Here is a 72,089-nt window from a genome sequence, read left to right as displayed (position 1 = left end):
TAACTGAAAAATCGGTCTGGGTAAACCTGGTCTGGCCTGAACAAAATAATTTATAGGTGTATATGCCAAATCTGGAAAACAAAAAACAGTTAAGCACCTACCAAGCTCGTAAGCATCCATGCCAGTGGTATAAGGTCTTGGGTAAGCCTGCTTCGGCCGGACTAGTTGGGTGAACAAACTGATAGGCTATAGTGATAGCTATAATTAATTATACTGCATGTAGTTTGGTGGACTACATCCCAAAACTCACACTATAGACCTGAAAATTGGTTTGGCAGCCCCTGGTTTGATCTGGATCAATCTTGGTCAGGCCGGACCAGTTTTGGATGCTAAGAATGGTCCGGCCAGAGACCATTTTTGGTCGACCAAAACTGGTTCGGATGGACCGATTTTTGCCCCGGACCAAATTTGTCGTTACACCGTAACTAAGCACTCCGGCGAACACAGCAACTCACCGGCATTTAGCATTAGCTATATAACCCCTAGTCAATTCATGACATGTACACTAACCTTTTACGAGACTGATTTGCACTATAGATAGAGAGATAAACAAAGTTAGAGGATTCGGCATCTTCCACAGAAATTCATCAACCGTCTAGGAATTTTCGAGCTAATCAAGTTTCCTGTTGTGCGACGGGTCTGACGCAAACTTGAATGGGAAAATCCCATGAAACCTTATCAGGGAGCAGGGGGGCGATGAAGAAAGCGAGCCCTATCATTCTACAACCAGTGTCATGTGTTTCCCCCTAGTTTCGTTTCTCCGCACACATATCACTAGGGATCCGTGTTTCCCCGCACACATCAACCAGTCTTGAATGGCCTACACTTCAAAACAGAAGAACAATTGCTAGACTCACCTTCCTATTCAAGATTGTCAGGAACTTACTAGCAATACCTGATCATTGCTTACCGTCACCAACTCCAGTGTCCTCCACCCGTGCTCAACATCCTCTCAAGCTAACTCAATTGCAAACGAGAGTTGATGTGTACAAATACTCCTTCCTCCCTCGAACAATTATTCAATGGAACTCCCTTTAAATTCCTAACATCGACACAATAGATCTTGAAACATTTAAGAACGCTGTAAGTAATATAATATAATATGTGATTGTAATGCTCATTAGCGTGTTGCCCCTAGTGGGCTTTGCTAATTAACAATAATAATAATAATAATCATCATCACTAGGGATGCGCGTGTTTCCCCGACAATGGCGCTAGTGATAATTATATGTTTCTCTGCCAGTTTCTCGATTTGTTTTTATAGCTACCACGCCCAACACCCGCGTTTAGAGTAGTGGTGGTAGTTATGAGACACTTAACTTCAAAGCATTGCTATTACCTTAAACTGTAACCCTGGTATTTCACAGTACAAATAGGGAAAGGTATGCCCATAAACTATATTATCCTAAAATTTCAAAAATTTTCATAACATTTGGTGGTCTGTTTAACCATTTTTCTGGAACACTGTAGGTGTGTGTATTATGAGACATATGGGGGTATTATGAGACGCTGTGCTTGCAAGTTGACTATTTCGTATTTGATTATGGTAAATTTCATATGTAAAAGGTAGCAGGGACACTGTAGACAGTCAAAGTAGATTAGTTGACTTAGTACATGCACTTCACATCTTCGTATTCTTTACTGCATAGTGAGTGGTACAAAGACAATCATTGACAGTCCTCCATTATGATATAGCAAATTTTAGGAGCTATATTATTCCCTAATTAGTATTGTGGTTGACTTATAATCACTATCTGTGATGATCTGAATAGGTACTATCTCTTTACTCCTGAATCTGCAGGATTTAACCCACTACACTTGTTTTAAGCTATGTGACCCATATTACCCCCTGTCCCATAATACCAGCCTCTAATCTATATGCCTTTCTGCTGCTGAAATACTGCAACTAACAGGCTCTGCCTTCTGTGTACACCCTCCAGTGCCTAACTGGTAAAGTAGATAATAACAACAATAACAATAACAACTAGCGGTTGATTTATTTTTTTTATTAATGCTTTACAGCACAAGTGCTGAAGGTCTGTAGGACACCTGGTCCTACAGCCTGCTCAAAGACTTTAGCTACATAAGGTGTGTTTGAAAAGTTGTAGAAAGGAGAAAAAATCCATGACTGGACCTAGGTTGAGTAGGACTTGCGCTACGTTTTTGGCCCTCCGCCATATTGTTTAAGCATGCATTTATACCCATGGTTCCGGTCGGCCATCTTCGTCATTCTAGCCTATCAAATCGCATTATAGTTGAATTAAAACATCTGATTGGTCAGAAAAGAAAAATGGCGTAGGGCCAAAATCTCTAGCGTTTGTCACCGGCAGACCCAGTGGGTGGGGTCTGGGCACGAGACTACTAGCTAACTAGCTATTGTTACTTTTTTTTTCCCCGGGCTAGATGGACTGCCCTTGCCACCACCCCCAGCACTAGGTGTTAAAGTGCTGGACAGCTGGAAATACCAGCAATCAAACTTGAAATTAGGTTAGGTAATCCTAAGGCTGCAGCACATGTTGCTGCAGACCTTCAGTGCTGGTCACTGTAAAGCATTAATACAATACAATAATACAAAAACAAGGCCAGATTAATATTAGTGGTTGATGGACGGCCAACTGAAGAGCTATGACCCCTCAAACACATCACTGCAGATCTTAACAATGAAAAGCAAAGCCTACATCGCAGCCAGAATAAGCATCTGCTGTAATTAATGCTACGCTTCTCAGCCAACACTGAAGCAGGCTTCCTAAACACTGTTGTAGCAGTGGGCCCCATGCCACCAGTAGCTGCAAACACCAATGGTGAAAAGCAAGCTCTTTCAACCTCTCTAACACGCTCATCATATGCCCGTCTTTTTTCACGTTCATGAAGCTGGTAACATCTGGACAATTGGGAGCAAAAATAAGAGCACGCAAAAGGGTTCAAACCCTGACATCGAAAAACATGCTGCCTATTTCGACCCCAAAAATCTCTGGCAACAACATCAAGACGGGCACCATCTTCACTATTGGCAGTAGCGAATTGCAATGGCTCACCATCAAGAGGCTGGAGAGCAGGCTCAACACCAACATCACTGCACACTTCACTCAACAGACTTGCGGTTAAATCCCTGACTTCACATTGTGGCGGATAGATGGAAACCCGCCACAGGGACAAGTAAAGGCATGCTCCTCACAAAAGGGTTTACCACAAACACATGTCTGAGGCAAGTTAACAGGTTGCCATCCAAATCTTAAACACAGGGCATCTGTTGCTACTAGCTATAGCCGCAGGGCTTGCTATATGCTGCTGCTCACGCGTCACTGTACTAACTACTGCTGCTACTATACTATAGCTGCTACTGCTACTATACTATAGCTGCTACTACTACTATCACCAACTAGGCAAAACCATGTACTAGACCTTGTATTTGTATCAACATCATCTCAAAGAACTTCATACCATGCCTCTGGAATGTATGATCATGAGATAGTAACATTTTCTATCAACTGCAACCGTCCCCTAGTTAACAAGAAAGCTTCTCGTAGAATGTACCTTTATCATAAAGGTGACATAACTGGTTTTAAAAATGAACTTCAAGAATTTCAAGCTTCAGATCCTTTACAGAACTCAGTCGAACATGATTGGCAGCTTCTGAAAGATGCTATTCAGACAGCCATTTCCAAGCATATTCCATCTAAACTTGCAAAATCTCGGGACAAGTTACCATGGAACATGTTATTTTTCACCATATAATAGTCAGGTTCATTATGTCAAAAAATACACTTTCGCTCAAAGTTTATGGAGATTAGAAAACCTATACATTTTTTGGAAAGCTTAGAGCATGAGGAATCTGAAAATCAGTGTTTACATTTGCACAGATTCCTGTAAGATCAGCATTTTTTAATTTCAAAGTGACAGCTAATAAAATAAGAAAATTCTATAATATATCAAGTTAAATTTGACATAAAAGTGTAATAAATGAACTCAACAAATTCTCTGGTGACATTTTTATACCTTTTTTCATTAGAGGTGAGACAGTTAATCATGAACAATTGAAAGTTTTTACAAAGAGAATAAGCCTGTCATTGAAAACATCTTGGCTAGATCTTTGTCATCATCTGGATAAGAATCACTCCATCGACAATGGCAATATTTGGATTATTTAAAGATGGTAATCATTTTGTCACTAGAAATGAATTTTACATTGGATTAACAGTGGATACTAATTTTCAAGATCATGTATCAATTTTAACTTGTTGGTGCATGTCTATCTGGTGCAAAAATTGCTCTCGGTGATCATGGTGAATTCATTGTTTATGTAAAAAGGAAACTTCCCTTTTAGGAGAGAGCTAATTCCAATCACTGAAAATTCTTTCAAATTCATCCAGTGCTAATTATGCTAAACATATGTAAGCACATTAGCAAAAAATGGGCTCAAACGTTGACTATTTTTAAGCGACTGCTCTATTAGAGTATCTAAAATTTCAGCTTTTCTAGGCTTGAACTGTTTTAGTAGAAGTCATATTATACTTTGCACTAGTTATACTTTGCACCAGTTATACTCCAAATAATCCAGAATATTCATTAATTCTTTTCACTATAAATTATTCCTGAATTATTGCAGTATAATAGACATTCTTCTACAAGTAACTGCTCCATGCTAAAATGCTGGTACTATTGCAATGATTTACCTTGCACAGAACTGTGTTTGTGTGGTACAGATGTCAAGTGATAGAGATTTATATATACAAGTAGAAGGAAAAATGAAAAATTTTAAAGTTGGATTACGATCAAAAAAGTAAAGAAACAAGGGAATTGCTAAAAAGTAGTGAAAGAAGAGAGGTTGCCTATACATCAGCAGATATACTAGTGGATATTTAATCCCTATACTTCATTCAGTCTATAACCACGACTGAATTAGGGATTAAATATCCACTGCAGCATATAGGCAACCTCTCTTGTTCACTACTGTATAGACTGAAGTATAGGGATTAAATGTAGGACTAACATAATTATGACTGGTGAACCTGCACACATACTGCATCAAAGGAAGAAGGACACTTGGAAAACCATACACCTGGACACATGCCCCAACTATCAATTATGTAGCAAAAAGGGAGGTAGCCATTATGATTCATTTTCAGCTATGCTTTTCACATTACACAGCGTTGCAAACAAAGAACAGCATGAGAAGTGTCTCCACTATCAATCATATTGCTATGGAAAATACTGGCAATAAGCTAACACAGCAACAGTTAAGCTGTATCACGTTATGTAGCGTAGATTGACACCTTGCATTGTCAGTGAAGAGAACTGGAGCACAAAGGAGGACAAAGGCAAGCCCATGATGCATGTACTGTACATCTGCAGGTGGAAAAATCAAGCCCGTATGTCAAATTATGCTTGGCTGTTAGTCAATCAGTGTAAAATTCTGCTGAATAGAAAAAATTTAAAATGCTACAGAAATTTTGTTGGAAGAGTTAGTCTAAAGACATTTTTGAGCTTGGCTGTGCCTAGCCAATGTTGCAAAGCTGTCATAAAGGGAAATTGAGACTGGTTTTAGGGTGATATTTTGAACTGGAAAAGCTCAATTCTGCATGATCCCTAATATATAGTACTATCGTACTGTATAATACTTTGAAAATGACAACAGTGACAGTGCTGATAATTGTTAGGTTCATATCTTTGAATTAACTGTAATAGACATAAGGTTCATATCTTTGAATTAACTGTAGTAGTTAAATACATGTATACGTACATACGTACATAGCCGTGATGTCTTGATACATAGCTGTACCCTACATCTCAATGTTAATAATTCACTTATTCACTTTGTTTCATGCAATAACTATTTGCCAAATAAATTGCTTTTAAGTTTCTTAGCATTTTAGAGGCTATTAATGGATTCTATATGGGTGTGAGAACATAGAAATAGTGTTTGTTGCAATTCTCTGTCAATAAGAGGCTGATATATGGAGAAATTTGTGCCACATGGACTGCTATTTTCAAACCGCTAATTAACTAACATGTAGGTATCTGTATAAATGTAAGCATTGATCTCCATGCTCTAAACTTTCTAATAATAATTATGTAGGCCCATAAATTTTGAACAAAGTTATCTTTGACATAGTAAACTGTGTCAGTGCATGTCACCAACTGGTACGTGCAAAAGTGCTCTTGGATCTAGTCAGGGTGAAGTCATAGTTGCCAATTGTTAATTAACAAAGTTCCTGAATATTTATGCAAATTACGGTTATTCTTTCAAACCTAGTATTCTGAAATTTATGCTTAACATAAGTACACCAGCTAGGAGTTTCATAAAAGTGACTGCTACATTAACAATATGGACTCAAAGTTGACTGCTTTATTGAATATGTGACTGCTCTATTAGAGTAACTCAATTTTTTCTGCTGTTTTTAGGCATGAACTGTTTCAGTGAAAGCCAAACTTATACTTTGCTCCAGTTATACATAGATCTCATTAAGTTAATCTGGAATATTCCATAATTCTTTTTTCGCTTAGAACGATTCTTGAGTTATTGCAGCATAATGGATGCTCTTCTATTCTGTTTGTAAAAACTTCTAATTATTCATCACCTCTAATAAATAGAGATGTAAAAATGTCACCAGAGAATTTGTTGAGTTATTAATGAACTTTATGTCAAATTAAAATAGATATATCAGGAATTTCTTACTTTATTGGCTGCCATTTTGAAATTTAAAAATGCTGACCTTACAGGAATCTGTGCAAATGTAAACATTGATTTTTAGATTCCTCATGCTCTAAGCTTTCCAAAAATGTATAGGTTTGCTAATCTCCATAAACTTTGAACAAAAGTACATAGTGAATCTGACTAGTGAGTATATACACCATTCTAGTGGGATAACATGTTTGCAAAGTGAAAGGTTGAACAAGTAGTGCAGTGGTCTATAGAGAAATGAAGCACAGTTTTTCAGAAATTTTGGCCCAATTCCATCAATACCAACTGCCTTGTGTGAGTCCAACGAATTAAGAGCGTTGAAAGTATCTTCAGAAATATCAATTGTTGTTGGGTGATAGAGTCTAGAGGCTCACTAGGAGGGGGCTGGTTAATATTAGTAGTAGTGAACACAGAATAAAATAATTATTAAACAATGATGCCTTATGTTTATCATTGGTTGCACTGTTATCATTGTAATACACAGTGTGTGGGACAGGATCAGATTTAGTCAAACTTCTGATGTAGCTAAATATCTTGGGTTGATTCAACTTGATTGGTGGTAGCAAAGTCATTGATAAGCTTAGATTCATATGCAGCTGAGGCTTCTTCTGCAACTTCAAACTCAACAGCCTGCAATTGATATTTGATATGAGGTGGGGGAGATTTTGAGTACTGCTTTCTAAGTGAATAAAGACATTTGATTTTATGCTTTAAGCTTGGGGTAAACCATTTAGGAAAATCATTAAGTTTTATCTTGATTTGTGGAACAAACTGGTGAATTCAATCAAGTAGAATGTCTTTAATTAAAGCCCATACAAATTCTACGTCAGAGGAATTAAAGCAGGGTGAAAAATCAACATGTGAAAGATATTCATTTATTGAATCAAAGTCTGCTTTAGAGTAATCATATAAATTAATAGAATCACATACCGTTGTGACATTGCAGTTGGGACAGGATAAGATTAAAGGTGACAGGGTAGTGGTCTGATTTAAGCAATGGGTTATCTTCTGTGTGAATTTAGGGACTGGAAACATTTTCATTGCAGTTAGTAATTATGAGATCCAATATATTTCCTTGGACATGAGTAGAATATTCAACAATCTGGGTATAGTTATGCTGAAATATTAGATCAGAAGAAAACTGGGAGTTTGCACTACTTAGCGTTGACCAAACAGCATCTGGGGTGTTGAAATCACCCATAAACACAATAGGATCATCCTCCTTCATTAGGAGAGATACATATGAAAGTAAATGGTCTTGGTAGTCAGTTCCACTATTTGGAGGATTATACAATAGACAGATTTTACAGGGCTTGGTGGTCAGGATTTCAATGGTAACCACTTCAATATCATCAGGACTAGTTAGTTTGCTAGGATACTCATGTCAATTGCTAACATAACACCACCACCACCACGAGACGAGCGATCTTTACGATAAATAGTGTAATTGGGAGGAAAAATTTCATAATCATAAATATGGTCAGAAAGCCAAGTTTCTGTTATAGCATAGATTTTGTAAGTGTGAAACTATTAAAGTACTTCAACTTGTTGACAAGACTTCTAGAATTCCACAAGTGCACTGGAATTGGGTCTAGTTTTGTTAAACTTGAGTTAGGTTCATTGCAGATACTTTGGTTACACTCAGAGGTATCCACATCAATTGACATAGCCGATGAGGTTTGAGCAAGTGGGGAAGTTTGGGCAAGATTTGGTGCACTTGTGTTCGCATTAGCTGTGTTTGATCTTCTTAGTTGTCTTCGTACAATTGAGCCATTCTTTATGATCAGGTTTGATTCAAATTGTTGTCTACGCTATTTTAATTTGTCTACTAGTTTCTTATGCTTGACTCTTTCAAACTTTGTCATGTCGGGGGCGATAAATACTTTCTTATAATTGTCATGGAAGTGAAGGTGGGAGCATTAGATAGAACTGTCAATTTGGAATCGTCTGAAGTGAAGCATACCAGCAGTGGTCTTATTCTAGTGCTGTCTTTGCGACCAATACAGAAGATTTTCTGAATATTGAGATCAACTTTAACAATACATTTGCACAGGTCAGCAAAATTCTGTTCTTCTGAAAATTGTTCTGGTCATGTAGCTTCTGGGAGATTGTAAACTATAATGTTGTTTTTCTTGCATTCATGTTCAGAAAGCTCATCTGCAATAGATGAGGCAGTTGCAGTGAATTTCTTCATGTAGCCATTGGTAAACTTGAGATCAACATCCTCAATCAACATGAGCAGGGCCTGCAACATGAGTCCCATTCTCAATTTGTTATTAATGTGTGAAACAGTTGGAAAATTCGTACTGTTGAAGATGATGGTACAGAGTCAGACTAGTTAAGTAAGTCATGATTGCCATGGTCACCACAAGCATGACAAACCTGGAAGCTCTATATATAAATGCATTTTTGGCTGCTCAGGAAACACTGCAGCACTTCAAATATATAACCTTCTAGAGGTTTGCATCTTGTTGAATCCCAGTAAAATCATTCAGATCACAAATAATCTTGCATCTAGCTCTCCTGAATCTGAGAGAAAAAAGCAATTAGGAGTTAATGGGCTCCCTTTAATATCCTTGATATTAAATAATAGATTTTAACAATAATAAACAATAGCCACCCGCATGGTATTTTTTTTGTCTGACTAGGACAGGAAGCAAGGAATTTACAACATTTGGCCTTTGGTGTTTTCTTTTGTTTGTTTAACCTTGCTGTGCCCACACAGATGTCTTTAAAGAGCCTGGTTGTGGTTGCACGAGACCGAGGTCATTTACATGCTTCCTCATTTAATAATGATTCTCTCTCTTTCCATAATCATTCTTCCTGGAGTGAGCCTAAAAAGTGATAAGTATACTCTAATAGAATGCTCATCATATAAAAATGTGTTCCTAAAAGCAGTCCACTAAAAGCAAGGCTAAAAGCCAAAAAAAAAATTTTTTTGCTTACAGCATGACTTCTTAGTCTACTACAGACTATCAAATTAATTAACTACTAAACTATATAAGCTACAAATAGGGGTACATGAGATATTTACAAGCTATACAACCACAAAGATAATAATAATATAAAACACTTAAACAGTGGGCAGAGAGGCAAACTCTGCCCAGTCCTGGGATGATGGTATTGTTGCCATTACAGAAGCAGCATTGCCACGTTGAACATCAATGGCAACCTTCTGAATCAAAAATTGGGTGGCCCTATTATCACCAGACTGTTCCATTACCTGGGAACCTATCCGCCTCACTAATGAGCATGCACATCATGGTTCAGAAGGTTGCCATTGATGTTCAACGTGGCAATGCTGCTTCTGTAATGGCAACAATACCATCATCCCAGGACTGGGCAGAGCTACAAATTACCTCTTACTTGATAGAGTTGGTGTATTACCACTGTACCAGGTGTTTCCAGCTATCTAAAAGGCTGCTTTATAAATGCTGTATGTTTATTAACCCAGTAGTCAATATTGATAAGAGTTTTTATAAACTGCATATGACTAGAAAGTTGGTGATATGCTTGAAATTGTGCCTATAATTAATTCTGGTGAACTTTGAGACATGCAAAATCTAAAATGGCTACAGCTTACTCTGGTCAGCCCCCTTCACATTGACTATTTCCTCTGCCACTATAATCTGCTAGATGCTCTATATACAACATTTATAATCTCAAGGTGGAGCATTATCAATGAACCCTGCTGTGTTCAAAGCACTGTCTGCTAAGCATCCTAAAGGAGAACCCCCTTTACCTTCAACTCTGATTGGCAAGTCTCGCATAGCCAGATTGCTCAGTTTTTTTGTGTCATGTGGGGGCATAAAGCCCCTTCAGACAAGTTAAGGCTAGGCTATGGTTAAGGCTACAAGCTTTTTTTCATTGTTCATTGTCGACACTTCAACCCAACAGGTGCCTTTGGCATACTGTAGCACCAACTACAATGCTTGGGCCATGGACTTACATTTGTTCCCCTTTGTGTCCCATTTCTTTTTGCTGACAGCCCAAGGTGTCAGTTAATGGCATCATTTGATGGCTTCCCTACATTTGTAAATGGTATCTTCTGTGGTGACCGATTGATTGCAGAGACGCTGCTCCTACTGTTGTTTGTAATGCTGTGTAATTATAACGGACTGAATGTAGCTGAAAGTGAAGCATAATATCACTTCACTTTTTGAGTCATATCAGCATTGATGGTTGGGACATACATCGACTAAAACATTAACTCTAGTGCCGTTCTTTCTTTTGATGTGGTATGCATGTATGCACAGGTTCATCAGTCACAACTTTATTACAAAAATAAGTATAAGGAAAAATTAAGAATTTTTTAAGTTTGATTAGGGATCATAGAAAAAGTAGGGAAACTGCCTACGCCTGCAGATATACTAGTGGACATCTAATCCCCGATTCAGTCATGAGTAGCTATAGAGATTAATGTCCACCATAGTATATCTGCAGGTGTAGGCAACTTCCCTACTAGTTTTTTCTATGATCCCTAACCAAAATTTTCCATGCATCCTCCTAGACTAGGCAAATTTACACTTACAATAACAATGTCTGGTGTATTATAAGCAGTATAAAATATTGATACTAATTATGGTCTGAAGTTATTACACCTGTATAGTAAAACAATAATAACTTTCAACCTCGGCTTGGTGTTCCCCTTTTCTGTAGCAGTTTATAACTGATGGCATAAATCAGCAGTACCACTGTCAACAGTATTAGTGGTTTTGGGAAGAATTGCACAGATAACTTATAAAACACATTACAATCATATGCATTCATAACTGTATTCTAAATAAATCATTTTAAACAGTATTACAGTCAGATGACTTTTGGTGTCATGTTTTATCAGTATATTGTAGAGTTGTGGTCAATTACATGAGTATTTGTATTTAATTACAAATCAGTGGTATTTGCAGTTTGGAAATGTATGTATTTCTAATTAAATAGTTTCCTAGTATATTTAGCTAAATACTCACAATTACAATACTTTTACCAAGTAAGATTACAAAATCAAACAAATCATTAACCATAAAGAGTGTGATAAACACTGCTTTTAGGTAGCAGAAATATTTCCATTTGACATCCGAAGACACTCAGGTATATGTTGATGCTAAACAAATGCTTAATAACTTCTCAGTAAAAAATTGTTATTCTGTGTGAATGTGTAGATTAATGGCATTAAATTTAAATTCAGGTGAATTTGTGTTGTCACTTCCAAAGCATTGAGCTTCCCTGTTTATCATGTGTGTGATAAAACTGGCACCTCTACACTGGAATGGTGGTGGCATGACTATACAAGTTATCATTATAGTTGGTACGCATTCACCTTAGCCCTGCCAAATATAGTAATATTAAAGAGGTGAACATATGCTCACTCCCAATGGTTTTGTGCTGGAATTGTCTATATTAAATGTACAAGATACTTTAAAGCCTCATAACTCACTTGTTCTTGCTGGTATAAAAGCACTTTTTAGACTATTAGTTCTGGGGTGTAAAGGACTTCACAGCGCTACTAAATGTTTGGGCATGTAACAAGAGTTTAATATTAGCAAGAAATGAGCTCAGGTGAATGTGAACTGACTATAGTTGTTTCACCAGCCCAACCGACCTATGCTCTGAGAATGTCTCTCTTCCATTTAACTACTGTTTACAGTACCTCTTTGGCTGCAAATATAAGCTGTATGGTTTCATCATAGCAATGCCTCCTTAAAGTTTCCGTGTTATACTTGTACTCCTTAATTTGTACTAATTTCTGTATGTACCTTTTAATTCAGGGGTGGATACAGGGGGTCAAGGGGGGCTCTTGACCCCCTCCAAATTTTTTAGTATACCAGGATCGAATTATTCTAATAGAGCAGTCACTCTAATAAAGCAGTAACAGTATTAGAGCAGTATGTATTGAGCTATGTAAGGAGCAATAAATGGTGAGGTGGTCAGCTGGCTGTGACCCTTTTCTTTCTTTTTTTTTTTTGGTTTCACCTTACCAAACCAGACAATGTAGTGCCTCAGTTCATTTTTACCCCTCTTTTCCATGAGTCTGGGTCCGCCCCTGCTTTAATTTATATCTAATCAAAAACAGCCAAGCAGTAAAAAAAGGTGCGGCCCCCAAAAAGGCCATGGTGAAAAAAGATGTGAAATCCAAGGTGGCGGCCAAGAAATGGCTGTGATGGTAGGTTAATGGTTACATTTTAATAACAACAATTCAGGTGAATTTGGTGCCAAGACCAAGCGGCACAAAATTCACCTGAATTGTCGTTATTAAAATGTAACCATTAACCTACCATCACAGCCATTTCTTGGCTGCCACCTTGGATTTCACATCTTTTTTCACCATGGCCTTTTTGGGGGCCGCACCTTTTTTTACAGCTTGGCTGTTTTTGATTAGATATCACTTCTTTTTGTATTGTATACTGCAAAGCTGGCCTATGGCTGGCTTTGGGGCTTTTTTAACCCATGTGTTTTTTTCTTTACTACAGGAAGAAGAAAAGAACTTAAAGAAGACTTTTAGTACCTCAATTATTTTTGATTTCATTAGTAATTATACAAATTATATACATATATTTATTAAATGCCCATTATTTCCCACAGGATATTTTTTTGCAGCTGATCTCTCTACTGGGTGACTTGAAATATAGCTGAACTATATACAGGATGGTTTCTTTGTAGCTGAACTCTCTACAAGGTAACCTCTTCTAGCTGGTCTCTCTACAGGGTATTTTGTTTCTAGCTGAACTCTCTACAGGTGATTTGTTTGCAGCTAAACTCTCTACATGGTGGTGTCTTTGTAGCCGAACTCTCTACATGATGGTTTCTTTGTAGCTGAACTCTCTATAAGGTGACTTCGTCTAGCTGAACTCTCTACAGGGTGATTTTTTGTAGCTGAACTCTCTGTAGGGTGATTTGTTTGCAGCTGAACTCTCTACATGATGGTTTCTTTGTAGCTGAACTCTCTACAAGGTGACTTCATCCAGCTGATCTCTCTACGGGGTGATTTGTTTCTAGCTGAACTCTCTACAGGTGATTTGTTTGCAGCTAAACTCTCTACTAGGTGGTTTCTTTGTAGCTGAACTCTCTACATGATGGTTTCTTTGTAGCTGAACTCTCTACAAGGTAACTTCTTCTCTACAGGGTGATTTGTTGTAGTTGAATTCTCTACAAGGTAGTTTGTATGAGGCTGAACTCTCTACATGGCGGTTTCTTTGTAGCTGAACTCTCTACAGAGTGATTTGTTTGCAGCTGAACTCTCTACATGATGGTTTCTTTGTAACTGAACACTCTACAAGGTGACTTCTTCTAGCTGATCTTTCTACAGGGTGAATTGTTGTAGCTGAACTATCTACAAGGTAACTTCTTCTAGCTGATCTCTATACAGGGTAATTTGTTTGTAGTTGAATTCTGTACAGGTAGTTTCTTTGTAGCTGAACTCTGTACATGATGGTTTCTTTGTAGCTGAACTCTTTACAAGGTGACTTCTTCTAGCTGAACTCTCTACGGGGTAATTTCTTTGTAGCTGAACTCTCTATATGATGGTTTCTTTGTAACTGAACTCTCTACAAGGTAACTTCTTCTAGCTGATCTTTCTACTGGGTGATTTGTTTGCAGCTGAACTCTCTACATGGTGGTTTCTTTGTTGCTGATCTCTCTACAGGGTGATTTGTTTGTAACTGAACTCTGTACAAGTACGTTTTTGTGGGTGATCTCACTGCAGGTTGATTTGTTTGTAGCTGAACTCACTAAAGGGTGATTTTGCTTGTATATAGCTGAACTCCTTGTATTGTATCTAGTTTCTAGCTGATCTCTCTACAGGGTGATTTGTTTGTAGCTGATCTCTCTACAAGTTGATTTGTGTGTAGCTGATCTCTCTGCAGGTTGATTAATTTTCAGCCAATCTCTCTACAAGGTAATTTGTTTGTAGCTGAACTGTCTGTAAAGTGATTTATTTGTAGCTGATCTCTCTGCAGGTTGATTTGTTTTAGCTGAACTCTCTACAGGGTGATTTACTTGTAGCTGAACTCCTTACATTGTGTCTGGTTTCTAGCTGATCTTTCTACAGGGTGATTTGTTTGTAGCTGATCTCTCTACAAGTTGATTTGTGTGTAGCTGATCTTTCTACTGGTTGATTTGTTTGTAGCCGATCTCTCTACAGGGTAATTTGTTTGTAGCTGAACTCTGTACAAGGTGCTTTTTTGTAGGTGATTTCACTGCAGGTTGATTTGTTTGTAGCTGAACTCACTAAAGGGTGATTTGTTTGTAGCTGAACTCCTTACATTGTGTCTAGTTTCTAGCTGATCTCTCTACAGGGTGATTTGTTTGTAGCTGCACTCTCTATAAGGTGATTTGTTTGCAGCTGAACTCTCTACATGGTGGTTTCTTTGTTGCTGAACTCTCTACAGGGTGTTTTGCTTGTAGCTACTCTCTACAGGGTGATTTGTTTCTAGCTTATCTCTCTACAGGTTGATTTGTGTGTAACTGATCTCTCTACAAGCTGATTTGTTTGTAGCTGAATTCTCTGCAAAGTGTTTTGTTTGTAGCAGACCTCTCTTCAGGGTGATTTGTTTCTAGCTGATCTCTCTACAGGGTGATTTTTTTGTAGCTGACCTCTCTTCAGGGTGATTTGTTTCTAGCTGATATCTCTACAGGGTGATTTTTTGTAGCTGACCTCTCTTCAGGGTGATTTGTTTCTAGCTGATCGCTCTACAGGTTGGTTTGTTTGTAGCTGAACTCTCTACACGGTGATTTGCTTGTAGCTGAACTCCTTACATTGGGTCTAGTTTCTAGCTGATCTCTCTACAGGGTGATTTGTTTGTAGCTGATCTCTTTACAAGTTGAATTGTGTGTAGCTAATCTCTCTGGAGGTTGATTTGTTTGTAGCCGATCTCTCCACAAGGTAATTTATTTGTAGCTGAACTGTCTAAAAGGTGATTTGTTTGTAGCTGATCTCTCTGCAGGTTGATTTGTTTTAGCTGAGCTCTCTACAGGGTGATTTATTTGTAGCTGAACTCCTTACATTGTGTGTAGTTTCTAGCTGATCTCTGTACAGGGTGATTTGTTTGTAGTTGATCTCTCTATAAGTTGATTTGTGTGTAGCTGATCTCTCTGCAGGTTGATTTGTTTGAGCCGATCTCTCTATAGGGTAATTTGTTTCTAGCTGATCTCTCTACAGGGTGATTTTTTTGTAGCTGACCTCTCTTCAGGGTGATTTGTTTCTAGCTGATATCTCTACAGGGTGATTTTTTGTAGCTGACCTCTCTTCAAGGTGATTTGTTTCTAGCTGATCGCTCTACAGGTTGGTTTGTTTGTAGCTGAACTCTCTACACGGTGATTTGCTTGTAGCTGAACTCCTTACATTGTGTCTAGTTTCTAGCTGATCTCTCTACAGGGTGATTTGTTTGTAGCTGATCTCTCTACAAGTTGAATTGTGTGTAGCTAATCTCTCTGCAGGTTGATTTGTTTTTAGCCGATCTCTCTACAAGGTAATTTATTTGTAGCTGAACTGTCTAAAAGGTGATTTTTTTGTAGCTGATCTCTCTGCAGGTTGATTTGTTTTAGCTGAACTCTCTACAGGGAGATTTATTTGTAGCTGAACTCCTTACATTGTGTGTAGTTTCTAGCTGATCTCTCTACAGGGTGATTTGTTTGTAGTTGATCCCTCTATAAGTTGATTTGTGTGTAGCTGATCTCTGTGCAGGTTGATTTGTTTTAGCTGAACTCTCTACAGGCTGATTTGTTTGTAGCCGATCTCTCTACAGGGTAATTTGTTGGTAGTTTAACTCTCTACATGGTGGTTTCTTTGTTGCTGAACTCTCTACAGGGTGTTTTGCTTGTAGCTGATCTCTCTACAGGGAAATTTGTTTGTAGCTGATCTCTCTACAGGGTGATTTTTTTGTAGCTGACCTCTCTTCAGGGTGATTTGTTTCTAGCTGATCTCTCTACAGGGTGATTTTTTGTAGCTGACCTCTCTTCAGGGTGATTTGTTTCTAGCTGATTGCTCTACAGGTTGATTTGTTTGTAGATGAACTCTCTACATGGTAATTTACCTGTAGCTGAACTCCTTACTTTGTGTCTAGTTTGTAGCTGATCTCTCTACAGGGTGATTTGTTTGTAGCTGAACTCCTTACATTGTGTGTAGTTTCTAGCTGATCTCTCTACAGGGTGATTTGTGTGTAGCTGATCTCTCTGCAGGTTGATTTGTTTGTAGCCGATCTATCTACAGGTAATCTGTTTGTAGCTGAACTCTCTATATGGTGATTTGTTTGTAGCTGATCTCTCTGCAGGTTGATTTGTTTTAGCTGAACTCTCTACAGGTTGATTGCTTGTAGCTGAACTCCTTACATTGTGTCTAGTTTCTAGCTGATGTCTCTACAGGGTGATTTTTTTGTAGCTGAACTCTCTTCAGGGTGATTTGTTTCTAGCTGATCTCTCTACAGGTAGATTTGTGTTGATTTGTTCATTGCTGATCGCTCTAAAGGTTGATTTGTTGCAGCTGAACACCCTGCAAAGTGTTTTGTTTATAGCTGATCACTCTAAAGGGTAATTTGTTTGTAGCTGAACTCTCTCCACAGTGACTTGTGTGTAGCTGAATTCTGTGTAACTGAATTCTCTAGAGAGTGACTTAATTGTAGCTGAATTCTCTACACAGTGCATGACTTGTTTATAGCTGAACTTTCTTCAGTGTGACTTGTAATGTTCTGAATCTCTATAGTGATATATTTGCTTAACTCTCCACATGGTGACTGTCTTCTTGCTGAACTGTCTATAAGATTAACTGTTTGCAGCTGAACTCCCTACAGAATAACTTGTGATGTAATAAAATTCTATAATGGAGTAAATAAATTAGCCGAATGCTCTATTAGGGTGACTGTTCTATTAGAGTATCTCGATCTCGCATTTGCTACACGGAGTTGGCTTTCGAATCATAACTCAGTGGTTTGTAATCCGATTCTTCTGTACTACTGCAAGAACTTTCTATGAAGATTATTCCAGATATACACCGATTTTCAGCTCATTGCTCTAAGCGGTTTGCCTAGTAGGCGTGAAAACTAATACTTTTTTATTCATAAAAATCGATCGCGTAATTGTGACACAGGTTGGGTTTTGTGTCATATCTCCGTGGTCTTTATCTCGATTCCTTTCAAACCACCAAAAGGCACTCCTACGATGGTTACTCCATCTACACAGCAATTTTCAACTCATTCCATGAAGCGGTTTACCCTGTAGGCGTGACAACAAATCGATCTTGTTTTACGCGAATAATCGGTAATAACTCCTGAACCATTCATCGGATTTGTACCAAATTTGATGCTAGGATTCGCCTTTGGACTCCCTTTCTGTGTGCCAAATTTCAAGGCGATCGGAGTACGCGTTTGCTTGTTATAGCAATTTTTGCAAGTGTGCGAAAAGACGAAGAAGAAGAAAAAAACGAAGAAAAAAAAACGAAACTTTGGCAGCTCGTATCTCGGAAATGGCTGGAGCGATTTCCTTCAAATTTGGAATGTAGACTCCCTTGGCTGGCGGGCAACTGTGTAGCAAATTTGGCTCCAATCAGATAAGTGATCACCGAGATACAAAGGTGTGAAAATGACGTTTTCGTTCTTCCTGTCAATATACTCACGGTGTGGCGCGCCGGCTTCTTGGGCCGCACGACACACTACCGTGTGTCTTGATGCTGATCTAACAATCATAATAATATGTTATATATGGTCTTGACAGTTATTCCAGTGAAACAATTCAAGTAGCCACTGTACAGAATACACTAATATATTATTCTGTTTGAATACTGTAGCCTTACGATACCATCTCAAGTTTGCATATCACAAGACCATAGCTAGGGTATCACAATTATACTTTACATGAACATAGTGGATACAAAGGGAGAGGGCATAAACAAGTTGAAATTCACACCATTAAAAAGGAGAATCCACTCTGATCAGCTAGTGTCATAACTAGACACACGGCAGCAAATAATCAACACTTAGTAGCATTGAATTTTACTATTTAGGACATTGTAGAAGGTTGTGAAGTCCTAACAACTGTTACAAACACCTTTAAACATCTGCCACACAATAAAGGCACTTGGTGTACCCTTGCTTTGGATAAAATTGATTATGCACAAACTGAGTTTGGCTTCACTGAGATGAATTTGTAATTAAATAGGTGATATGACTTTAAAACATTCAATGTGGCAGTATTTATCAAAAATTAAACTATAAAATATGAAAAATTTATATTAAATAAGCAACGAAACAAGGGTACACCTGCAGCTACACTGTATATAGTATATTTAATACCTACCAATACTTCTTGCAAAATACTTCAACTGATCCTGTTGAATTGCCTATTGCAACAACTACCCATGCTAGCACAATTCACCCATTCTTACCATTATTCATCCTTTCTCTGTTTACTTGTATTACTTACTTTTGTGTACTCACATTTACTTTTGTTACGCTTGTTTACTTGTGTTGGCATGTATACCCTTGTTTAGGGGGCATCTCCAAACTGATTTTGGTACGCTTAACGTCATAATGACGCTAACTTTAGACCCCCCCTCCCCCTCTCCTTAACGTCACACTATGAAAACAATGCATTGGCAATAGAAGTACAAAACGTTATATTCTTTACCTGAAAACATAGTCTACAAGCAGTATAGCTGCTTAATTAATCACGTAAATTCCTCTATTCCTACCTGTTTAGCTACACTATAACTGCTTTAATAAAAATTTATAACGTCATGGCCTGAACCCCCCTCCCCCCTTAACGTCATTATGACGTTAAGCGTACCAAAATCAGTTTGGAGATGCCCCCTTACCCGTTTATACCCTCGTTTACCCATGTACTGTAATTAGTTTTTTTTCGTTGTAAAATAATTTTTGTATGCAACAACTTGTACAAAAATTTCTTACACGAAATTGTTTAAAAGTTCAAACTACTCTAATAGAGCAGTCATTCACTTAAATATTTTTACATGAAAATTTCTATCACAATTATTTTGCACAAAAATAAGACAAATTATGGTATACCTTTGTTATATATATTAACCCATGGATATCCCTGTTTGTCCATGGATAACCAATACATTATACCCTTGTTTGCTTATGTTTACTTGTTTACCTTCGTATTTAATAAGTACACAAAGTTTTATGTACCGTAATTTGCTTTTTTTCGTTGTAAAATAATTTTCGTATGCAAAACTTGTACGAGAATTTTTATAAAAGATCGAACTACTCTAATAGAACAGTCATTCACGTAAATCATACGAAAATATTTACAACGAAAATTTTTTTCACGAAAATATACGGTATTGTGTTTCATGTTAACCAACCATGTTTACTGTATTGAGATAACTATGTTTACCAACCATGTTTACCAACTATGTTTACTGTATTGAGATAAAGACAGTAGTGGTCTTGTATTGAGCCACATATGTAGGTGGTGATCACATGACTAAAAATTATCACCATCAGACAGTTTGGCACTTAGCCAACTCTTACTTTCCAAAACAATAAACTATAAACAATTGTGTATGAAGATATCCTAAAATGCATGTTCAACACATTAGTATTGCATTACTGTATATATTGTCAGTTCCTACAAATCAGTGGTTTTTTCATCCTCCTATAATATAGGAACACACAATTTAATTCAATGGTATATAAACACATTAATCATAGACATTAGAATATTTACATCATGAGTAGAATAAAGTAAAACACAATTAGCACTTTGTTTATAGTTGTCTATACCTTTATGCACTTCTAAGGATTAACAGAATACAGCTTTTTTGGTTGAATTTGTGAATGAAGATAGGTCATATTGTACTACTAAGGGTGTGAAGGAAAGTATGGAAGAGTTATATATAGTCTATAAAAGTGGAGTGGAAGTTTTTGTATATGTACACAACTTTAACATGCAGAACTCTGGAAATTCCAAAGAGGTTTACCATACCAAAAAAATCATTAGCTGAAATGCTTGGAGAAAATGAAGGGGAAAAGGTCACAGAAACTTTTGTGGGCATTTTCCTTATTTAATACAAAGCTACAAGTTGAATGTTTGTATGTGCCTTTAAGACTGCTTTTGCAATATCAGTAAAATAAGCAGGACATTTATGATCAGGCTTGTGCATTGTACATGATAGAGGAGAAAGAAATGGGACACAAAGGAGGAGAAAGATAAGTCCATTGCAGCTGTTGTAGCGGGTGAAAAAGCACATCTCTGGCCTAAGCAACATAAACAATGAAGAATTAAGCCTGCAGCATTAACCATGGTTGGCTGAAGGAATCTTTAGTCAGTCAGTCAATTGGTACAAAATTCAGGTATATAATTTTATAGAAACTTGTTGAAAGTATTTGGGTTTACTCTGAAGACATGTAAGGGTTGATTATACCAATACTGCCAAGCTGGTGTGAAGAAAAAGTGAATCTGGATGGGACAGTTGCAAACCTTCATAATCAGTACCACCTGAGGATAACAGTGCAGCTGGATTTTGTAAAACTGATGTTATTAATTTCTATGGTATATCAAGAATTAGTAAGTATAGAATACATCCAGGAATATCACTGAATATACTGAGTGATTTTGTACAGGCTATATTGGAAGCTGGATACTTATATCATGCTCTTGATAATATTTGTGACTTGGTCTGAGAAAAGTGGTCTCATTATCTCACAAGCTTGACTTTCACCACACATGAATACATACCATCAATTTTTTACTGTCAACATGTGCTATCGAGTACTAAAAGCATTAAGGTAGGTACAACAATATTAGCTTGCCTTGTTCTCAGAAATATCAACATCAAAGCTATATGTCTGATTATCAGAAGTAGCTTGTGTTGTGGCCTCATTTGAAGGTGCAGAACCTTGGTCAACAGTAACATTGTAGGACTGTGCTACCACAGGATTCATCATCACATCATCAGATCCTGTAGTTGTATTGTAAGTAGACTTTTTCTCGTTACGGTTTCTGCAAAAATATTTTACAAAATACAGTATAATTTGTCTAAAGTTTTATCATACACACTTACCGGCAGTACCATATTAATACAACCACTCCAACTATTATTATTACTATCACTACAATGACAGCAATAGTGACTCCAACTGCTATCCCAGCTGTGTTGTCGTCATCATCATCTGAGGCTGTCCTATTCACTGCAAGGTAATCATTATCCACTATCAGTGGACCATCCTCCTGTAATGTGTATCATCTTTAATATTTTATGTTGTGTTGGTGAATACAATCTGTTGTGGGAATTATAGTCTATTTACTTTCTCCTGAGCTCCATTGGTAGTAAGTAACACATTTTCTACAATGGTTTTGCACTATAACAAGCATGCAGTGTTTGTTTCATGCTTGCACCATGTTCAGGGGTGGTTTTAGAGGGGTTTGGAAACCCCTCTGAAAATAGCGCGCACCCCCATGATTCATGTGGATACCAAGAGTTGTACATATTGTATTATATTAGGACTTTTTCTACTGAGGAAACTTCATACTTTTGCCTTTGAAATCACCATTACAGCGTTCAACAGCATGTAGTGACCTTTTTTTTTTTTTTTTTTGGTCTTTGACCTACAGCTAGGCTGAAGTTGCATTTGAGTGGAACCTGAATCCCCTCTGAAAATTTTTAAATCCACCCCTGTTGTTACCAGACAGACTTGCCCAATATTGTGTGAATGTACCTGTATAGTGTAATTGCATCTATACTGAAACAGCCAAACTGCAAAGGAGAATGTGATCTCCCACAATAGTCAAGATATTGAATTGCATTTTGACCTTATAAATGTAAAGAAGAAACTAAAGCTGAACCTGACCCTGGAACAACCTGATGTTAGCCTGTTATGCATAACGATGCCTTTCATTTTTCTATGAAAGTAGGTAGTTGGTGAGATTGAGGTTAGCTGGCACATGTGCCAACCACAGCTCTTCCCAAACTCATCTTTAGAGTTGTTGCATGGCTATTACTAGCATATTTAAAACTATTAATTAAGTAATAAATATAAAGTAATAAAGTGATCCTTGATCCAAGTAATAAAGTATAGTGAAACAATAGATTATTCATAGTGGCTGCTTGTAACAATGTGTGTTTATTGCAAAAAAAAGATGACTAATGGTACTACAGCATAGCTCGGTGGGTTATAACGATGGTTTTGTTCAATGCCAAAGTATGCTGTAATATTGTCATTCACCTCTTGTTTCACTACTTTTTATTGCTTGTATCCCCTACTTCACTAATAATTTTTAATATACTACAGCTAGCTATAGACATGTGACAGTTCTGTTACAATAACTGCTGTATTAGAGTATCTCGAGTCGGCCTTTCACTACATCACTGTTTCATTGTGCTTACAGATAGGCAAATATGGGTGTAGATTTAGATTGTTAAGAGGTATGATCTTAGTGCTCAATCATTATTGATCAAGCAAGATCGCGGTAATTAATTATTAGGCATGGCATTGAACCTATCATGAAGTTACAGGTATCTACCAAGTGTAAGCGCTTTAATAAGCTTGTGGTGTCTAAATATGCTGCTCAAAGAAACTGTTGATAGGAAAAATTAACACCTCAATATGGTTTCAATGCATGGAGAAGGAAGAAGACTATCCTGATTGAAGATAAAAGGAAAGACAAGGAGCAAAGGGCACACACTCGTTGGAACACCAAAAGGCATATCCCACTGGTGAGTTTGTTATTGTGGATGAAATGATGGCTGTGTGCTGCTTCGTTTGGCCTCCAGCTTTGAGACTGTGGTCGGGCAGTAAGGCAGGCTGGCTAAAATCTGAGCTTTAGTAATTAAAAAAAAATCTATATCTAATCGCCTAATTAGTGTTTTCTTATTTTTAATGCTGTATTAATATTTTCATGTTAGATGTATTAATGTTACTAGTATTTTAAAAAAAAATTGTTAATTTAAAAATGAAGTAGGGATCTATGCAATAAAAAGTAGTGAAACAAGAGATGAATGATGGTATTACAGCATAGCTTGGTGGGAAAGTCCCCACTTTGGCATTGAGCAAAATTATAGCTACTATGCCAAAGTAGGGACTTTCCCATCGAGCTATGCTGTTTCACTACTTTTTATTGCATAGCTCCCTACTTCATTTTTAAATTAATAATTTTTAAGAATACTAGTTTGTGTAGTTTTTGCTGTAGCACAGCTAGTTACAGTGTAACTTGTGAGCTAATTATTAAGTTCCTGTACAGCTTATTAAAGTATGTACTGTGCCAAAATTGGAAGTACATAGGCCTGCAGTAGTGTGCATAGCTTACCTTTGATCGTAGTAGCAGTGGCGCTAAAATCTATGACCTGTCTCAGTACAATAGTCCGCGTTCTATTCACCTGGGCCAGAAGTTGTTCGAATGAACAGGCCCTTTTAGTTGTCTGGAGCTTAGTCTTGACTAACAGGATGAAATAATACAATTTCCACTCGAGTACTATCCAATCACTCCCTGATCTCGCCGTCTGGCACTGAGTGGCTGAGTCAGTGTGTTCAGAGAAACAAGCCATCGAGTATCAGTCCATCTATTAAGTAAAAATCTCTTCGTCGATACAGTCCAGGCATTGGCAAAAGTCGAAGTGACAACTCAGCAGCCTTATTGTTTTACCATAGATTTCACGTGCAACACCTGAAATTTTTTTCCAATTGGAAATAGTATTGTAAAATTAAATAATACAGCAAGTGTATAAACGCTGCTGTAATTGACTGATTTGGCTCTCCACTAAACGCAATTCAGTGGAGACAGCAGGGTGCTCTGATGGCTGCAACGTATAAGCGCCCCGCTCTTTCAGCAGCATAAGCGCTTTCTGAAATAATTTTGTGATGTCTACAGAAAAGTGTTGATACGGAAAATTAATGCCTGGTATTGTTTCGATGCTTGAAGAAGAAGACAACCAACCTGATTGAAGATAAAAGGAAAGACAAGGCGCACAGGGCGCACACTTGTCAGAACCCCAAAAGGTACATCCCACCGATGAGTTTGTTGTTGTGGCGTAAAATGGTGACCATGCACTGCTTCGTTTGGGCTCTAGGCTTGCAACTGTGGTCAGTGAGTGAGTGAGTGAGTGAGTGAGTAAGTGAGACAAAATTTCAAGTTGTGAAATTTTTTTTAAAATTTTATATCCGGTCACCAGTAAGTGTTTTCTTGTTTTTATTTCATGTTAGATGAGCAAATATTATTCCTTAAAGGTGATTTTCATGGCGTAAGATGCCTCTAGGATGATTTTTAAAGGTGGCATTTTAGGCGGCACACGTCATTTTCGGGGAATCCCTACTTAAACAGTACTACTGTACTGCTTGATTAACCCGTAAAGGTGATTTTCATCATGCGAGATGTCTCTATACAGGATAATTTTTGAAGGCGGCATATGTCATTTTTGGGGGACCCCTACTTAAGCAGTACCACCATACTGTTGACAAAGTAGAATTTCAATGGGGTCTGGGGTGCAACCTCAAAAGCTGTATGGTTTTTGCAATTTAAAGGCTATAAAATGATTTAAAATTGATGAAAAATGTTAAAACTAACAATGGTAATCTATATGGTAACTTATCCAATTTTCAACAGGGCAGCCAATGACTTTTTCATGATTATATGAAAACAATTAGTGAAGTAAATTATTTACGTTACAGCACAGTCATGCTCTTACCACACGTCCAGTATCAGACTGTAGTCTAGCATAGTGGAACACTCCATATCTGGTACTCTCAGATAATCTTCTGTTGACATATTCTGTTCCATTAGGTCCTACAGTGGTTTCTCCACCACCAACAACAAATGTTAATGGTACATCTTCTGCATTGCTCCACACTGCTGCAGTATAGACACCATCTCTCCCAGGATAAGGACGTGGTAACTGATCATCATTTCCAGTAATAATATCCATTGGAGTGTTGCTGATCTCATCTCCAGAAACTACAACAACTCCATACACACTGGAAATATAAAAACACTCATACTAAAAGTGTGTGTAAGATTATCTACAGCAAATCATAACCAAAATGCACTGTAAAGTCTACAGTATTTACCTGTAATCTATTATGATGTGCTTTATGCTACACATACAGTGGAACCTCTGGGCACCTCTGTTATCCATGCAGCTGTGTGGCCTGTAATCCAATGACCACAATGAAACTTGGGTTACACCTACTTATCTGTTGGACGTTACTAAAATGTGGAACAGACTGTAAAATGGACTTACTAATGGACTGGTTGCCTTAAAACATTATACATGTATATATCATAATTAACCAATTGGAGGTCTACAATGACAGTAAGTAAATCATTCAGTATCATCTCGAAGCTTCAATATTAAGCTCTGCACATATTTCTGATGTTAAATGTCTTTCTTTTTTGTGCTCAAGTAAAAGCACACTCTTCGTGTTACAACTGTAAACAAGTCCCAAGCTTCTAGGCTCGTTTTGAAAAGAACCTGTTACTTGGATTTGTGTTCAGGTTAATTGGTGCAATTAGTTTAGTGGCTGCTTACAATTTAACAGGTGATGGGTAGTAATGAGCAGGCATCGAGGTTATACCACATTGTAGTTCATTGGCTCACTGCTACATAAAATATGTAATGTTGCTTATTATAGAGAGCTTGCACCTCGCCAATAATCCTTAACAACTGTTGCTAGTCAACCATACTTGGGGGCAAGTTTCAATGGGGCCAAATGAGACAAATGCTGTTGGTTCGTCACCACGATCTGCCAACATTGAGTATCACTGTCAGATGCCGTTGAACATAAATATTGAAAACTAGATTTAATACAGACAAGCACATTATTAATTTTCAGTTGATTAGTGGCGAATTTTAATGCTTTGTAAACTTTTGACCACAGCTATCCTAGTTTATACAAGTGACTAACCTAGAGAACATGTCCTGTTCTCCGCTTAGCCACTGAGAATGATGGCTGCTGTCATCCTCAGCCCTCAAGCATGGCCGACCAGCAACGGTTGCTAAGCATTTTGCAATGCGCATGTCGTCTCTATAGGATGATTTCAACCTTTTTTACAGCACCAATAGTGCAGGTTAAATTCTCACTTGCATTAATTAAAGTGCATGGCTTGCCAGATGGTACCACACTTTATAATTGTGTTCAAGGGTTTCTGCAAGATGTTTGTTGTGTTTAGGATTGTTTTTGAGATGCTGTACTGTAGAAAATCCATGTTTATGATTTGTATGGGTCAGTCCATTTATGAATCTGTTTTCCAGTCTGTTCTGTATTTTAGTCACATCCATACCTGTTAGTTGACTTGTTTATTCAGTTAATAATAAGGTTGCTAGGTGATAACACTTTTTACAACCCAGTGACTCCCCCTCTGCCCACTAAACTGCATATATACCTAACTGATGCAATAATAATATTACTTGTCGGATACTGTAATGTTTAGTTAAGACAATTCTGAGATACATACAATGTACCAGACTGCCCTGGATAAGAGAGGTTCCACTGTACATTGTATCAAAGCTTAGAAAGACTAAAATACAACTGACTTACTATATGTCTCCAGTTTCAATTTGATGAGGTGGTGGTATTACTACAGTGATAGTGGTAGTAGTAGGTGCACGAGGTGGAGACACTGTAACAGGGATTGTTGGAGGAATTGGAGGCACTGTAAAGGAACATTCTGAATAGGACACAGGTTGGGTTTAGTGTGCTTTTACACAATATGCATATAGGCACCAAATACACAGTTCACGCAGACAGACATTAAGTGTATGCAAATGCAAGAAAGAAGAATAGGTCTGGCTATTTGATAAAAAGTGGTGAACAATGAAACATGGTGGTCAAAAACTGTATGTAGGATAATTTCTACTTTGGCTTATTGCTACACATACATACACACACACACATATATATATATTTAAATTCAAAGTAGGGATTTTCACCCTATCACATAGCAACTTATATCTCAGCAATCAACACTGCAGTACTATAACTGCATTCTGTAACTTGTGTTATTATAATACCAATTAAATTTAGAATAAGGTCTGACAATTGAAAGGTTATAACACAATGATGACATAATAAGTTATGAGCCATGAAAGTTTGGAAAAGTCAATTTTTATGTGCCCACATATGTCTTATGGTATACTCCTGCCAGTGGCGATTCTAGACCTGACCTATAGGGGGCCAAGTAGGGAACAGCATGACTATTGTTGTATGGCTGCAAGCATGGGAGTGCAACCCCCAGAAGCTGCAGGATTTTTGCAGTTTGAAGAATAACAATGCCAATCTGTACTGAAACTTTTCCCCAAGATTTTTAAAAAGTTATTTCTTCAGCCATCCCCCCCCCCAGAATCACCTATGCTCAGTGCACGAATCCCTACCAATTTGTTTACTATTTGCAACAGGCTTTACAGCTAAGATTATGACTATTGTATTAGAATACTATGACAATTAACCTGACTACTGAACTAGGGTAACTACTTTAGAATCTTGCTAACTGCACTGACTGAGTCTTTGGTTGAGCAATCTCACATGATAAATGAATGAAACTATTGTAAGTGCAGCTATCCACTATCTTTCAAAGTAGTATAAAAGCACATTGTAAATATTTGTTGCATCCATATAAGCACCAGTGAGGAAAGTGCCAATACAAGAAAATTTTTCTAAATTTGTTGAAGAAACTAAATTTTATATGGTACAGATTTTCACTGGAACATTAATAGGCAATATCTTATTAGTTTGTGCTTTTGTGTAAAATGGTGGTTTATTACTGAACTCTGGTCTTGTGGTCAGACAGACCTTAGATTGGGCCAAAATCACATTTTGTTGACTTTTAATATTAGTGCTCTTGTGAAAGTGTTCTTATTTTAATACACTAGATTTATCATCAGATATCTAAGACTCTTCCACAAGGATACTTTTTAGCTTGTAAAACATTTCTACAATTGTCTCTGTTAAATGCTAATTTCAACACCAAATTTATAAAGTAACTTACAAGATGTGTTAGTTCTGTCAATGATTTCTATTTCTATAGGAGCATCACTAACTCCTTCTCCTCTCACTGACATGTGAATAGCATAATTTGTGAAGGTGGACAAATTAGACAAATTTAGGCTAAGCATGTCCACGGGTATGTCAACTGCAACAAAACCATCATTTAAAATGTTGGGTGACATTTGGATCATGGGTGGGTTTGCTCTGTGATATATGATATACTGTGTTAATTGACTGTTGGGATACTGAGGATGATTCCAGCTGATATAAATTGATTCCGAGGAAGATGCCACAGCACTGAGGTCACGAACTGCTGTAGGAGCTGTAAAATAATTAATGAGATAATATATAATGTACATATGCATACATACATACCTACACACATACATACATTACATACATACATACGTACGTACATACATATGTACATACGTACATACAGACAGACATACAAGCATACACACAAACACACATACGTACATACAGACATACATACAATAATTATATACATGCATGCATATCAATACACTACACTATACTAAACTGCATTGCACTACACTACACACTACATGAGTGAAATTTTCACTGTATATGAAGCTATTTATCGCCACAAAGTGTAGTGAAAACTTGAACTGCATTTAACAGGACTGAAGAAGATTTGCTGTTAGGTCATGAGTTCAAATCTTGCTGGTAACTTGGCACATTTCTAACTGACTGTTGTGTGTATCCTTTTACTAAACGATTCTCTGGTATAAATTAACCAGTACAACTAGAAACTAACCAAACTGCCACATTGCTATATATCTCAGTAATGAATTTCCGCTACACTTTTGCTCTGAATGGGAAGCAGTATAAAGCCTGGCTTGAAATGACATCGGTACAAGACACGTTTGTTCATGTGAAACTAGATCCACTCAAAAGCAGCCAAACTGTAAAAAAAGAGTGCGGCCCTCAAAAACCTGGGTAAAAAAAAGTTGTGAAATCAAAGGTGGTGGCCAAGAAATGGCTGCAATGATGTTAACGCTAATAAATTTTAACAATGCACACAGCCATTATTAAATTTTTTTAGCATTAACATCATTGCAGCCATTTCGTGGCCGCCACCTTTGATTTCACAACTTTTTTCACCCAGGTTTTTGAGGACTGCACTCTTTTTTAAAGTTTGGCTGTTTTTGAGTGGATTTCACTTCTTTTGTATTTTCAAAAACCAAATCCTGCACCTTTTTACTGGGATATGATTTCCAGGCTGTTGTATCACAAGTTTTGCTAGCATAGCACTTATTACGATGATTATAATGATGATGATTGGTGTGAGTTGGTCATACTAGTCTGCTCATAGACTGCCTGGGAAGTTAATACTACAAATATACTGCTGATCGATATGAAAATGGCTCTGAATTGATGAAATAGCTACTAGATTGAGCGTCAAAGTGTTGCAACAATAGTATGGTGCTAATGCTCTAATAGAGTGCACGTTTTTGCTTTCACTGAAATCATCAACACACATAGAATATTCTAGAACAATCTAGATTTTCTATTGGTAGATCAGTTTTACTTATTAAGTTAGAATTTTCATTTATAAGATAGAATTAAGTGAAATGATCAGCCGAGATAGCAGCGGTTCAGTGCTTAAGGGTGCAGGTGTTAGGTATGGAGGCCCTTGGTTTGAACTCTGGTCATGATCAGTCCATTTTTCTGACATTTTTTATGCACCTTCCCCCCCCCCCCCCCCCCCCCCAGTGACTGCTCTATTAGAGTGTCTCAATCCCATGATTTTACACTTGCTCGGTTTTTGCTTTATAACTTTGTCGCTGTAAGTCTGTTGCTGTTCTAACCATCAAAAGGCATTGCTATGATGATCGGCTTATGTACACACCAATTTTCAAGTTAATCCTTTACTTGGTTTACCCTGTAGCCATGACAAAAGTTTCATCTTTTTTTTTTACGTGAATAAACGCTCATAACTTCTTGGATATTTATCAGATTCATAGCAAACTTGGTATGCGAATGTACCATTATACGCTCTTTACTTGTGCCAAATATCGATATAATGGAGTTACAAGTTTGTGTTTTATAGCAATTTTTGCAAAGTGTGCGAAAAGAAATTGAAGCCCCCCGTAGCCCCCTACGACAAAGAAAAAAACGAAGAAATTAAAATGAAACTTTGCCACTCATATCTCAGTAACGGCTAGGGAGATTTCCTTCAAATTTGGTATGTAGTGCGGCCTATCTGGCGGATACCTCTGTAGTGAAACTAGTTCCAATCGGATAAGGGATCATGGAGTTACAAAGGTGTGAAAATTGTGGTTTCTTTCTTCCTGTAAATATACTCACAGTGTGGTGCGCCGGCTTCTTGGGCCGCACGACACACTACCATGTGTCTTGATACCAGCTAAACACCACAATAGTAACATCATTTCTTATCAACACCATGCATCCAATCTTTGTTTTAGCTTCCTCTTTCCTTTCATGAGACAAATGGGAACTTTTAATCCTCTCATATACACTACATCACAAAGTAGTTCATACAGTACTTATTCAATTTGTACTTGATTCATAACATAAACACATGCCCAAGGACCACAGACATCATGTTTTCAAATCGGATACAAATCAAGACTAGTGGGTGTGTAATAACTAACACATAAATAAGGAAATGTACATTGATAAGCATAGCAGACAACAGCAGATCAACATGTTGTATACTTGTCCTGTATGTTCTGTTAAATAGGGCAGTGCATCTAGGGTAATATTATTCTGCCATTTTAGATAGGTTCACACACCTGACACCAACTAAATTTAAAATAGACAGGATAGTGTTGGCTATCTGGCACAAGACATCAACTCTACACACTTATTTCACATGTTCACCACTCCACTGACTTGTGTCAAGCCAAATTTTAACATAAAAACATAATATGCTACTCTATATTATTTTATATCATACATAGTGTATATACATATATACCTGCACTAGAAGTTTGATCCATAATTTCAACAGGTCCATTACTGATATTGTACTTTATATTAACAGTTGTGATGGTGATGGTATAGTTAGTATAGTAAAGAGCATTAGAGACATTGTAACTTCCTTGTCCTTGGTCCAACGTGATACTAGATGAGCCATTATATAATGGTCCTATAGTATAAGCTGAAGAGAATGAGTAATACAAAATTTGATAATATGATCCATTATCTGGTGATGGAGGTGTCCAAGTGATGTAATATGACCCACTGGTGTTATTGAATGGAGTGAACTGTGCTTGTAAGTCCAATATGATATCGGGAGCTGCAAAAGGAACATGTAGTAGTTATGTGTGCATGCATTTTTAAACATGACTGTCTACAGTTTAGTGGCTATGCAACAACAATGACTTATTAATAAGGGAATTATGTGCATGAGAATAGCAAAGTAGAATAGTTACAAAAGTTTTGTTAATGATGTAGCTATAGCAATTCAGTGATATGCTTACCATCTTCATCAGTAGCACTTATGTCAGTTGTAGGATCTCCTAGACCTGCTCCAGTCCTTCCTCTCACCTCAACAGTGTAGTTAGTATTAATAGATAAATCATTAATAGTGTACCACAGTGTATCAGGACCAGTGATGTTCACTTTCATTCCATTACTAACACAATCACCCATCGAGGTTGGGACATAACAGAGTTCATAACCAGAGAGGACACCTCGATCACATGATGGTCTTTCCCAAGTGACCACCAGGGTAGTTGAGTTACGAGGCATCCCAGGATAGTTTACTGTGAGGTTATTGGGTGCCAGTGGAGCTGGGGAACAAGAAAGTATACAAGTACCCTGTAGTTATAAAGTAATATTTCACACAGTTGAGTAGTGTATAAAAATAAGGTCAACAGACACTGACAACCAAATATTATTGTACATAGCATGGACAGGACCATAAGAAGGTCCTTCCTGTCTCATAATTTCCTTCTTATCACTTGTTCTAATTAATTTCACAGATAACTCCTTACTCATCTTCCCAACCACTAATTGTTGTCTTCAGCATGCATCATCAAATTGTGACTTGGGTAAATGAGGTACGTACACCATGACTTAATTTTGCTGTACAACAAAGACAATTGGCAGTTGGGGTACAGAGTTCTGGTGGAATCAAACTGCTTAACATGGATTGAATTAACAAGACCAAGGAAGCTGGCAGTGGATATCTAACCAATAATAGTACGGGTGCAACAGTTTCTAGTACTTAACAATGTCTTGGGCTTCCCAACGCCATCCCAGACTAAACATAGTTCAAATGCATGTAGAACAGAAAGATGTATAGAATGCTACATATTTCAAGCAACCAAAGAAGCTTACATGCATACATAATTTTAAAACAATACTTTAATCAATTCAGTATATTTAATCCACTCACTGTCTTCTCCAGTTAGGAAAGTGCCATTAAATGCAGGACCTTCTCCAACAGAAGTGGCAGCAAACACTGAATAACTGTACATCCTGTAGCCAACTGTGAATATAAAATATTAATTATAACAATTTCTTATATGTAAAGTTGTTCAAATGATTCGTACAGGTAAATATTATGTACTTTAGCTAAATATATATTTGATAGTGCTAATCACCTTCATATAGCTATGAAAATAACCGAGAAATAAATACCATGAGAACAGGCCATAAAGAGGCTTTGAAATATATTCTTTTACTACAGTTTTATTACTGAAACAGAACTGTGTGTATATCATACATACAGCTGTAGTAGGGATCATAGACGTTGCCCAAAAATATCATCCAAAAATCAGCCTTACTTCACAACAGCTTGGCAGTATTGGTTAGGTATAACCAAGCCCATAAATGTCTTCAGAGTGATCCTAAACACTTGTAATAAATTTTTATAAATATATTTGTGTTAACTGCACCTCCTGCCTGATTGTGCTTCCAGCCAATGATAACACATCTATCAATATGGCTACAAGCTCACTGTTTGTTGTTACTTTTACCGGAGACATGCCTTTTTGCCAACCGCAGCAGTTACAATGCAGACTTACAGTGTACCTTTGTCCTAGCTCCTTTGTGTTCCATTTCCTTTTCCACTACTGCATAGGTGTTAATGGCGGAATTGCACCATGGATTTAAATAATGGATTGATTGCACAGGCTTTTCTCGGACTGTTCTTCATTTGTAACACTATATAGCTAACAGGTGGAAAGCTTAAAATGAGGTGGAATGGTCACTTCATGTTTCAGTAATTGATAGTGGGGGCACATGTTTAATTATGCAGTTAGTTATGTAATGGGCCTGGCACCATTTTCCCCTTTGATCAGTATACGATGGTCCACCAGTAATTAATTGTGTTGTTAAATAAAAAATGTAAAGAAAATTAGAAATTTTCCATTTGAGTAGGGACCACACAAATATGAAAAGCAATGAAACAAGAGAGGTCATCTATATCTGCAGCTGTTGTACTAGTTGACATTTAATTGTATGATCCCTACTCAAATTCGAATTTTCTCTTTTTCTTACACCTATAATAATGATTCATGACAGCATTGATACATCTTTCTCACTTTGTGGGTGCCATCAACTTTATTGTATGGTGATCAAAAGTTTGACTGATGGCAAGTAAACATATTTCCACAGCCCTATGGATAGATTTTTCACAGAGTTGCCATGAATTGATAATTTAATTTAGCAAAGCACAAAGATATATAGTATATACAACATTTTAATAAAAGGCTGTTGTTCATTAATCAATACAGCTGATAAGAGAGATGAGTTTAGGTTTTAGGAAGTAATTTGCAGGAATAGATCAATTTACCGCTATACTTAACAAAGAAAACTACTATTAACGACAAGTCATCATACTAATGCCATTTCAAAGTATAACAAGCACAGGATAGGCCAGTCAGACTGTAAGAAAGATTTAGTGAATAAAGATTATAATTAATAAATGTAGCGAACTGAATACACTCAAGTAGACAAAGAACAGTGGAATAACACATATGCACTTGATTTTTCTCATTAGGCCAATGAAACTTGATTAGCAGTTTCGCGTCATCTCCCACATGCTTTTAATACACCCGCATGGAATTTCATTATTGGTATTTCAGATCAAAATAATCTAATAGAGCAGTCACTTTTATTCTAATAGAGCAATCGGATATACTTTAATTGTTTAGGAGTTACAGAAATAGCGGAATATTCTAGTAACGTACTTTAGCTATTTAATGCAAGAGTAATCAATGTAGATCTCACTGTTTTTTTGGCAGAAATCTTCATGTTTGGGATGTGTGTTGTGCTTTTGGAGAATAATGAATAATAACTGCCCGCCAGCATCCTTTTTCAAAAAATTGAGCGAGAAACTGGTAATCAAGTTTCATTGGCTTTATAATATTAAGTCTGTGGAAAAATAAAAGCAAGCCCCATGGCCAGCTTTTAAGGACTTTGCAAATTCAGTACATGTACACCAAAACAGCTGAAAAAAAGATGCAGCTTTCAAAAACTCAGGGTAAATCAAAGATGTCAGTCAAGGAATGGCTTCAATGATCATCAATTTCAATGACATATTTTACATTCTTTACATCCTGGCTTCCTTATAATTAAGGCTGCTTGGCTGCTGGTATAACAATACTTTCAAAGGTAAATGTGAAGGCCATCCATTACCTATTTACTTTTGATACCACTAACCTAATTCATCTAATATTATCATGGTAGGGGCTTCAGTGTTTCCGCTAAAGTTAGCAAAGTTATTCATCACTTCAGAATCTGATGGGTCATCCCCACAACCACCATCAAGTATCAGTTGAAACTCAACACGATAGTAACGAATAAATCCATTAGGATATGATGGAGGGTCCCAGGATATCATCACAGTAATGGTGACATCAGTGACATTTGTGACTACTACGTTCTGTACTGGATCACTGGGAACTGTAACAATATAGAGAAAATATTACTGTTACTGTCTACAGTACAACTTTAATTGTCAAATCTTTATTGTCTTAGCTGTACATATTTTGGATGATTTATAAGTGACCATTCAATCGGAGTACTGTGTCAACAGATGCATGTATTCTACACTAAAGTGTATGCTCCAGTAGAGCAGGTAAACATGCTCTGTATAACTAATTTGAAAACTTTACTAGGTTTTTGCCAGTTGGATGCTTCTGAATTTGATTACTGCTGTATTTGGGATTTCTGGAGATTTGCAAAGAGTAAACTAGACCTTGAATACATTGCATTGGCCAACTATGATATATATGAAGATAGAGTAATGTGTGGCTGCTAAAAATATTATCTATATATACTTTGGAACCATGGCATTGATGCAGAAGCAAATTGCTCAGTTAATAGATTTATATATTTAATACTTGCACATTTTCTCCCTATTATCATTGTTTTGTATACAGATCCACTCTTAAAAAACTGTCTGAAGTGATGGGTACATAAGTTACTTTCTTCCTAAAGTACGTTAAATGCAATAGCTTGTTGCAATAAAAATTCATATGCACAGGTTTTGGCCATAGCATTGATGTATTCATGTTTATGCTTCTAGAATTTGGTAACATATGTGACACAACAGTTTATACACTACTATTATTCTACTATTATACCTTCCTCCATTGTTCTAACACTAACTGGTATACTGGGTACACTTGGACAGATATCATTGATGGCAGTTACAATAAAACTATAATTTTCTGCAGGATAAAGGTTAGTGATCATGGCCTGCTCCTCCATACTAGTCACTGTCACATTTTGTGGTTGATTATTAGGTGCCATTACCAGACGATCAGGATTCTGGTAGGTGATATAGTAGCCAGTAACTGGAGCATTATTGTCATGAGGTTCAGTCCAGTTAATGAAGAGATCACGTGAAGTAACATCAAACAACTGAACATTAATGGGTTGATCAGGACAATCTGCAACACAACACAATAGACTAGTCATCTGCAGGTGTAGACAACCCTTCCCTTGTTTCCCTGCTTTTTCTATCATCCCTAATCAAACTTAAATTTCTGAATTTTCCTTATACTTGTGCATTTAGAATATTGGCACAAGCATGAAAGAAACATACAAAGGTGTGTACAAAACTGCTGGGGTAGATTATCCCACTAATGTCACACTGGCTTATGCAGGAGCTCAGACAAACATGGACAGACTATAGTACAACAGTGTTAGGTATTAAAATGTGATGCTTGATTTAGAGAATACAGTGTAATGTCACTAATGTACCATATACAATGTATGTAATTGTAACCCATGACCATAACCATGTAAAAGAAGTGATGTCTGTATTGCCAAACAGTGAAAGAAAGATTGGCATTTAAAAGTATGGATTTGCATCAAAAGTGGTAGCCATGAAATAATACACCTGTAGTTAATGTAAATATACTTTTCACTGACAATATCCCAATTAACATCATTTTCATTTCTTGTCTACCACTTCTTGATTTTGCAACTTTAAGTTTAGTCTTTTTGAAGGCTGCATAGCATGGAAAACTAACCTTCTGGGCCAGGTGTCTCAGAACAGGGCATAATGTATGTTCATAACGAAATGTATACAACATAATAACTCACCAATCTTGGCAGTGACATCTCACCAAAATGGGATTAATTTAACAAATTTCCAGCCGTTTTAGGTAAGCTTATTCATGAGTATAGCTATAATATATCACAGGTGCTCAGTGGAGGGTGGTAGGATTTTAAATGACTGAGGGCAGCAGTGGCAAACTCTAGACCGAATTAAGCATCTTTCAGAGCTATGATTGCACTGCAATGGCATAAAATATAAAATTTTCATATTTGCATAACTAGCTAAGCCAATAACCTGTTGTCCATTCTTTTGAGTGCTTTGCCAAGGCAACTGGAAAGTTGTAGCATCATTTACATGTTTATAGAAGTCCAGCTTTAGAAAGCTTATGGCACAGTTAGTGCAGAAATTGTTAGCATATGACATAGTCACCTGGAGTGGGTAGTGCTAAACCTTAAACAGAGCAGAACAAAGTGAAATCAATTAAGGCACTTGCCAAGTATAAATTGCTTGTATCAGCCTGTGCACCATTCACAATCATTACACAATAGATATAATTATTTATGCTACGGTTGATTATTTTTACTTATATATACATATTATTAGAAATCATTTGCACTACTTTTTCCTGAAAAGTTTCATTACAGAGACACCATGCACACAGACAGTGAAAGATATAGTTAAGCATAACAGGCAAACCACAAGCAGTAAACGATAGGGTTGGGATCAGCTTGACTTGGTTGGCAGATCCAGGATGGGGCATTTGGGGCAAATGTCCCCCCCCCTCACCTTGTGGAAGAACCAGCCATACTTCTGATTAAAATGCTAGATTTCATGTCAGGCCAAGATCAATTTAGCTATAAAACTCATGAAAATATGCAGCATTTATTACAAATTCACCTGAAACCAATGTCAAACTAGCTGTGAAAGTGGTTACCCAGCACCTTCGTGTGTACTAAACGCCTCTAAAAATAATTATCATGTTTTTTAGACCTTCGAAGCCTTTTAACACTTCACAACCATCTGAAAAGGCCAAACTGGCAAATAATTAACAGTGAGACACTTCTAAGAGGTGATTATTTGCTGCTTCAAAACTAACAAGAGAATCTGGATCTCCCAACCACTTACGACTTAGCCTGTTTGTGCCCCTCCCCTTTCCAGCTCCTGGATCCACCCCTGCAGGGCCACCGAGAGAATTTAGGGGGCCCAGGTAAAATTTAAAATGTGGGAACTTATAGCTAGGTAACACCTTTAGTATGTAAAGCATGCCAACCTAGGGGAGTCTGATCCCACCCCAGGGATTCTTTGAAAATCAGACCCTCTGAGATTGAATGTGAGAGTGATTTCAATAGTTTATCATGGTAATGTTTATTTGACTTGTTGTATTAGGGTATATGGATCAAGCTTGAGTAAGCGTTCAGCTAAATATGTACATACCATGATTACCATCTAGGAAATTTTAAACACTATACCATATGATTTAACAGTAACTTTTTCCTGACTGCTGTAATAGGGTGCCTATTCTATTAGAGTCTTGATCTTGATGTAGAAGTCACAGTGTCATATGCCTTATAAGATACATTACAAGTAATGGTTTGCTTCCCTTGAAAACATACTCATTGCTATGGATCATTGCTACTCATTGCTGGCTATTAGATGATATCTCTTGCTGAGGCTTCCTGTGTCTGTATGTTCGTTTTATTGTATGTGTAGAGAATGTAGCTATGGGGCAGCTATATGGCCCCTGGAGGTTCCTTTGGGGCCCCGTAAAAGTGAATCCCAGGGAAAAATTCCTAAGTCCTTCCCCTTCCTCCAATGGTGTCCATGCCATCACTGCTTTTGTTTTCGTTTATTATTCCATTCGAGGCTCACACCATAGAATACTGGGCTTGATTGCCCACTCATTTTTTTTCATTCAGTACCATTTTCAGTGACATGTCTTTTTTGTCTAGTAAGTTTAACATTCCTTTTGCCAGCTTTATATCTTTAATCTTCTTGAATGACTTATTGTACTCATTGGGTGTAGTTTACACAGAGTGATGTATTAGCTGTTATAGCATTTAGGTGACTTGTTTTGCAGTCAGCATAATGTACACATGCAGTGGGTATTAAATAGAAGGTTGGCCTAGACAATTTTCCAACATGTTTGTAGGTAAAAAATGAAATCTAGTGTAAGTCCATTTAATATGTAATGGTTGTGAATAATCTAATGATGTACTGATTAAGGGTAACTACATCAGTTAAAAGAAACTTGTTTCCCACTACAATTCAAAACATACTACACAACAACAAAACAACACCAGTACTAGCAACAAAAAGAAAACAAGAAGTACACAAGCTGATGAAAGCAAAATAATCAGGCATATGTGCCAATAGTTTCATTCCAGTTTCATTCCAGCTTTTAGCACTACTCATCTAGTGTTGTTTTTATTTTAAAAATTACTATTTTGTCCGAATAATCAGTTATCAGAAATTGGATCATACACTGCATGTATACGGAAACCGCAATTCAGTATCTTTTTGCTAACCTTGTACAATCACTGTAGCATCCTGTGTGTCATTATCTACTACATTAGTAGCTACACACTGGTATAGTCCTGTATCACTAGTAGTAGCATTAGTGACAGTGATAACACTACTATTAGATCCTTGTCCATTTGTTGATGTAATTGTGATCACTGATGGGTCTCTGATTGTATATGATGTGCCATTCTGTCTCCACTCTATGGTAGGAACTGGATAACCTGTAGCTGTACAGATGAGTGTAAATGACTGTCCAGCTGTGATATTCTGAGTCTGTGGACTATCCATTATCACTGGTGCCACTATAGGAAGAGAGGAGATCAATAAAATAATTTGAGGGACAATCTGTAAAAACTTGAATACATTTGTATTGTAAAAGATAAAAGTTCACTATTTAGATTTTTTCAAGGGTCCGAAAATTGACAGCCCTGGTCCCTCGCCAAAACTCACATGATCCTTTTTGCATTGTATTTGTTACTGTGCGGAGCCTCCGCCAGGGAGTATAAGGCACAGAAAAATTACAGTTTGCTCAATAGATTGGGTGATTAGCTACAAACTAGTTAAATAAATTATATATGTACTACTTTCACACCTCAGATCAAAGGAAAGCCAGTGCATATACAGTATATCACAAATTGCACTGGCTCAAAATGTTAACGAGATATATGCACTGCTTTAATGAAACATGTGCACTGTTTACAGTGTGTATATCTCGCAAGTGCGTATATATCAGGCAAAGCACTCATGCCTGTGGTATAATTACTACATATATTAAATTACATTTAATTTTGCAAATAACATGTACAATACTACCAATTGTTTTGTTACAATTAAATGTAGTTTCCATATTTCCTAATTTACCTATTATTATATAACTCAGCAATACTGGTATTTAAGCAAACTTCTGTTGGTAAATTAATCCTGCTCAGCATGGGCTAGTAATAACTTGGCACCTGTTTTTGTAATGCAAATTTGATATACACAGTAACATGTATTGTACAACCATGAAATTGGCTTCTAGACAAAAGTATTTTGTAGGATTAAAGTAGGTCAAATTTGTTGTGTCTCCACATCTCAGCATTGACATGTATTTACGTTGGTTCCTAAATTTGTGTGCTTTTATGTGTTATGTTTTTCACAGTGTGAATCTATTGCTGTACATGTAGCTTACCCAAACACTCATTGCCCATCATTACTGTGCCAGGGGGACATAGACATTCAAAACCACCATCAATGTTATTACACAGCAAACCCGACATGCATGGAAGAGTTAAGCATTCATTGATATCTAAATAGAAGACAACACAAAGAATCTACAGCAGTGAAAACGTATAGATTAGCAGCAAATAAGTCGCAATATATAAAGTTGGTATAGGTAAGATCAGTTATTTTACCATTGCAAGTCCTGCCATCACTGTCCAATGTATAACCAGTATTACAGAAACACATAAAGCTGCCATTAGTGTTGGTACAATTTTGACTGCAGACCCCATCAATATCACACTCATTAACATCTGTACGGAATTAATGGCATTAATACATGGAGAATTATAGCACAACCATTACCAATGCATGACACGTTGGCATTATCAAGTAGATAACCTCGTTGACAACTACAAATTTCTATTCCATCTACATCACCACACAACTGGTCACAATTATTGGTAGGAAAACATTCTATTATGACTGTAATATATCATTTGGTGACTGACAGGTTTTGCTGATATTAATAATTACCATTACAAGTGGTATCATCAGGATTTAATTCAAATCCTAGCCTACAGCTACAGTTAAAGGATCCATCAATATTGATGCAATCTTGTTGGCAGTTGTCACTTTGTACAGCACATTCATCTATATCTGTATAAATACAGATACACGTTAATTTTTATACATCTATACTGGTGGAAAAATAATGGTTACCTTCACAGAGTGATGGAGATGTTGAAGAAGGCTGATAACCAGTTATACAAGGACAGGTAAAACTACCAGCTATGTTTTCACATTCTTGTAGTTGTGTACAATTGTCAGTATTATCTGAACACTCATCAATATCTGTGAACATGTAAACAACATGTGGACTGAAATCTTTGAAGTAGCTTTACGAAATTAATAAGAGAACTGAGCGTAACATTCATAACCATTGCATGACTATAGTGCCAGTATCAAGTAGTTACTATGCTGGGCTAGAAAGATGCTTGTTTTGTCCAGAAAGTAAGCTAACAGAAAGAAAATATTGTTCCATTTGATGAATGTAGTAATTAGTAAACAACCACCAGTGAGACCACAGGTTACTAACTAGTAGGTTTCTATTGGATTTAGTAACCTCAGACCTCAAAAGAAATATAACATAAAATTTTCTAAGTGGTGCTAGTTTGATCTTGTCATACCAGTTTTTGTAAAATCTGGTCCTATATAACCTTACATATTCACACATGGCTTGTATGTAATTGAGCAAAAGATAATACTGCATTTTCACAAAGAGTTACATACTTATCCCATCTCATATAGAGGATTAATCCACACAGATTTGTTATACAACTTGCAGGACATCACTACGGGTAAACAGATCAAGAACCTGATGCAACCAAAGGCCAGAAAGCAGGTAATAAGGCAAGAAGAATGCATAAAAAATAATGCGTGTACTGAACTGTATGTAGACAATATTTTATACTGTTAATCCAGTTTGAATATGATTAGACTAGACTAGATTAGATTACTCATTTTTTTCAAAGACATGGGTACACAAAAGGCATATAACCCGCTAACGTGTTCCCCACACAAAGTACATACACATATATGCATGAGAACAAGTTAACAATTACGACGGATAAGACACAAATATGTGGTACGTGATACAAAGCTTAACATGCAAGCTTTTTTATACACATCTTCAATTTATAATAGTTACATACCTTCACATTTGGAGTCAGTGGTCACATATCCATCAGGACAAGTACACTGTGCACCAGACATTGGTGCAGTGTTGTCAATACACATTTGCCCTTCAGGGCAAGAGGTCATGGCACAACCATCAGCATCATTTTCACAAAAGTCTCCCTCATAAGCTACACATAATTAGTTAAAAGAATTTTTATACATGAGCCATATACTGTACAAACCTGAAGGACATTCACAGTTCAGTACAATAAATGGCAGTTCAAGATTCAAAACGCCAGCTTCAGTACAAATTCCATTATTCATACAACCACACAACTGAACACGAGGGCTGAATACTGATGACACGTTTCCTGATCCCATAGCCACAATTGTTATGTTTAGCTCTTCAACCACATCTAATGGCATCCATGTAAGAACATAATCATCATTTGAAGTATTAGTGAGGTATATGTTTGACGGTAAGTCAAACTGCCCATTGACCATAATATTTACACTTGAACTATCAGTAACCGTAAATGAGTATGTAGAGTTGGTGCCAACTGTGGCCAAAAACACTGCTGGAGCAGTTATATTAGGTGGAAAGGTCTCTGTGGAAAGTGACATATAAATTATACTGACCACATAATATGTGTAATACCTAATGTCACAACTTGTTCTATTGCTTGTTCTTCAAATTGCAGGGTATCCATGCCCACATTTGTATCACCAGTCTGGTCAATGTCAAACAAACATTGTGGATTATCCCCACAGATATCAACAAGGGTGCTATTTCCTTCCAGACTGGATCTAATTTCATCCAAAAATGTTGGCATATGGCTGGGATTTGAAAAATCTCTTGCACTTAGACCAGAAGGATAAGTGAAAATGCTTTCACTAGGAGTGATTTGCCCTAAAGGAAAGGTTATTACAACCATTACACAATGTGGATTATATTTGACATACATGATTGCCCAAATGCATGTTTTTCTGCATCAGTTGACTCAACTGGCAACAAAGTTCCATTTCGAAATATCAGGTCATCAGAAATGTTACCATTAAGTGTTCCCAACAATCCTTTAGTTGCGTTGTTAAGTGTTGGAGGTACGTTGAGTACAAAGCTGAGTATCCCATTTGAATAGTTTGCAGTGAGACCAAATCCTGAAGGAAAGTCTACAAACATGGAATTGTTTGTACTTCTCTCAAGGAAATATGTAGAATCAGAAATGTTAGAACCAGTCATAGTTAGTTGAGTTGAAACATCACTGCCATTTATTAATACATCAAATTCTCCATTTGTAACACCCAACTAAATAATGAAAAACATGAATAGTTGATGTGTTACCTTTAAATATGTTCAAGCCTACATTGCTTTTGAGAAATGCTTTTTATGCTCACATGAAGCCATCGAAAGTTTTGTGCACCGGAGCCTTAATGCACAGTGACAGTAGCACACATGTAATTCATGTTCTCTACTTAAAAGTAATAATATTGCATAACACGTTATGTACTTATGTAATGCATTACGCTCAACACTGCATGTCAGTCATTACCGGCATGGAAAAATAACATTAGTGCACACTAAACTACTTGGTAGCCACAGTGACTACACCTTAAAGTAACCTTCTCCTTCACCTCTTCCCAACAAACTAATTACACGATCATCTATTTTTATTTTAGTTTGTGAGTCTTCTATACACAGTAAAAAATAAGTAAATAAATAATCCTACATCAATTGCTTTTTGAGCAATGTTCTGTCTGACTTGCTATATAGCACAATATCCTTCTTGTGCAGAATTTTTCACATTACAATAAAATATCTTCTCTGGCTCAGAAATGTTTGAAAACAATATCAGCTAAAATATATCTAACTTGTTGTTATTACAGTAAAAAGTTTTAACAAGTTATGGACTATATCTGCAAAAGTGAATGACGGATTTGGTTATCCCACAAATGAGTTCAGAAAACCTGTGCATTTCAGAATAGGTGTATCATGCTAAGCAATGCATAATACCAGTGGAAGAATGCATTCAACTTGTGGTTTTATAGGAGTAAACTGCTACATAGCCGTTGCAGTTATGAATACATAAATTACTGTCTAAGAATGTAAATTGGCCAAAACAGCAGTTCTTAATACATTAAATCACAGTTCTCACAATAAAATGTTGCATATATACATATGCAGTTCATTGGGACACAATACATTATACCTGAACTGTAATGTCTTCATGTTGTATAGCAAAAGCAGAAAACACAGTGGCACTGGAGCTTGGTGCTAAGGCAGTTCTACCCTGAAACTCTACATTGATCTCTCCCATAGCTCTCAACAGTACATATTCACCAAGTCCATTGAAGGTGTATGTAAAACCATCAAGTGTGGTAAAGTGGGGATCACCCCAAAACCAAGCTATTAAGGTTAAGCATGAATACAAATTATGTTATAATTAATCAATTTCACTTACATCTTCTTGGTGGTCTGTATCTGGCACAATTATCTGATGGTCGTCTCTCAGTATACAAGCTACATAATCCAACAACATCAGAACAACAGTATGACTTTGGTCTAAAATTGTTCTCTTCATATGATACAAATGCGCGATTCTCAAAGAGTAATAAGGAGCCCCCGACAGCAGGATCAGTAATCAAAGCTCCAAACATAGCTGATTCCAAAGTGTAACAACATTCCCTGTCAGTACCACGTACAAAAGGAAATCTGAATGAAGGAAATCTTAAAGAATAGCATATTAAGTTATTTCTGAATGACAACAGAGAATAACGACGGTCAAAAAAAGTTTGGAATAGAGAACATGGGCAAGATGGTGTAACAAAGTTTAGTAAAGTTACATTTTCATTAAATCGTTCTATATCTGAAGAATACCACTCCACACACATTCGCTTTTGTGTTTCAACAAAACTTTGAGAAACACTGATTTGGTACAGCACATTTCTATCTCTACATGCTATCTCATTAGCATCACTTTGTCCAGTAAGGGGATGATTCATGAAGGTGGCAGTAGAAGGTGAGTTAAATCCAATTGTAGGAAATGTAAATCTACCAGTCCACTCAATTGAATTACATTCATATATAAAAAGTGCATAAGATTCTTCCAAGTTAGTAATCACTACTGCCTGGTAAGTGTTGGTCTAAATAAATCACAAAAGATATATTTGTGACACAAGTCAAGAATGATAAATATACATATTCTGTAATAGTGTACCTGTACAAGGAATGGATCATCATCTGAGGCACTACTACTGCCATGAGGATAAGGGTGAACACCTTCCCACTCTGCCAATATCATTAGACTTCCTTTAAAATCTGAAGACATGTTGCACTCTCTTATATAGAGACTGACATAATTCAGTAAATAGTCTCCATAAGGTCCAGTAGCTTGTAGCTGAAACACTTCATAAGACACATTGCCTTCTCTACGAATGTCGTTATCAGTCCAATAAGGAGCAACCACATGAAAATTTCTCACTCTACTGAATATGCCTCCAGGAAAAGGCTCAGGAATCCAGAATAAAAATGGCTGACCAAATGAGATTATTCCATTAGTCCCAACCTAAACAATAATAGTGAAATCGACATGGCTATAATACTAAGCAGTTGATTAGTGTAGTGACTATTATTCTATCAGAATAGCTGACTGCTCTATTAGAGTATCACAACTTTTACAAATTCAAGTAGTGGCCTGCAATGCCAAACTTGCTAGAGTCTACACTAAGCCACCAGTGGTGCAAAATATCTTTGATGAGGTAAGAAAAATGGCGACATGGGTGGGGATGAGAAACTAATAATTAAGTTTATGTGGCCTTATACCAGTAATTGTATTGCCAGTTAATGAGTATATATGTGTAGCCCTTGTTGCATACATTTGTAACTTAGCATTTAAAATTATATAATGAAGTGTTTTACAGCACTCAGTGAAACAAACAAACTGGCAAAGGAAGAAAATTTTACCCATTCCAAGATTCTAAACTACAGGGTACCCAGTAGTGAGGTACTACATTCAGCTTTTCCCCAGGAGTGATAGATCCATAGGTAAACATTAATCTTACAGTTGTGCTGTATAGTATGAGTATTAATGTTACACACTTACATAAGCTAAGGTGTGGATCTCTGAGCCAAATGGAAATCCAGATGGCAATGATACCGGTTCTGAAGCTGCATCTGCCCTGTCATTTCTAATAAATTTTCTGTTATCACCAAACTCCAGAAAATCCAAAACACCTGTTAGTAAATAATCATTCTCTACGTATTCATATAAGACCTGTATGTTCTGCAGAGCATATTGTACTACATTGGAATAGCTACATTGGTAAATACATTATGTCTTTAGAGACTAACACGAAACATGTCAACATCCATCAAACTGTAGACTACTACAAGCTAAGTGTACCTTATTAAGTACTGTAAAAATGTCCAGTATAATACAACCAACTTGAACTATCACATTACTAGCTTCCTCTCTAATGATATCTTTTTATATACTTGCAGCTTTTAACATATGCTCTAAAGTTTTTAAATTAGATTCAAGATTTCTATAATATCAAGATATATGGTACTGGGTTGTGTGGCCCAAGAAGCAGCACTGTCACACCGTGGGTATATTGACAGGAAGAAAGAGTACATGCAACATGCATTATGGGTCTGGGTCTACCATTGAATCAATGTCAGTTGCTACATTACAATGACTTCAAAAGCATGCAGTGTGACTCGTGTTTTCTAACAAGACTGGTCATATCTCTGGCTAGTATCAAAAGCTGCAGTGGCTTACATTTACCCAACTTATTCACTTTCACTTGGATTGCGTTATGTTCTATCAATATCATGCATCCAAAGGAATCAAGTTTACCCTACAACACTAGAACTCCACCTTACTTTTCACATCCCGATTGTCTCAAACCCAGAAACATGCAAGACAACAAGGCACCATAAAACCTGTTTGTTGGTAAAGTGTACTAAATCAAAATAGGGTACTATTGTTATATTTTGCAAATTTATCAGCTGATGACATTAGATTGTGACTGTTCTATTAGAGTAGTGACTGCTCTATTAGAGTATCTCAATCTTAGCACAAAAATTCAAACTTATTTACCTCACTTTCTTCACAGTGTACAGTTTATAACTGCATAGTCCATTTACTAGCTTATTGGCTTTCTGTATTTCTGAATACAGTGTGAATGCATGATTTCTGTTTCTGGTGTCAATATAGTCCTGTAGGTCCAAAGGAAGCAAGAGAAGGACCAGGAGGGGAAAAGCTCCCCTTAGCTCCCCTCAGATCTGCCCACACTATAGAGAGTTCAACTATGTCACACGTCATCCTGTAGAGAGCTCAGCTACAAACAAGTCACCATGTAGAGAGTTCAGCTACATTACAAGTCATTCTGTAGAGAGTTCAGTCATGTAACAATAGAGAGATCAGTTAAAAATAAGTCACTTTTTAAGAGAGTTCAGTTATAACCAAGTAACCCTGTAGAGTGTTCAAATATATAAAATGTCATCTTGCATAATAGTAGCATGAATGGATGTGCAAAATAATAAAACATCTGACATGTACCATTATTGAACTATGCATTGATATATATAACATCAGGTAGACTTCAATTATGCTACAATTAACTGTAGTTAGGATATACCCAAATGCATGACATAAATTTAGGAGTTCTATCTATTCCCATGCATGACTTAAAAACTGTTGACTACAGCGATAGAAGCATTTTGCATCACCCACATTATATATGTCTGCTGTAGAAATATTCCTTCCTCAATAATAAACATATTACATCAATTCCAAACAATAAAATTCCTTAAGTATCCTTCATGTTTGCATGAATGCTCTATTAGAGTGTAATTGACTGCTCTATTAGAGTATAGGTTGATGATTGTGTTTTATATGGAGTAATTAAATCACCTCAAGACCGTATTGTCTTACAACGAGACCTCAACCATCTTGTCCAGTGGACATATAGCTACCTGGCAGATAAAGCTAAACATTGAGAAATGTGTAGCAGTGACCTGTACCAGATCACCTGCTTCAACCTCCCACAGTTTACTATATCTCAGAGCGTGCCTTAGAGACCATCCGAGGTTGAAACAAATTACCCCACTGAATTATTGAATCTGATTCACTCAATGAATTTTCTTGATTATTTTCACTGACAACCAAGGCTGAACCTAGCTACTTATTATTTTATGTATATTAATTATAATTATGTCTTATTTGTGTAGCTACCTATTTAGTTATTGTACATTGTTGTACTGGAGCTGTAATGTTTCAGCTCTCTGGGATACTATCAGCAACAAGCTGCCTATCCCAGTCACAAATCAATCAATCAGAGCATTCAATCATACTTATGTAGTGACTGTTCTATTAGAGTATCTCAATTTTTCATGCAAATGTTAAAAGATGCAGTTGCTCAACTTTAAACAAAGCAAATCCTATACTTTTTTTACTGCGATATGATTTACTGGCTGTTGTATCATAAGTTTTGCTAGTATAACACTTATTATGATGATTATGATAATGATGATTGGCATGAGTCAATCATACTAGTCTGCTCGCAGACTGCCTGGGGGTGAAACTAAGTTCATACTACACTGATTGATATGAAAATGGCTCCGATTTGATGCAATAGCTACTAGACTGAGCCGCAAAGTGTTGCAACAATAGTATGGTGCTAATGCTCTAATAGAGCACATGTTTTTGCTTTTGCTGAAATCATCTAATAGAACACACATAGAATGTTCTAGAACAAGACACACGGTAGTGTGTCGTGTGGCCAAGAAAGCCGGCGACCACACCATGAGTATATTAACAGGATGAAAGAAAACAGCTTTTTTATGTGTGTATAGCTTATGGCCCCTTCTCCAAAGCACACCATTTTTTGCATTATAGCTGTCCCCCAGGTAGCATACACCACACAGCAAAATTTGATTAAATTCATAAAAACCATTTGCGTGATATGGGTGTTCTTTCTTCTTATGCTGTATTGGGGCTACAGGGACTTTGATTTATTTTCACACACTTTGCAAAAATTGCTATAAAATGCAAATGTGTAACTTGATTGCCTCGATCTTTGGCACAAATGAAGAGCATGTAATGGTGGATTCATGTATCAAGTTTGTTGTGAATCTGAGTAACATTAAAGGAGTTATGAGCATTTATTCACGTAAAAAAGATTAAACTTCTGTCACGGCTACAGGATAAACTGAGTATAGAAATAACTTTAAAATTGGTGTGTAGATAGGTTGATCATCGTAGCAGTGCCTTTTGATAGATTGAATACCAATAGAGTTACAGTGACAAAGTTATAAAGCAACAACCAAGCAAGTGTAAAATCATGGGATCGAGATACTCTAATAGAGTAGTCACCACGGGGTAAAAAAAGTGTACAAAAAATGTCGAAAAAAAACTTACCAGAATTCGAACCAGGGACCTCTATACCTAACACCTGCATTCTGATCACCTTACTTAATTTCTGCTTTATAGATGAAATTTCTAGTTGAAATCTGCTTATAATAAGACATTTGTAATTTCATAGATCTACCAATAGAAGTACTAGATTGTTGTAGAATACTCTATGTATGTTCTATTAAAAGTCCTCAAAAAATGTGCACTCTATTAGAGAATAACAATAATATTATCAAATATTGAGTTAAATCATGCAATGAAATATGCTTATAAGTCTGTCTTCCAATAATTATAATTGTACCTACATAGAAAAGAAGAAATGTGAGTAAAAACAAACCTCAAAGTCAGTCATAGGCTGGTTTTGGGGCTTTATAAAGTACAAAAAGAAGTGAAATCCACACAAAAACAGCCAAGCTGTGAAAAAATGATGCGGCCTTACAAAGCCTGGGTGAAAAAAGTTGTGAAATCAAAGGTGGAGGCAAAGAAATGGCTGCAATGATGTTCATGCTAAAAAATTTCAATAATGGCTGTGTGCATTGTTAAAATTTATTAGCATTAACATCATTTTTTTAATTGTGCCAAACATCGATACAATGGAGTTACAAGTTTGTGTTTTATAGCAATTTTTGCAAAGTGTGCAAAAAGAAATCGAAGCCCCTGTAGCCCCCTTACGGCTTAAGAAGAAAAAAACAAAGAAATTAAAATGAAACTTTGGCCACTCATATCTCAGAAACGGCTAGGGTGATTTCCTTCAAATTTGGTATGTGGTGTGGCCTACCTGGCGGACACTTCTGTAGTGAAACTAGCTCCAATCAGATAAGGGGGGGATCACGGAGCTACAAAGGTGTGAAAATCATGTTTTCTTTCTTCCTGTGAATATACTCACTGTGTGGTGCACAGGCTTCTTGGGCCACACGACACACTACCGTGTGTCTTGATTCTATAATCAGTATGAATAAATATTGTATACATTAAAGATCATGAAGATTTGGGCTTTTCTGGCCAAAGATATCATCCTAAAACCAGTCTCGCAATACCTTCATGGCACTTTAGCAGTAGTGGTCAAGCCAAAAAGTACCTTCAGTACTACCTGAAATGCTTCAGAGATGCTGCTAAGAAATTAAAAAAAAAATTTAGTGGAATTTTCCACTGACTAACTGACTGACTAATGCCTTCAGACAAGCATAATTCAATAATGGTTAAAGATACAGGCTTGATTTTTCACTATTTTGATGTTGCTTCAGCCCGATGGTGCCTTTTGGCATACCACAGTATGTAGAATGCTTGCATCGTGGACTTACCTTTGCTCTCCTTTGTGTCTCATTTCTTTTTGTTGGCAATCCCAAGGTCTCATATCATGGTAGCTTGATGGCTTTCCTACGTTTGTAAATGGGAATTGTCTGTATTTCCATGGAGCCTGGATTGATTGCAGAGGTACTTCTCTTACTGTTATTTGTTTGTAATGCTGTGTAATGGGCGGAACATAGATGAAAGTGAAGCACAATGACCATTTTCACTTTTGAGTCAATTGAGGCATGTAAATCGTGTGGTTGATTGTAGAGACACTTCTCCTACTGTCCTTCATTTGTAGCACTGTGTAGCGGGCTGAACATAGTTGAAAGCAAAGTGTAATGGCTACTTCCTATTTGAGTCAGTAATTGATAGTTGGGGCATGTGTTCAGATGAAACATTAACTCTGGTGCCATTCTTTTTTTTGATGCAGTATGCGTGGGTTCATTAGTCATAATAATGTTACACACCTGCAGATATACTAGTGGACAATTCAGTCATGGGTATAGACTGAAGTAGGGATTAGATGTCTACTAATTTATCTGCAGGTGTAGGTGACCTCCCTTGTTTCCCAACTTTTTTCTATGATCACTAATTGAACTTAAAATTGCTAATATTTTCTTGTACTTGTACTCAATAGAAGTAACACAAGTCGAGATGTGAAATCTCCTACTCTTAATAACAAGAAAATTACGATGAGGATGATACAAAAATAGTTACTGGACAATACATTCCAAACAAGAATGATTGTGTAATTCATGGCTAAAATAGTGAAACTATCCCTACACATAACTAGTCACCACACATGTTTTAATACATTTTGTAGTTTCTTCTGTGCACTTCACTACTTGATTTATATGTTACACACCTTTTCCACATGTAGCACTGGTGCCATTAAACATTCCATCACTTTGACAGGTCCTCATGGTATCACCAGCCTGTATCTCATAAAAAGTGTTACAAAATGTATAACAAGTATCTTCATAAGAAAGAACTCCATCATCTCCCAGTGAACAGTTAATCATTCCATTCATAGGATTAAGTGGCATTGAGCAACGTACTGCAGGAAAATGATTTGAATTAATACTGTGTAATTTAAACACCCACACAGTTTACCTCTACTACACATAGCCTCAGATCCATTGAACATCCCATCACTTTGACAAGTCCTCATGGCATTACCAGTTAGCATATACCCAGTGTCACACGTAGCAGTACAAGTGTCTTCATAAGAAAGAACTCCATCATCTCCCATTGAACAATTGATCATTCCATTCATAGGATTAGGTGGCATTGAGCAAGGTACTGCAGGAAAATGATTTGAATTAATATTGTGTAATTTAAACACCCACACAGTTTACCTCTATTACACGTAGCCTCAGTTCCATTGAACATCCCATCACTTTGACAAGTCCTCATAGCATCACCAGTTAGCATATACCCAGTGTCACATGTAGCAGTACAAGTGTCTTCGTAAGAAAGAACTCCATCATCTCCCAGTGGACAGTCAATCATTCCATTCATAGGATTAGGGGGCATTGGACAGGTAACTACATTAAAATTACTTTGACCAATTTACTGTAAAAGTTACATGTTACACACCTCTGGCACATGTAGCACTGGTACCATTAAATATTCCATCACTCTGACAGGTCCTCATGACATCACCAGTCTGTATCTCATACCCAGTATTACACATAGCAACACAAAAGTCTTCATAATTAAGAACTCCATCACTTCCCATGTAACAATTGATCATTCCATTCATAGGATTAGAAGGCATTGAACAATTAACTGCAGAAAAATGATTTGAATTAATTACACAGAGCAAATTAAACATACACAAAGTTCACCTCTATTACACATAGCCTCAGTTCCATTGAACATCCCATCACTTTGACAAGTCCTCATGGCATTACCAGTTAGCATATACCCAGTGTCACATGTAGCAGTACAAGTGTCTTCGTAAGAAAGAACTCCATCATCTCCCAGTGGACAGTCAATCATTCCATTCATAGGATTAGGGGGCATTGGACAGGTAACTACATTAAAATTACTTTGACCAATTTACTGTAAAAGTTACTTGTTACTAACCTCTTCCACATGTAGCACTGGTACCATTAAACATTCCATCACTCTCACAGGTCCTTGTGTCATCACCAGCCTGTATCTCATACCCAGTGTTACAAAATGTAACACAAGTGTCTTCATAAGAAAGAACTCCATCATCTCCCAATGAACAATTAATCATTCCGTTCAAAGGATTAGAGGGCATTGAGCAAGGTACTGCAGGAAAATGATTTGAATTAATTACAGTGTAAATTAAACATGCACACAGTTTACCTCTATTACACATAGCCTCAGTTCCATTGAACATCCGATCGCTTTGACAAGTCCTCATGGCATCACCAGTTAGCATATACCCAGTGTCACATGTAGCAGTACAAGTATCTTCGTAAGAAAGAACTCCATCATCTCCCAGTGGACAGTCAATCATTCCATTCATAGGATTAGGGGGCATTGGACAGGTAACTACATTAAAATTACTTTGACCAATTTACTGTAAAGGTTACATGTCACTAACCTCTTCCACATGTAGCGCTAATACCATTAAACATTCCATCACTCTCACAGGTCCTTGTGTCATCACCAGCCTGTATCTCATACCCATTGTTACAAAATGTATCACAAGTGTCTTCATAAGAAAGAACTCCATCATCTCCCAATGAACAATTGATCATTCCATTCATAGGATTAGAGGGCATTGAGCAAGGAACTGCAGGAAAATGATTTGAATTAATTACACAGTGTAAATTAAACATGCACACAGTTTACCTCTATTACACATAGCCTCAGTTCCATTGAACATTCCATCACTTTGACAAGTCCTCATGGCATCACCAGTTAGCATATACCCAGTGTTACATGTAGCAGTACAGGTGTCTTCATAAGAAAGAACTCCATCATCTCCCAGTGAACAATTGATCATTCCATTCATGGGATTAGTGGGCATTGGACAAGTAACTACAGTACATGAAAATGACTCAACTAACTAATAAAAATGTAATTTATTGTATTACAATAAATTGAAGTTAGCATGTTCGATACTGGCATAGAAGATGAACAAACCATATCACTGAAGTTAACATGTTTCACAGTGAATTAAAGTTGGCACACCATGTGTAGGAGTACAATCAAACCAAAACTAAACACAGTGATGTCAACTTGATCACTACGTAATCTATAAACCAAAGATCACAAGATCCAGGCCATCCAAAAGTGTATACTGTCACTTACAAAATGAAAATGAAATATCTCCCAACCACCCCACTTCACTCTATACATGTATGTGACAGAATTTTGTAAAATCAATCATATTAATGAACATCCTAAGTACAGATGAAGTTGCTGCATTATCAGGATAAGCTTTCAGATTTTTGACTCTGCTTTTTGCAGCTGGCTTTCTGATTTCCACTGCAAAGCCTAGGAATGCAATTATGGACAGATGAGCATGGTGCTGAATGGGTGACACATACATATAATGTTTTGTGCACTATGAACTGCCCCTGACATGCTGTTTTGTGGCATGGTTCCTTCATGGTTTCAAATGTCATTCCCATCTTAATTCTAGCTGTGGTGCACCCCACTACTCCTTACTTTTCACCTGCATTCCTGATAACACTGATGAAAAAAACTTATCTAAAATGGTGGAAAATAAACTCTAGTGGCCACTGGAATGTCATCAATAGCAATTCTATCTTTGGTGAGAATTTTGTATGTGTAGCTTCCAGAGCTGGTGAGTTACATGATGTTTAAAAACATTAAGATATGTTATTCTGAGAATAATCAATGTGTTTGTATGGGTGATTATCCAGTATTCAGTCATACATGTGTTGGTGTACGTGTGGTACATGCTTGTGTTGACCATGAAATTGGTACTAACTTATTTACCTACTTTCTAATATAAGCATAACTTAATTATCTGAAATACATATAGTGGTATAATTATTATTGTTAAATTTCAATATTTAGTTATATAATTATGTTGCAGCTGAGAATCAATTGAAGGTTGAAGGGTGGGCATATGTAGTACTAATCGCTGTTGAAGACATTTTAATTAACTTATCTAACAGTTCTTCAATGGTTCCAGCTTTGTATCATGTTATATTGCTACGTTGATACATACAGTGGAACCTCAGTTATCCGGTAGTACTATTTAAGTAGGAATGAAATTTCATCTCACTGCCTCACTCACTCACTCACTCACTGACCACAGTCGCAAGCCTAGAACCCAAACGAAGCAGCACACGGTCACCATTTTATGCCACAACAACAAACTCACCGGTGGGATGTGCCTTTTGGGGTTCCAATGAGTGTATGCCCTGTGCACCTTGTCTTTTCTTTTATCTTCAGTCAGGCTGCTTGTCTTCTTCTTCATCCAAAGAAACCATATCGAGGTGTTAATTTTCCATATCAACACTTTCTTTAAACAGCATAATAGATGCCACACTAAATTATTTAAGGCGCTTAGGCTATGCAGCTACTGCACGGGGGTACCGGTACTCCACAATAGGTCACAACATCACCCCCATTCTTTATTCTACGTATTATTGATCCAGGGCTGCCCAGAGAAATTAAGGGGCCCAGGGCAAAGAGTTAAAGTGGGGCCCCAGAGGTAAGGCAGGGGCGGATCTAGGATTTCAGAAGGGGGGTGCTAACAATGGTTGGTTGGCTAAGAAAAGCAACAACTGGCTAATACAACTAGCTATAGTGTGCAAAGCACACTCAGCATGTTCTATCTAGGGGGGTCTGGGGACATGCCCCCCACAGAAAATTTTTGCAAATTTAGCCTATTCAGTATTAAAATTTGGTAATAGTTTTGACTGAAAAATGATGCCACTTTGTTTAAGAGATTCACAATGCACAATGTTTGTAAAGCATTGTGAGTCACCTAAGAGTAATAATGATAAAATGACACCATTATTCCAGAACAGTTGCTGTCATATGAGGGCACAGCGAGTAACTAAAATATGATATTCTTTAAAATAAAGAACAGGAATGGGAAGGATATGAATATCAGCTAGCTATACATATCCACACTTGCCATCAATTTTGTGCTTGAAATACCTTAATTTAGCAGTACATTAAACATTAAATTTAGCAATTTTAGAGTTTTGGTTTTTGCTAATTGATCGCAGTTAATAAATTTTATATGGTAAATCCATCAATATGCAGGATCACTAAATTTAGTGTATTACTTGGCTTAAGGTATAGCTAGTGTGCTTTGCAGTCTCATGGCTCAAACTATAACATCCAAACAGTAACAATGAAGAGAGGGCTTGAGAGAGCAAGTATACACTCACCATACAGTGTGCATGACCTGAGAGTATGCATACATAGAATTTTACAGCTAGGGGTGATGCTTCCTCTGGAAATTTTTGGAATATAGCCATCACAAGATTAAATCTGGAAGCTATTTTTAACCAAATACTCTATTATACTGAAATATTGTGATGGATGAGTTCAGTGGTAAGCAATTTTAGAAAAACAGAACTACATTTTTAAATGCTATTGGATTATAAGGCAATACATAATGGTGGATTGTCAAAGACAATACACAGGATTGGATCTTAAGGTCACTGTAGAGATTTCAAATGCACACAAAAATAACTTCAACTTTGTAGTATATATAGCCACAGACTGTTCTGTTGCTATTTCAATCTGACTTTTTTTACAACTATATGGCCCCATCATCATATTAATTTTTTACAACCAGAGTCCAAAGTCACTTGCATATACAACTAGTTTTTGGCCACAACTAACCCCCTTATAATGTGACAGCATAAATGCTGTGGTATAATTTGAGCTTATAAAGTTGAGCTTCAAGGGGTTTGGGAGTGCAAATACTGTATGACATTAAATTTTATTAGCTTCAATTGATGCTAGATTCAGATAAATGCAACATGGAACTTTGGTATTGATAAAGCAAAAACAAACAGTTCTCAGATACTACAGCTTTGTTAACTGTATACATGCTAAGAATTTTGCTGCTTTACTTACTCAAGCATCAAGTTTGTAGCAACAACTGAAAATACCCGCTATAAATAATTTGACAGAACTGTTCTCAGAAAGTGATTAGCATATGGCAGGATGTTTGGAGCAATGGTAAGATAGTAGTGCACAGGTCAAGAAAATACACTGGCAACTTCTTGATGAAAAACAGTATGAAGGATGTTCTATTAGAGTAGTTGATTGTTCTATTAGAGTATTTTGATTTTTAGCAGTTTTTAGGTTAAAGTCTCGCACCAAAAGTATAATTTGAACCTCCCTTAGTAATTCTAAGTAAAGATTATCCATTCTCCCTTCTCTTTCCATCTTTTCATTGCCCATGCATACATATAAGATGCAATTGCATCTATACTGCAACTTCTAGAAACTTCCTATCTTGCACATGGTAAAATTTTGGAGGGGAGTGCTTCAGCAATCCAAGCACTCCCCCCCCTAAATCCGCCCTTGTAAGGAGTTTCCGTTCTGAATCACAACTTCAACCAAGCTGTAAGTTGAAGACCAAAAAAAAAGGTCATTACATGCTGACAATAACAATAGCTCACCTATAACCTTGCTACACTGCTCCTCTGAAGAATACTGTGACTGCTCTATTAGAGTATATCGATCTTTTAAACAGGTATTCAAGGGGCCCTTCATGGGGCCTCCTGGGCCCCCTTTCAGGCTGGGGCCCGGGGAAAAATCCCCCCTGTGGGCGGCCCTGTATACCACGATGACCACGCCCCTTTTATGCTAGCTGTATTTGTGACCACACACTTTCTAGGTGGTAGGCTGATTCGAACTCGGATTCGAGATTCTCTTATCTAACACAGTAATACTTTATGAATCGATTGAAACTACGATGACCACACCCCTTTTTTGGGCAAGCACACATCTTTGTAGGCTGACTCGAGATACTCTAATACAGCAGTCACCCTAATAGAACAGTCACTTGTTTACAGCTAGCTGTATTCTTTATCAAAAAAACCAAACAAACTAGTATATTAAAAATTATAAATTTAAAAATGAAATAGGAATCCAAGCGATAAAAAGTAGTGAAACAAGAGATGAAAATGGTAGCTATTACAGTATAGCTCAGTGGGAAATCCTACTTTGGCATTGAACACAAAATAATTGTTATACCATGCCAAAGTAGGGATTTCCCACTGAGCTATACTGTAATAGCTACCATTTTCATCTCTTGTTTCACTACTTTTTATCGCTTGGATTCCTACTTCATTTTTAAATTTATAATTTTTAATATATACAATAGTATCTACCAATGTTCTTTATGTCTATTTATACACAGTTTCAGAGATATGGACTTTTCAGGCTTATGGACCACCCCGTTTGGATAACTGAGGTTCCACAGTAGTATGATTTCTTTGTATGACTTACTTGTTGTACCATTAACTGCTATATCCAGTTATGGACTGTGCCAAACATACAATGTTTATCTATCCTGCTTGTGTAGATGTTTATCACTCTGCCTGTTTGAATTGAGCGTTTAGTGTTGCTATGTACACTTCTAGCTTTGTGGAAAATGTTATGTGGCAACCATAGGCAATGCTAGAGCTTGGTGCAGTGGTGTGTGTAGTTATGAAACGATTAGCAGTACTGTCTGTACATATAAGTAAATGGTCATCTTGTCTATTGTACCCTGGGGGTGTGCACTGCTTGAATTTGTCAAGTGCACACCACCCAACTGGGTGTTAGGCTCATGGGAAGTATGCTTAAAGTTTTCATCATAATTCTATTCTGAATTTCTCCAAACAGTTATCATTATACTGTTATTTTTCCCAAAAAATGTACTCATTATTCAAATTATTAACTTTTTCTTCACTTTTTGTAATTAAATTATACTAGTGCAAGACTTAAAACAGCAGAACTGCTAAATTTAGCTGTATCAATTTGTCTGAAAAGCTAGTATTGCCAGCAAGATGCTTAGTGACTATTATAATAAGTAATGAATTATTTTGCACCGATTGTTCTATTAGAGAAATTGTCTGTTCTATTGGAGTATCTCGATTTTTAATGCCAATTTTTCTCTAAAACTGCATCAAAATGCTGGAATAATGCTTGATTCTTTTACCCTCCAATATTTTTTGGGCATAGTCCCTGCATCCCTTCTGGGTGTTGCTACACCAATTAGCATGTTATCATAACTTTACATGTTACACACCTCTGCCACATGTAGCACTGGTACCATTAAACACTCCATTACTCTGACAGGTTATCATGTCATCACCAGACTGTATCTCATACCCAGTGTTACAAAATGTATCACAAGTGTCTTCATAAGAAAGAACTCCATCATCTCCTAGTGAACAATTGATCATTCCATTCATAGGATTAGAGGGCATTGAACAAAGAACTACAGGAAAATGGTTTTAATTAATTACACAGTGTAAATGAAACATACACACAGTTTACCTCTATTACACATAGCCTCAGTTCCATTAAACATTCCATCACTTTGACAAGTCCTCATGGCATCACCAGTTAGCATATACCCAGTGTCACATGTAGCAGTACAAGTGTCTTCATAAGAAAGAACTACATCATCTCCCAGTGGACAATTGATCATTCCATTCATAGGATTAGTGGGCATTGGACAGGTAACTACAGTATGTGAGAATGATTTAATTGCATAATTTATTGTATTATAATAAATTGAAGTTAACATGCTTAGTAGCTACTGGCATAGAACAAGAACCAAATATCACTTAAGCTAACATGCTTCACAGTGAAGTGAAGTTGGTGTACCACCAGATAAGACCAGCATGAAGTTGCTGCATTACTCACAATACTTACTGGGTCTGCTTTTGGCAACTGGCTTTCTGATTGCAAGATGCATCTACAGCTCTGCTATGTCTAGGAATGCAACTATGAACAGACGAGAAGCATGCTGAAAGGGTGAGATATATTTGTTTTGCAAGATTGTTTCCTTTAAGTGCCCCTGACAGGCTGTTTTATGGCATGGTGACTTCACATAGGGTTTCCATCTATTTTCAATTCTATCTGTTGCTCACTCTACTCTCCATTATGTACCCCCAATGCAACAACACTCTTGAAAATTTTATCTACAATTGGTGGGAAACTCTAGAATTACCTTGGCCACTGGAGGTCATAAATAACTCCATTTTTAGTGAAAAATTTGTACAGTATATGTAGCCGTAAGGGCTGGTGAGTTACAACGCTTTATATATAACATGCTGTTTAGATGTTTACCACTTGACCCAGTGATTTCTTTAGTTATCCATTTCCCAAACTGATCTTCTGTGGATATATTTGCATTAGTGCTTTGTCACATACTTCTCAGCGTTGTGGAAAATGTTATGTAGTTAGAGTTTGGTAAAAATAGGCAATAATAGAGCTTGGTGCAGTGGAAAAGAGGTGTGCACAGCTATACAACTACTAGCAATTCTGTTTGTGTTTATGTGCACATATATGACATCTATATTAAATGGTGATCTTGTCTATTACACCCTGGGGGTGTGCACTGTTTGAATATGCAAAAGCACACCACCTAGTTGGGTGTTGCCACACTAATTAGCATGTTACCATATAATTTACATGTCACACACCTCTGCCACATGTAGCACTGGTACCATTAAACATTCCATCACTCTGACAAGTCCTCATGTCATCACCAGCCTGTATCTCATACCCAGTGTTACAAAATATATCACAAGTGTCTTCATAAGAAAGAACTCCATCATCTCCCAGTGAACAATTGATCATTCCATTCATAGGATTAGGTGGCATTTGACAGGTAACTGCATAAAAATGACTTTAATTATATATCAGTAAATTTTCATGTTACAAACCTCTGCCACATGTAGCACTGGTACCATTAAACATTCCATCACTCTGACAGGTTATCATGTCATCACCAGCCTGTATCTCATACCCAGTGTTACAAAATATATCACAAGTGTCTTCGTAAGAAAGAACTCCATCATCTCCCAGTGAACAATTGATCATTCCATTCATAGGATTAGGGGGCATTTGACAGGTAACTGCGTAAAAATGATTTTGATTAAATAGCAATAAATTTTCATGTCACAAACCTCTGCCACATGTAGCACTGGTACCATTAAACATTCCATCACTCTGACAGGTTATCATGTCATCACCAGCCTGTATCTCATACCCAGTGTTACAAAATATATCACAAGTGTCTTCATAAGAAAGAACTCCATCATCTCCCAGTGAACAATTGATCATTCCATTCATAGGATTAGGGGGCATTTGACAGGTAACTGCGTAAAAATGATTTTGATTAAATAGCAATAAATTTTCATGTCACAAACCTCTGCCACATGTAGCATTGGTACCATTAAACATTCCATCACTCTGACAAGTCCTCATATCATCACCAGCCTGTATCTCATACCCAGTGTTACAAAATATATCACAAGTGTCTTCATATGAAAGAACTCCATCATCTCCCAGTGAACAGTTGATCATTCCATTCATGGGATTAGTGAGCATTGGACAAGTAACTACAGTACATGAAAATGACTCAACTAACTAATAAAAATGTAGTTTATTGTATTACAATAAATTTAAATTAACATGCTTGGTGTTGGCATAGAAGATGAACCAACTGTATCACTGAAACTAACATGCTTCACAGTGAATTAAAGTTGGCATACAATGTGTAGGAGTACAATTGAACCAACCTGTTTATAGAACTAAACACAATGATGTCTAATTGATCATTATACGTAAACTAAAGATCATGAGATCCATGTCATTTAAAAGTGTATGCTGTCAGTTACAAAATAAAAATGAAATACCTTCCCCCTACCCCACTTCGCTCACTACATGTATGTGATAAAATTTTGTTAAATCATCCATATGGATGATAACGCCTAGGTGCAGATGAAGTTGTTGCATTTCACACAATACTTATTGGGTCTACTTTTGGCAGCTGACTTTCTGATTGCCAGATACATTTACAGCTGTGCGGAACAACTAAGGAATACAACTATATATAGACAGACAATCAGAGTGCTGAAAGGTTGACATGCATTTGTTTAGTGAGATTGTTGCCTATGAACTGCCCGGCATGCTGTTTTGGAGAACAGTGCCTTCAAATACTACAGTATCTTTCAACCACACTCCTGATACAGTAACATTCATGAGAAACTTATATAAAATGGTGGGAAACACTAGTGGCCACTGGAAGGTCATCAATAGTTTCATCATTGCTGAAAAGTTTATATGTGTAGCTGTCCGGGCTGGTGAGATACAATGCTTTCAGGGCTAGTGGAAGCACTACGGCCACTACGACCACTGCCGTAGCAGATTTTCACAGTCATGTGAGCGCATGCCTAGCTAAGCTAATATAGCTACACACTAATAAGGTAGCTCTGTATAGTAGCTACGTCGTCATGACATACACTAATTTATATGTTTCTAGACAGACACCAACCATTCTAACCTTTAATGCAGTAAAAGGATGTGCAGCCGACTTCATGTTACCACTTGTTTATCCTCTATTATATTCGTGTGTCTAATGATCGAAGCACGTGATGACCAGTGCGGTGGACGTTCTTCCAGCTCTGCTGAAAGGTAGGTTATTATTATTATTGGGGGTACAGGTAAGAAGGCAAAGCCTGTAAAAACCTGATCAATTGTATAAACGAAATTAGACTTTACAACATATAGAAAGGTAGTGTGACAGCTAGGGAAGTTACAAAAGTTAGTGTATGTATGAAGCAATATCTTAAAATCAACTCTTAAAGTGCTAAAATTGCTTCAGAATGTGGTTTACAAACACTAAAAAATCGAAATTTTCGGCTGATCAGCTCACTTAATTTGTACTTTATAAATGAAATTAAATTTCTAGTTGAAATCTGCTGGCTTATAATCAAACATTTGTAATTTCATAGATCTACCAATAGAAGTACTAGATTGTTGTAGAACATTCTATGTATGTTCTATTAGAAGTCCTCAGAAAAAATGTGCACTCTATTAGAGTATTACAATAATATTATCAAATATTACAATAATATTATCAAATATTACAATAATATTATCAAATATTGAAGTAAATCATGCAATGAAATACAAGTCAGCCATAGGCTGGTTTGGGACCTTATAAAGTACAAAAAGAAGTGAAATCCACACAAAAACAGCCAAGCTGTGAAAAAACGGTGCAGCCATAAAAAGCCTAGATGAAAAAAAGTTGTGAAATCAAAGGAGATGATGTTAAAGATATAAAAATTAATAATGGCCATGTGCACTGTTAAAAATTTATTAGCATTAACATCACTGTAGCCATTTCTTGGCCACCACCTTTGATTTCACAACTATTTTTCATCTAGGCTTTTTATGACTGCACCATTTTTCACAGCTTGGCTGTTTTTGTGTGGAGAAGACTAGCATGGATGAAGTTGCTGCATTATCAGGCTAGCAAATTCCTACAAAACTTGCCTTCAAATAGTTGGGTTTGTTCTTTTGGCAGCTGACTTTCTAATTGCCGGATGTGTCTACAGCTCTGCAAAGCCCAGGAATTCAACTATGGACAGATGAGTGGGGTGCTGAAAGTATGACTTGTTTTGTGAGACTGTGCCCTTGAAGTGTACCTGACAGGCTGTTATTTGGCATGGCACCTTCAACATCTATTTTGAATTGTATCTATTATCAAAAATGGTGGGAAACTCTATGATCACTTTGGCCACTGGATGCTCTTGGAATAACACAAATAGATTTATTTTTGGTGAAAATTTGTATGCGTAGCTGCCAGGGCTGCATGGTAAGTAATAATGCTTTATAACAGATATGTAGTATTCTGAAAATAACCGATCTGCTTGTATGGTGATTATCCAGTATTCAGTCACACATGTGCTGTTGTATATACAGTACATGTATTACATGCTTGCGTTGACTTTGAAAAATTTACCTTCTACCTTACATATATCTGAATTATATGAAATACACATAGCTTTTATTGTTAAATCCCAATATTTACTTAGGTTGCAACTTAGATATATTTTAATTGCTTAAGACATCATACAGTGCAGTAGTACTGTATTTTAGGGATCATGGAGGTTTGAGTTTTTCTGGCCATAAATATCACCAGCTTCACAATACAGTCCTGGTTCCTTGGCAGTATTGGTTTGGTTAGGTATAATCAAGCCCAAAAGTGCCTTCAGTACGATCCTAAATGCTTCCAATAGGTAGCTACAGAATTTGGAATTTTCTACTGCCTGCCTGCCTGCCTGCCTGCCTGCCTGCCTGCCTGCCTGCCTGCCTGCCTGCCTGCCTGCCTGCCTGCCTGCCTGCCTGCCTGCCTGCCTGCCTGCCTGCCTGCCTGCATGCCTGCATGCCTGAGTGATACCTTCAGACAAGCATAATTCGATAACTACTAAGGCTTTGGGCTTGATTTTTTTCTGTTCGACATCACTTCATCTGTAAATGGGCCTTTTGGCATACTGCAGTACTGTATGTAAAATGTATGCATCATGTACTTACCTTTGTCCTCCTTTGTGTCTCATTTCTTTTTGCTGACAGTCCAAGGGGTTGATTCGCATTAGTGCGATGCATGGCTTCTCATTTGTAAATGGGAATCCTCCGTATTATCCATGGTAACTGGATTAATTGCAGAGGTGTCTTCATTTGTAACACTGCTGAAAGTGAGGCATAATTACCACTTCCAGCTCTTTCGAGTCAGCAATTGATAGTTGGGGCACGCGAATTGTCCGTATTTTTCATTGTGGCTGGATTGATTGCAGAGGCGTTTTTCCTGTTGTTCTTGCTGTGTAACGGAATAGCTGAATTAGAAGCATAATGTTCACTTCACTTTCGAGTTAATAATTGATAGCTGGGGCGTATGTTCAGACATAACTCTGGTGTCATCCTTTCTTTTTTGATGCGGTATGTGTGGGCTAAGCAGTCATAATAATATGACAAAAAAGTAAAGAAGTAAGTGTAAGGAAAAACTAAGAATTTTAAGTTCAGTAATGGATCATAAAAGAGTAGGGAAGTAATGGAGTTCACCTACACCTGCAGATATACTAGTGAACATTTACGTATATGATCCCTCCAGTCATGGGTATAGCTAGACTGAAGTAGGGATTGAATGTTCACTAGTATATATGCAGATGTAGGTGATCTCCCTTGTTTCCCAACTTTTTTCTATGATCCCTAGTTGAACTTAAAATTCCTAATTTTTTCCTTATACTTGCATTAATTTAGTTATGGTGTGAGCTCTTTGTAAGACTTATTTGCTTTACCATCAACTGATATATCCAGTTATGTGCTGTGCCATAAATGGAAGGCTTATCTAGTGCAGATGTTCATCACTCTGCCTATTTGCATTGAGTGTTTAGTGTTGCTATGTACACTTCTACATTTCTCAGCTCTGTGTTAAAATTTTATGTGGTTAGAGTTTGGTAAAATTAGAGTTTGGTGCAGTGGAAAAGAGGTGTATATAGCTATACAAATACCACAGTAGCAATTCTGTTTGTTCTTATGTGCACATATATGAAGCCTATAGTAAATGCTGGTATTGTCCATTGCATCCTGGGGGGGTGCACTATTTGAATATGCCAAATGCACACCACCCAGCTGGGTGTTGCCACACCAATTAGCATTTTACTACAACTGTACAATTTACATGTTGTTACATACCTCTGCCACATGTAGCATTGGTACCATTAAGCATTTCATCACTCTGACAGGTCCTCATGTCATCACCAGACTGTATCTCATACCCAGTGTTACATACTGTAATACAAAAGTCTTCATAAGAGAGAACTCCATCAACTCCCAGGTAGCAGTTGATCATTCCATTCATTGGATCAGGAGGCATTGGACAGGGAACTGCAGAAAAAGGACTTGAATCAGTGTAAAACATCTGTATAGTTCACCTCTAATGCACATAAACACAGTTCCATTAAACATCCCATTACTCTGACAGGTCCTCATGGCATCACCAGTCAACATATACCCAGTGTCACATGTAGCACTAGCAGTACAAATGTCTTCATAAGAAAGAACTCCATCATCTCCCAGTGAACAATTGACCATTCCATTCATAGGATTAGGTGGCATTGGACAAGGAACTAAATGAAATAATAGTTTATTGCGTCACAATAAATGATTATTGTGGGCTTAGAAGATGACCAACCCATTTTACCATATCACGTTGAATTGAAGCCAACACAACATGTGTAGTTGTAAATTTTGAACCAACCTGCCTGTATAGATTTTAGTAAGCACAGAGATGTCAAATTGATCATTGTAAACCAGTTTGGCAAGTACATCACAAGATCAAAGTTGGCTAAGAGTATTGTATGCTGTCATTTACAAAACAAAAATTCCATCCTACCCATATAATTACCTGTAACATAGATGTATGCATTCACTATTCTTATTTACAGTACCTTCTAATTTAAGTATAACTTAACTGCATGATATAATTATTTGTGGATATAGTTCGATAGTGTTGAATCCCAAAATTTAATTCATCTAGTTACTTTAGTTATGTAGCTATAGATGACAGTTTAGGATTGAGGACAGGCACATACGGTGTTGATTACTTGTGCATGAACTAAGACAAATACTAATCACTTAATCAATTGAATATTAACAGGTAGCTACACAAAAATGACTTTGACTAATTAACTGTAGAATTTTCATGTTACACACCTCTGCCACATGTAGCACTGGTACCATTAAACATTCCATCACTCTGACAGGTTATCATGGCATCACCAGCCTGTATCTCATACCCAGTGTTACAAAATATATCACAACTGTCTTCATATGAAAGAACTCCATCATCTCCTAATGAACAATTGGTCATTCCATTCATAGGATTAGGAGGCATTGAACAAGGAACTACATAAAAATGACTTTAAATAAATAACAGTAAAATTTTCATATTACACACCTCTGCCACATGTAGCACTGGTACCATTAAACATTCCATCACTCTCACAGGTTATCATGTCATCACCAGACTGTATCTCATACCCAGTGTTACAAAATGTATCACAAGTGTCTTCATAAGAAAGAACTCCATCATCTCCCAGTGAACAATTGATCATTCCATTCGTGGGATTAGTGAGCATTGGACAAGGAACTACAGTACATGAAAATGACTCAACTAACTAACAAAACATAGTATATTGTATCAAGACACATGTTGTGCAGCCAAGAAAGCCAGCACACCACACTGTGGGAATATTGACAGGAAGAAAGAAAATGGAATTTTCATGCAAGCATAGCTCCATGGCTCATTCTCCAAAGCACACCATATTTGCATTATAGCTGTCTGTCTGTTTGGTAGAGTAGGTTGTACAGATAGTTTGATTAAATTGGCACCATCCATTTGCAAGATATTGTTGTTCAAAGTTTTGATTCTTTTCTTTCTAAGCTGTAAGGGGTCTACTGGAGCTTCGATTCTTTTGCACACTTCATTAAAATTTTTATAAAATGCAAACATGTTTGTTACTCGATTGCTGTGAACTTCAGCACAAATGAAGAGTGTATAATGCAAATTAACTATCTAAGTTTGCTATGAATGTGAAAAATAATAATATGGTTTGAAAACAGTGAAGTTACAGCTACAGAGTAATAAAGCAAATACTAAACAAGTATAAATTGTACAAACAAGATACTCTAATAGAGCAGTCACCATGGGGTAAAAAACATGATGCACAAAATAACGTTGACAAATATCTTTACCAGGGCTCGAACCAGGGCCTCCATACCTAACATCCACATCGTTAATCACTGAACCACTGCTATCTTGGCTGTTTACCTTACTCAATTTCTATTTGTGACCGGATTTGCGAAAAGGTACCTTTTTCACACACAAAATTTGACCCATTTTTTGGACTTTAAAGCTTCATAACTTTTTGATCATGGCATAATTGCTTGACGTTTCAATGAATGTAGCCACAGTAACTGGCTACATGGTGATACTAAGAGCAAGTTAATTGGTATAAGGAGTCAAGTGTTACATCATTTCGTTTGCTGGTATGTCAAATGTGTGGGAAAGGTACCTTTTCGCAAATCCCGTCACATTTTATAAATGAATATTCTAGTTTAAATACGCTTATTTGTAAATGTTTATCTACCAATATTTTACAACATTCTATGTGTGTTCTATTAGAAGCCCTCGAAAATGTGTGCTTTATTAGAGTGTTATAATAATATTAGTAAATATTGAATAAAAATTGCTATACAATACATTTACAAGTCTGTCTTCAGTATTTATCATTGTGTCTGTATAGATAAGAAGACATGTGAGTATATAAAAACATACCTTTTGGGCCTTATAAGGTACAAAAAGAAGTGAAAACCGCACAAAGCAGCCAAGCTGTGAAAAATAGTGTGGCATTTATAAACTTGGGTGAAAATGTTGTGAAATCAAAGGTGGCAGCCAAGAAATGGCTGTAATAAAAAAATATTTTTTAATGATGGCTGTAGCTATGCATTATTAAAATTTATTTTCATTAACATCATTGCAGCCATTTCTTGGCTACCACCTTTGATTTTACAACATTTTCATCCAAGCTTATAAATGCCGCACTATTTTTTTCATAGCTTGTGTGGTTTGGTACTTACTTATCTTCTAATTTGTGTATAAAACATTATTGGTATAGTTGCTATTGTTAATCCCAATATTTAGATTAGGCTGCAGCTGAAAATACATTTAAGGGTGGGCATATGTGATACTCATTGCTTAAGACATAATGACAACTTAGTTTTATAACAGTTCTTCAATAGTTGCAGCTACATATCAAGTTATGTTGCTATACTGATCCATAGCTGCAAGCTGGTATGATTTCTTTGTAAGATTTAACAAATTCATAAATCTGCCATCATCACTTTTGCAGCCTGAAATTTCTGAAGCCATCAACCTAGTGCTGCCAGTTCTTACTCAGGCAGCCAGGCAGATGAAATGCAGGTAAAATTAAATTTAAAAAAATCACTATGCATCAAAACAGTCAACTTTTCACTATGTTTAACCAAGGCACAGCATCATTACAGCCATACTAAGGTGTTTTTTTTGGAAAAATGTATTGCAAGGCTATTTTTTTTAAGTGTGAAAATTTATGAAGCCGTATGATTTCTTACTGATCCCTCTTATTAAGTACTACCATAATTAATGATATGTGTGCACGCATAAACACAGACAGAATTGCTAATAGTTGCATAGCTGTACACACTTCTTTTCCACTGCACCAAGCTATATCATTGCCTAACTCTAATTTTACAGTGTAGGAGTATACATAACAACACTAAACACTCAATACAAATGAACAGAATGATAAACATCTGTACTAGATAAGCATTCCATTTGTGGCACAGCACATAATTATCTGGTGGGTGCAACAAATAATGTTTCGATTATGTTTTGTCCACTGCACCATGCCATTCACTTTCATCATTCATTGGCCCTCTCTTTCTTCATTGTTAGTTGCGGCATGCGTATCTGCACACGTGATGTTAGCACATTAACAAATCAGCCATAGTAAAATGAGAGTGTATGGGTGTAGTATTATTCAAAGAGTCGTTGTCTTAACATTGTGTAGTCGTTTCAGCTGTAGTTTTACCAGTGTAGTTTTTGCTATAAGCTAGACATTAAAAAGTGAACAAACTAGCTATTAAAAATTAAAAATCTAAAAGGCAAGTAGGGATTGATATAATGTACATGCTGTAAAAGTAAGGAAATAAGCTCAAAAATGTTACAGCTAAAATGAGAATATGATCCACGCAACAAAAAAAATAAGGAAACAAGTCCAACAAGATTAGATGGCTACTTGCTAATTAAAAATGTGATACAATTTATTGCCTAATTTTGGCTATGATCTTGAAATGGGACTAGCTATATCAAATTAGCCAAAAGGAGGCATTAAAATATGTCTCTTTTTAGCAAGTAGCTATCTAATCTTGTTGGACTTGTTCCTTACTTTTTGATGCATGGATTATTCTCATTTCAGTTGAAACATTTTTGAGTCTTTTATAACATGTAAATTATATCAATCCCTACTTTCTTTTTATTAAAAGAAAGTGGTTACTGAACCGAAAGGTTTTTATTTTTGCATCTAGCAGTTTCTCTGAGCATTCAACTTTAGGGGACACAAAAAGTAGCTTTAGCGTTAGGGTCGGGTTCAGCATTGGTTTCTTCTTCATCTTTAGGTTACATTCTTCATACTATATATAATGAGACTACTACGTGAGTAACATTTATAAGATAGAAAAGTAGGAGTAGTGGGTAGCTAGCTGTGATAGCACAGTAGTTAGCACACTGTCTACAGTTCCAGTAGTCCAGGGTTCGAGCCCCAGCTGAGTTTTGCGGGGTTTTTTTTGTTTAGTGAGCCCTTTTTTACTGTTGGTTCAATAGCAAGCCCAGCTTATTGATATGACTTTCGGTTCAATAACTACTGCCTTTCTTTAACAGCCAGTGATATCTATAGTTAACATGCTAACTTGAGCATGTACAAGCATACCACAACACATTACTGCATGCTTTCCTACACAAACTGCCCTTCCACCGCACCAAACTCTATAACATTACGGCATGCGACTACAACATATTACAACAACACGGCATGCGACCACAACATATTACAACAACACATCACTTTACAGACCAGTTATACAGACATACATACATATACATACAACTCTTTGGGGGAGGTAGGGAAACTGAGGTATGATACACTAGCCCAAATAGGCAATGAGTATGTGTTATCACTGTCATAGCAAACTTTACATAATACATCCAGTATTACTTATGTCAAGCCAGCAGCAGCAACATTCAACAACCACATTGCAAACATACAATTGTAACAAGGATTAGCACATTCAGTTGTGACACATTAAATTTAGCATTTTGTGATAACACACTCAGCCTTGGAATAGGCAGCTGTTGACTTTAATTATTCAGCAATTTGCGCCCATACCTCAGTTACCAGAAGCAACATATAAGAAAGCAGGCTATCAGGGTGGGTGGGTGGGAAATTTTGATATTGTTAACTTCACAAGCTTAGATCTTGTACTGCCTGAGGAATATTCGAGGATCATTGACCCTGGTAAAGCACCAAACAATCATAGTGTGACAGTAATAATAATGATGAGCAAAGCCTGACCTGTTACTATATTAGGATTGTGGAATTTAATTATGATGTGCCCTTATGCAACCAGGTGACAGATGGTCACACATGGTGTTACATGTTGACAACTCACCCAATGGAAGCTAGCCTGTTAACTTTTGTTTGTTGCTAAGGCAACAAACTACATTAAATGGTGGTGTTGTCTGGGTGTGTACATTACTTGAACATGCCAAGTGTATACCACCCAGTTCGGTGTCACCACACCAATCAGCATTTTACTGTAATTTACATGTTGCTACACACCTCTGCCACATGTAGCAATGGTGCCATTAAACATTCCATCACTCTGACAGGTTATCATGTCATCACCAGCCTGTATCTCATACCCAGTGTTACAGAATATATCACAAGTATCTTCGTAAGAAAGAACTCCATCATCTCCCAGTGAGCAGTTGATCATTCCATTCATGGGATTAGGGGGCATTGAGCAAGTAATGTGGGAAAATGATTTGAATTAATTATTAACAAGTTGAGGTGCCATGCTGTCAAAGATTAATGGTCTAGCTCAGGGGAAGTTTGTCATGCATCATCAAGTATCTGGTGATCTCTTCAACCCATTCAATCCTGATGCCTCAGTATCAATATAAAGTATTCTAATGTGTGAATTGAAATAGATAAATTACAGTTTCCAGAGCCCTATTTTCAGTTTCCCAACACTTTGTGTGGCTTTTA

The 72,089-nt window shown here is 36.9% G+C and overlaps 1 protein-coding gene across 1 annotated transcript; it reads right to left on the bottom strand.

Moving 5' to 3' along the window:
* Nucleotides 1–20,094: 20,094 nt before the first annotated feature.
* On the bottom strand, nt 20,095–71,841 carry LOC136254968 (uncharacterized). The gene is made up of 46 exons (XM_066047688.1): nt 71,661–71,841; nt 67,181–67,372; nt 66,937–67,128; nt 66,156–66,350; nt 65,917–66,108; nt 61,902–61,958; nt 61,587–61,778; nt 61,344–61,535; nt 61,101–61,292; nt 60,858–61,049; nt 59,704–59,892; nt 59,453–59,644; nt 54,061–54,249; nt 53,810–54,001; nt 53,569–53,757; nt 53,320–53,511; nt 53,079–53,267; nt 52,828–53,019; nt 52,587–52,775; nt 52,342–52,530; nt 52,094–52,285; nt 46,621–46,751; nt 45,736–46,083; nt 44,980–45,661; nt 44,728–44,924; nt 43,484–43,826; nt 43,179–43,430; nt 42,763–43,128; nt 42,556–42,708; nt 41,564–41,695; nt 41,378–41,500; nt 41,207–41,326; nt 41,035–41,154; nt 40,812–40,928; nt 39,646–39,942; nt 36,198–36,506; nt 35,272–35,514; nt 33,002–33,094; nt 32,082–32,393; nt 31,577–31,897; nt 28,610–28,930; nt 27,163–27,277; nt 25,314–25,599; nt 21,696–21,862; nt 21,445–21,634; nt 20,095–20,287 (listed from the first exon to the last, which is right to left on the bottom strand). The coding sequence occupies exons 1-46, from the start codon at nt 71,839–71,841 to the stop codon at nt 20,261–20,263; spliced, it is 9,636 nt and encodes a 3,211-aa protein (XP_065903760.1). The 3' UTR covers nt 20,095–20,260.
* Nucleotides 71,842–72,089: the final 248 nt, after the last annotated feature.

This window comes from Dysidea avara, chromosome 5 (genome assembly GCF_963678975.1).
Source record: "Dysidea avara chromosome 5, odDysAvar1.4, whole genome shotgun sequence".
Taxonomy (NCBI): domain Eukaryota; kingdom Metazoa; phylum Porifera; class Demospongiae; order Dictyoceratida; family Dysideidae; genus Dysidea; species Dysidea avara.
Note: the sequence above shows the minus strand (reverse complement) of the source record. Positions and strands in the feature narration are given on the sequence as shown.

Excerpts from the sequence above, each read along its gene's own strand:
- LOC136254968 (XM_066047688.1), bottom strand. The coding sequence starts at position 71,841 with ATGCCCCCTAATCCCATGAATGGAATGATCAACTGCTCACTGGGAGAT. Across the intron at positions 54,002-54,060 it reads TGAGGCTATGTGTAATAGAG|TTCCTTGCTCAATGCCCTCT; the intron begins GTAAACTGTGTG and ends ATTTTCCTGCAG. Across the intron at positions 41,155-41,206 it reads TGCCAACGTGTCATGCATTG|ATGTTAATGAGTGTGATATT; the intron begins GTAATGGTTGTG and ends AATTCCGTACAG.